The sequence below is a fragment of the Camelus dromedarius genome, chromosome 22 (genome assembly GCF_036321535.1).
Source record: "Camelus dromedarius isolate mCamDro1 chromosome 22, mCamDro1.pat, whole genome shotgun sequence".
Lineage (NCBI taxonomy): Eukaryota > Metazoa > Chordata > Mammalia > Artiodactyla > Camelidae > Camelus > Camelus dromedarius.
This window is the reverse complement of record NC_087457.1, coordinates 1,222,666-1,294,754: the sequence shown is the minus strand read 5'-3', so window position 1 is coordinate 1,294,754 and position 72,089 is coordinate 1,222,666. Positions and strand designations below refer to the sequence as shown.

Sequence of the window (72,089 nt, the reverse complement as noted above, 5' to 3'; positions counted from 1 at the left end):
TTGCTTAAGGCTCACTCCCTAGAATTCTAACTAGAGCACTCAGTTTTTCTTTTGTGAAATGGCATTCCCATTCCACTCTCTCCTTGAGTTCGATGGGAATGATTAATCTTAAGCTCCGTGAAGGACTCCTATTCTCCTAGCCACAGAATTCAGTTCTGAGATGACCACAAGACCTAATCCAGGTCATGTGACATTGAGAACACTTAGCTAAGGCAGTAAGGAAAGAAGCTTTGTCTAACTCCTTAAGAACAACAGAATATTGGACTGGTTGGAGTAGCATAGGGATTTTAGGAACTCCTATATATATTTTACTCATCAGACGAGCTGTCCTAATGGTGAAAGTGGCTCACAAAGGAGAAAAATGCCCAAAACATCACAGAATACACAGAAATAAAGCAAAATTTCTGAGGATGTGTGAATGTGGAAATTAACATTCAAAAGAATCCAGGGCTCTTTTAAACTTTTCTGCTCTGTGATCTAAACAGTTACCTTTTTATTTAAATGAGTATATATACATTTACAAATATTTCATATATTAAATATATTATGTATATATTTATATTTAACTATAAAACTCAAATTTTTCAAAGACCAAGTTCAAAATTGAGACTACCAATAAGCCTTAGAAGTAAGTGAAACAATACTGAATTCAGATTTCTAATCACTTAATAATGAAGAAATAACATTGCAGTATTATTTATTCTAAAAATTGTACATATTATAGCATACATATATTTTTATTTATTTTAAAATTTTGTTTATATATATATAAACAATCAAATATTTCAAGAAGGCAATTTTGCTGAGCGTTTAATATGTCTCAAACATTGTTCTAAATATTTTCACATATTAAATCATGTAATCTTTAAAACAACACCATGAATTAGGTTTCTTTATTATCTTGATATTATAGGAAAACACATCCAAGATATTGGGCATCAGCATCCAGGAAATTAACGTTTATTTATTATATAAATAATAGGTTGATTGTGAAAAGAGAATGTAGGAGGTAAAGTATAAAACTAGTGTATCACAGGTTAAGATTTAAGTTTTACCCAATAGGTTAGAATAGCTCTATTTTTGTTTTTCCTCTCACTATTGCAGACTTGTAGTACAAGAATTAAGTACATATTTCCCCATTCTACTTTATACATGCTTTCAATATCCCCAGTTCCCCCAACAGAGATATTCTAATGCTTTGGGCATGAATAATTGAATATATGTGTCTACACATATATGTTGAATATATATGTATGCTTTTAAGTATAATGTATTTTTCTTGCATATCTTCATTGTTTACATGCATAAATGTGATTGAGAAATGATAATACAATGACATTTTATTTTTATTATTGTTTGTGCTCAACTTCATGTTTTAAGATCCATCAAAATGCTCTGAGGGCCTCTAGTTTATACATATTTGTTTTGCTACCTATTATGGCATCGTATGTATTACACATATCCTACATTTACATTGTTATTTTTAGTAATCAGTAACAAGGATGGTTCCAATTGTTTGCTTCCACATAGAATGCTGTAATAAACATCTTGAAAATATACACTAAAGGACATATCATGTACAGAGGCCCCTCTTTCCTTTGCTTATTTGTGAGCTTTTTCCTCTTCGCATTTGGTCTCTACTGTTTTTTATTATGTTGATATAAACTTGTATAGTGTAGATGTGAAATATTTTTCAGATACTAATTTTGCCAATACTTTCATATGTCTATTATCTCAGCTTATTTTTCAGTTGTGCCTTTGATTGAACAACAATATTAAATTTGCCAATACTGAACCAGAATTTTTAATTTTTGGCCTTGTATATGTGCTTTCAAATGCTTTATTAAAATCCCTTACTGAACACAATGGTGAATATAGTTTCCTTGGTTTTATTCTATTACCTTTACAATTTTACTATTCCCATATAGTTCTTTGTGTATATTGATATGTAGAGATCCAAAGTTATAATCTTCTCCATGATTCAGTTTTTCCAATACCTTCCTTTAAACAAGCTGCACTTTGTCCAATTTTTGTGATAATTTTATCACAGAATAGATTCATTCATATGTGTTTTATTTCTATTTTAAAAATTCCCATTTTATTCCAAGAAGCTGATTTGTTTACTGTGATGTTTATACTACATTGTTTGTTTCTTTAAAATATGACATCTTCTTGGGTAGGAAAAGTCTTCCAGGTTCTTTTTTTTTTTAATGATTGAACTATTATTAAATAGATGCTCTTGTGTATGTATGCTGAGTATTTACTAAAAATAATTTGTCAGGAATTATAATTTAAACTTCACTGAAGTTATGATGGTTTGGGTAGTGATAGTGGGTGATCTGGTCTTATTGTCAATCTTAAGAAAATATGGAATGAGCAAATGCAAATTACAATATATAAAATAGATAAGCAATAAGGATTTACTGTATAACATGGGGAATTATACCTAATATCTTGTAATAACATATACTGGAATAAAATCTGCAAAAATACTGAATCACTATGCTGCATACCTGAAACTAATACCAAAAAAACCCATATAAAATTTTCTAGTATATTTAACTTTTATAGAAAGCTATATACGATTAGCTACCCTCTATTCTTAAAATAGCTACCCTCTATTCATTGCATTAATAGGATAAATAGCTACCCTCTATTCATTGCATTAATAGGATAATATTCTTTAAATACTTTTATGTATCTATTTAAATATAAACAAATATAAAGCACTTCCTGAAGTTGGTGTCCCAATAAGGTAGAATAGATTTGGACTACCCCATAGAGCCTTATTCCTACAGATAACTTTTATTATTATTTGGCATGGCAGCCCCCTGTAAACCCAAATTCAACAGCTGCTTTTTATTTGATATGAGTCAGCATGTAAAGTGGAAATATTTACCCCAGGACACATGTTAAAGACCATCAGCCATAATTGTTTAGTACCACAACTGCTTGAGCCAATAACAACACCTGGAGCAAATGGGAAGATGACCAAAAGACTTTAAAGGAAAAATTGGAAAATAGGACATCCATAGGGGGTTTTAAATAGCTCTGATATATTCCTGAGAATGTGGAAGGTCATGTATAGGGCAGTTTTTAAGCCCAGGAGGAACTAAGAAGGTCTTAATATCTCACTTCTGGCTGATATTGAAACTTCAAAGTGAGAGATGAAGCATAGTGTAAACTGAAGGAGCATTAAAGATGTGTCTAACATGCACATAAAACCCCTCAGCAATATCCAGGAGACTTATTGGAACATTGCATTTAAGTAAAATGTGTGCACTTATTAGGTGACCGCTAAGCTAATAAAAGAGGTAGTTCTGGTGACAAGTGATATTGAACACAGACTTTATAGATTTGTTCAGGAAATGTACCAAAAAAAAAAAAAGCAGTAAGAAAAAAATCTTATTTCCACAATTGCCACATTATATTACTTTAAATGTTCAGTTTTCAAAAACAAACAAACAAACAAACAAATTTATGAGACATGCAAAGAATCACGAAACTATGCTACACAATAGGGAAAAAAGAGTAAAGAAACTGTCCCTGAGAAAACTTAGATGTGGGATACACTTTACAAAGACTTTATATCAACTTCTACAAATATCTCCCAAGAATCAAATTAAATCATGTTTAATGAACTAAAGGAAAACATAAGAGTTATGCCTTGCCAAATATAAAAATGTTTCCATATACTTACAGATGACATGTGAGTGGATACAGAAATTACAAAGTATTTCACACACACTCAAACACAATTACAAGTAACAAATGAGTTTAGCAAGATTGTTGGATATCAAATCAGTATAAAATATTAGTTGTAATTCTATACAATAGCAGTGGACAAATTTCATACATTTATGATCTTGCATATAAAAGAATAAAATGTTTAAAATCTATTTATCGAAAGAACTATAAGACTTGTACACTGAAAACTGTAAAACCTCTTTTAAAGAAATTAAGATAAACTTACATAAGTGGAAAGGAATCTTGTATTCATACATTGGCAAAGAATATTTTGGGGGGATCAGTAGTTCCCAGACTGATTTAGATTCAGTGAATTCCCTATTGAAATTCTACCTAACTTTTTCACAGAAATTGATAAGCTGACTGTAAAATTTATATGGAAATTCAAGGGTCCAGGATACCACAAAAATGGAAAAGAAAAACAAAGGTAGAAGACTCACATTTCCCAATTTCAAAACTTTCTATAAATTACATTATTCAAGATGGTGTGGCACTGTCAGAAGGATAGAGATCAAGTTAACATAACCCACCTCTTGATAAACAATGTTGGAGGGATTACAATTCAAATGATATTAAAAGAAAAACATAGTTACTAACAACTTGTGAGCCATGAAAGTATAGTGCAGAATCAAATATATTGAACAAAATACAAAACACTTAAAGGAGGGTATTAATTCTGAAAATGATCTGTTCCATAATTTGGAAAATGTTTGGGAAATTGTTTTGAATTCTCAGAAGAATGTTATTGATTAAGTGACATGGGGAACAATTTGAAAAGATTTCCCTGAATTCACAGGACAAGAAAAAATATGCAAGTATCTATAGAAGCTGTAAACTGGTGATTCTAAAATGCAGATTACTGGTGATTACTGATAGAACAGAACAAAAAGGGAAGAAGTGGTAGCCAAAATTGTAGTGTGGATATGTTTTCTAGACAAATAAAAATGTTTAAAAATCATTGCATGTGTAATGAAATGCTCACTATGGTACATGTAATATAATTCTTAAGACACCTACATGTAAACACAGAGGAGAGAGGAAGGAAATTCATCCCATAAAATATATAACAGAAAAGTCAAAGATAAAGGTTAGCTTCATACTAAAAATAGCAAATAAACAAAGTCATATTCCTCACATTTTCTTTTGAAACACAAAATGATAGAAGAAAAAATGAACTCACAGCATCATCCATAGATTAATATTGAAAATAAAAGCTCATGATCAGATATTCCTTTTCAAGATAAAATCCACTTAAAGTAAACAGGACTCAAGAAGAATTTAAACCTGTTTACTTTGCCTAAAAAGAAAAAAATCTATTTTAACCAATTGATAGAAAAAGGAAAATTAATACTCTTAAATAGAAAGATTGAATAAATGTCTAACAATGAACAATGCTTAGTGATAATTCAGAGATGATATAAATAATTGTTAACTTTATTACAACTGTAATAGCAAATTATAATTAATAAGATAATATCTATAGCATATTGGACCTTTAAAACTAAAATTGATTGTGATTATTATGTATTTATTTCTTACATGGTTGTAACAAACACATACACCCCCTTTTTTTGGATATCTATTCTTCTACTTTGTGGAAATTTCTACCAAAATGTGTCATTTACCATTCACAAAATTAGGCACATTGAGGTTGTTTCAAACATGTTCTCAAATTCTCAAAAGACATATGAGTCTTTGGAATATGGACTGGTTTATTGACTCATTTCTAATGAATATAATGTGTCAGAAGTTACATTGTATAACTTCTGACTCTAAGAAAAAGGAAATGCAACTTCCTTCCACCTGAATCTCTTGTTCTGGAAATTTTGAGCTGACACATTAAAATCCTGATTACCCTAAGCTTCATACTGAGGTCAGGTTATGAGACCACATGGAGTAAGGAAGAGATGCCATAGGATTCCTGTCTATTCTGCCCCTAAGCTGTCCAACTCCCTCTAACTTCAACCTGCAGACATATGAGTGAGAGAGACTTCAGATTACTTCAGAACCCTGCCTCTGAGATGCCCTGGCAGATGTCAAGTGAAGCAGACAAGGCTTCCCCACCATTCCCTGTCTGAAGCACTGACCCACAGAACCAACAAGCAAAATGAATTTTCACAACAAAAGTTTTGATAATTTGTCAAGAAGCAGTCACTGCAAAACACAGAGTCCAACATTTCAGTTAGAATGTATCTTCCACAGATTGCAATTGGTTTAAGGATGATTATGTGGTTTAAGCTATGCAAGACAGAATTGGGATTGCTTGTTTGCCTGATTGCTTGATTAATTTGATTTATCTTGATTGATTCTTTTTTCTGGGTGGTAGAAGTAGATATATGTGGAGTTTTCAACGTGGAATTTGGAAAGGAGGATATCTCTGCATGTGAGGTCCTGAAAAATAAGTTCTTTGTTAAACTGGAACTCTGAGCAGCATTCATAATGATGAAGAGAGGGTGTCTCAGAAAGAAGTCAGAAATGAGGTGCAGAAAATGATACAGGTTGCTAGTTACATATTTGAGGACTGGAATCCATTCTTACCTGAAATGAGCTTTTTTCCCCTCGGTTGTCCTGCTCCCGATTCTCAGGAGTGTACTCTCTTTTAGTACCTTTTTACTTTACTAATAAAAACCTTGCTTATATCACACTTTCTGTCTCTCATTAATTTTTTTTTTCAGTTCACTAAGAACCATAATAATTCTTATTTCCCTTATCACAGTATCTATCCTTCTCAATGTATGGACTGATAAGTAATTTTTTATGGCTTAAACTAGTTTGAATCAATGTCACTTTAAACCAAACGGTTACTGAATAATGCAATAGTAAAACATGTTTTATTGTCCTCTTACAAATCTGATCCTCACAGATTTCTTCCAAAGAGTATTCAATTTCTATCAGTGTTGTTCCTCAGTAATTCTCCAAAGGGACATAATACCCTCTGAGAGCTACCCTACATCAAAGAAAATAAAAAAGTCAGTTTAATTTATTTGGTTATAATACATATTTGGGAACACTTTTTTCTAAGGAAGTTGCTTTTTAAAAAATTTGGATCTGTTACAATTGTGATTTATTACAAGTCAAAAAAAACCCAGGAAAATGTGAAAATTTTGAGCAATTGACAATGGATATTTGAAAATAGATAATTGAAAAGAGATATTTGACAGTATCTCATTTCCATACTCATAAAGGGAGACAAGAAGGGTTGCAGATGATCTTTCTCATCTATTGATATTATGCTGTCTATCAGATCCTAATAACACATCTGATATATATAGTTTCAGATGCATTTAAAAGCTATTTTAGGACATTCAAAAATTAATTGTTGTAAGATTATTAAAGGAATAAACTCAAAATATTTTATTCTTTAAAATATTAAAATACTGTTTGAGAATTAATATTTTAAGAGTCTAGTTATATTCTCCATTTCAAACTTGGGGATTGTAAATAAATAGAAGCAAGTATGAAACTCAGTTTTAGAAAAAAAAATATGGATAACCATACATTTTGTTCTCCTATTTTCTTTTCTTTCTTGTTTTAAACCTGAAGCTGCCAATCATGTTTTTCCATAGGACATATATTCTTCTGATTTTATTCCTTTCAAAATCTAGTTTTTCCCTTAGGGAAAAATGTTTATATTTTAAAACAGGATCTGGAATTTCTCAACAGAGTCAAGGAACCATGCTGTATGAGTCAAGGGTACAAATGGTGTCTTTTTCCCTGCACCACTCCCACCCAATTAATCTACATGAAACACTGATGCATGGCAAATTCCAGAATAAAAAAATATAGTGTCAAAAGGAATAAAGCATGACAACAAGAGTGATACAAGTTTCACTTTTCTGATTGTGTGCACATTCTCCATTTCCCCATTGTATTGTCATTAAGTTCTCACACTATGTAACAGTGCAGAATGGCCAGAAGTTGGTGAACTATCCTTTCCATCAGAAAGCATACATGCATAAACAAACAAACAAACAAGTACAATTGTAAAACACAAACCCCAAAAAATAAGGAAAGGGAAGAGGAGTAGAGGGGAGGGGAAGATCATAAGAGAGAATGCTGTCAAAAACCCATTAGCATAAATATTAAACACACAGGAAACAGAAGCAATGTAGCAGGTGTGACCCAGAAAGAGAGCAATTGACTTAAGATACAGGAGAAATTAAGCCTTGGAAGGATAACACAGAAAGAAGATTTTCCTGTCACAGATTTGACAGGATTGTTTAATACATGTTAATTTCTGTTTTATTCTTACAACTGTATCCTACACAGCAAAGAGTGAGAGACCATGGTAACCCTCCTCCTCAAAGTCAGAGAAGCATTGTGTCCTGGGAATTGTGGCTATTCTGGACTTAAATGGACAATGGTGAGAAACTAATTTGAATATTCAAATTTTAGAATTAGAGTATTCCAAAATGTGTAAACGCAAAAAGAGTATAACTGAAAGAGAGCTGCATGGCCCCAAATGATGATTTTCATAGAGTATTTTCCTTAAGCTCTGGCTCTATTACTACATGCTGCATTTGTTGCTGTGCACCGTCTCTGGGTCTTGCCCAGAGCCTGCTGAGCTAAAGAGAGATAAGCTGTCAGATGTTGAAGTAGTTGATCAAGACAAAAGGCCAGATGAATGTAACAGTAAAGCCTTCTATCACTTGTTGAGATGACACAGTTAGAGGTTAAACAGGAGAAAGTGCCAGCTCCCATGGTGGTTCACTTTCCCCCAGGATATTGCCCAAGACAATGGTCAGGTGGATCAATGAAAATATTTGTCTTACTTTCCCGGGAGCCTCCAAACCAAATGCTCCTGTCATGTTGGATCTGAGGTCTGTGGGGAGCCAAAGGGTAAGGGCTAGGATAGCACAGAGAAAAATAGTTTCAAGGGTCCCTGATAAGGTTTTCTGGGCAGAAGTGCCTGAGAGCCTCCTCTGCAGTGAGACACTGATGATGAAGCCTCCAAGAGGAGGGCCTGGGCCAGGAAATGAGGTAAGTGTAAAGACATGCATGACTAGGGGCCCTGGGTTCTGAGACTGCAATTCATTGGCTGGGCACTGAGTCTGGGTGGGCTGAGCAGCTTTCCCCTGTGAATTTCCTCAATTAAATCCTTTGCAATTGCCTATGGTTGGACTTAAATTAGACATAGGCTTTTGGCCTGGAGCCTGAAAAACTCAATTCTGTCTATGTGAATGATAGTAGTGATAGGACATTAGCCAACTAGTTTGGATGCTTTCAAAAAGAGCAGAGACCTAAGATTGATGTGCTGAAAAGATCATGTCAGGGAGGGAGTCTGTGTATAGGGGAGTGCATTGTCTAACATACCAGCCAGTGAAAGTCCCAAAGGGTCAAATATAAAAATGCCAGTGAGGAGGAAACAGCTCCCTATTGTAACTTGGCTGAATAGAATAAATATTTCTCACCACATAAGGAAGAGTTGTTAATATACAAGTGATTTGATTTAAGGAAATTAAAGCAACATAATATTTCTTAACCTGAAAGATATTCAGCAAAAATATACCCATTATACAACTATAAAAATATACCAGTGAGGATTGTATTCAGCAAAATGTTACAACCTCATGTTCACCACAAACACAGGACTTTTTTTTTAATTATTTAACAACATGCCAAGTGATAGATTTTACAAAGGGAACCTAATTTATGTTATCCCAGAAGAGACTTAATGTCTCAAGGATATGTAGGAGATATTCTGAAAAGTGTATCCCAGGTGACAAATATGTGGACCACAAGATACCAAGGATCCTGGGCAGCTGGAGGTTCTGGATGAGGCCTCCCTGGGCCAAGTCTGATGGCAGGAGATAAAATTGGAGAGGCAATAAGATATTCTTTATGATATAAAATTTAAAACTCTCAAAAAAAAAACCACTCATGACATTTTCTTTTATTGTACCATATGTCTCCCCCCTTATAAGTGTTAACCTATGATATGAAATATTTTTTAGCGATATGTACTAATGATTTCCTAGAAAGGCATTATAATATATTCAGTCTAGAAACCCATTAGAATTGCTCTTTTAAGATTTATAGTCATGACTTTTTTTGTATGATTTTTCATGATTTTAGAAATGTGTCTAAATTTTCCAAATTGTGAAAATAGCTTGATTTCCAGTTATTCTTTTCCTTCCTATTTTTCTCTGAATGTGAAGCTATCATCTGAACAATGAAGCTGTCTGATCCCTCACAGCCAAAATGAAAGAGACCCTTAGAAATGTAGTCCTTCCCTGAGAAAGCAAGAATATGCAGCTTCACTTATAAGGGAACCCAGAACATCTTAAATTTACCAACCTCACAAAGAATACAGGGATGTGATATTGGAATGAATGGCTAGAAGTAATTATAAAACTTTCATCCTTACAACCCTAACAGGTTTACACCCATTTAGAAATCTCCAGTGCATGAGGAATCAAATATGTCAATTTATGAACTTTTAATTCCTTATCATTAAGAGAATATGCTTCACGTTTCACTGTAATTTACTAAGTTCTTTCTGAAACTGCATTTCATGTTCTCCTTACAGCTATCTGTGAGATAAATTGAGCAAATGTTTTAATTCCAATTTTGTACATATGGAAATCAAAACAGAGAGAAAGGAAATAATTTTCTCCAATTTCTTGAAACCAGTCAGTGACCAAATTGGGTTTCAAATCTAAGTCTTCATTTTTCAAACACTTAATGGCCTAAATAAATAATTGGATCTGAAGTGCTGTAAAGTTAACCCAAGCAACAATAGATTTCCTCTAAGAAGCTTAATTTTCATGGGAAAATTATTGAACACATGTGGGTTGATAATATCATCCAATGTAGCTCAAAGAAGCAGAAAGGATATGTCAAAAGAAAAAAACATTTAGAGATGATAAATAATCATCATCCAAGAATACTGTAAGTATCTTCTTAGCTATATAAACAAACATAAAATTGGAGAGTTGAAATTATTTAAGAGTAGAAGTAGAATAAGAATCAGATGGCTTTTTTCAGGTCCTCAACATCAATTATATCTTTTTCTTTGTGATTAGTTAAAAGGAAACTATTTCTTCCCATTCAACTTCTGAAAGGAGAGTTAGGCAGTCTTTGCCTGTGACTCATATTAGCTGGTAAAGATGAGGTGCTCAATAAACATTTCTCAAAAAAATAGTCTTACAGAATGTTTTTAGTGCTCTTCATTTTTAAAATTCTTGTTTATTCTTGTCTCCAAAACAGATAGACAACATAAAAATAATAATAAAAAAAAGAGTCATTGTTTTGGAATATGATGTATGTTTTAGCTGTGGTGTGTGCAATTAGCAGAACAACGCTCCCCATTCTCTCTTGACTCATGAATCACAGCTGAGACCAAACGTGGCATCACCTAGTGACACACACACAATTCTTCATAAAATATAGCAATACATTTCTCACATAAATTATATTTACTGGCTATTCGTCAAGTCACAGATTCTTTCCCTTAGTTTTCACAATGATTCAGGACTTGGGACAGTTTGGTTTTGGCAGCTGTTCTCATAATTGCCTGATTGTCAGTCATTAAATTTGCCCTGTTTTTTTTAATAACTTTTGGGTTCACGCACACTTGGTGTAACAATGATTAAGCCTACACTTATTCAATTATCACTTTTTTATTGTAAAATATTTCTAAATAATTTTGAAAAGAAATTCACTTAACTCTTGCAACATCTCTTAATGAGGGAATCAGATCACCAGTATTGTTTTTTTTGTTTCATTTTTGTTTGTTTGTTTTTGTTTTGCCAATGACCAGCACCAAGAGGTTGCTGGCTTTATTTTATTTTCTTAAATTAAAGTATAATTGATTTACAATGTTGTGTTAATTTCAGCTGTACAGCATAGTGATTTAGTATATATATAAAATTTTTCAGACTCCTTCCCATTATTGGTTATTACAAGAAATTGAATATAGTTCCCTGTGCTATACCTTGTGTGTCTGTTGATCCCAGACTCCTAATTTATCCCTCCACTGCCTCTTCCCCTTTTGTAACCATAGTTTGTTTTCTATGTCTGTAAGTCTGGTTTAGTTTTGTAAATATGTCCATTTGTATCATTTTTAGATTCAGCATGTAAGTAATATGATATTTGATTTTCTCTGACTTCAGATAATATGATAATCTCTAGATCCAAAAATAATTATTAAAAACCATTCTTAGTTTCTAATCAATTCTCTCATTTGGTGGACTCTACACTTGTAGATTTTAACTTTAAACTTTTAATTCTTCCCAAGGAACCCTACAAGTTCATAGTATGTAATATTTTGTATCTTAGTTATAGTGAAATTTAGATTCATAATTTCTCTTGCTGAGATGAAGAAAAATGTTTTCGAACTATAATAAATTCACATGACCATCTCATATAAGAATATCAGTGCTTTTTCTGGTTCTTAATTCCTTGTCAATGCATAAAACTCGAGAGGAGTGCTATGAATAATATTTCCTAAGGAAACAAAAAACATTGTTTTTAAATTTTAAAACATTGAGTGAGAGAGAAAACTTCTGCCAGAAGTGAAAAGTTATGCTATGTAGATATTTTCCCATGACATATCAAAATATAGTGACTTAAAATCACATCTGTTTTTTTTTTTTGCAAGGTTTTGACTCAGTTTGGAGGTCTTGCTAATCTGAATTGAGTTGGACTGACATTGCTGAAGGTTCTTTCTCCTGTATAATAAGCTTATGAGTCAGTAATGAACTGACCAGACTTGGCTGGCTTCAGCTGTGGTGACTTAACCCTGCTTGATGGGGTCTCTTAGCTGCCAGGAAGCTAGTCTCAGCTCATTCTCAGGTTGATTGTGAGGATTCAAGAGAGAGTAGGTCATGTCATGAACAGGACAATCAAAAGTGCACTCTTCTATCTTCAATTAATTTTCAGCTTATATCACAATTGTTAACATTGCTTTGACCAGAGCTTGCAACATAGAAAAGTCCATTGTCAAAGGGAAGAGCAGAAAATTACAAAGTAAATGACAGGATTTAGAAAAGAATTAATGAGATCATGAATGAAATTAGCCTACCACAAAAGGTGATTCGCTTGTTAATAACACAGTTGAAGACCTGTCTTCTAAGACAGGGACTGATTCTCCATTAAAGGGTGAAGACAGTAATAATAATAATAATAATAATAATAATAATAATAATAATAATAATAATAATAATAATAATAATAATAATAATAATAATAATAATTAGAACAGATACAACAAAGCAGAAACAGACTCACAGATACAGAGAATGGACTGTTGGTTGTCAGGGGAGAGGGGTGTGGGGTGGGGCAAATCTATTATAGAGGATTATGGAATACAAGCTACTATGCATAAAACAAGATACAAAAAGACCTAATGGATAGCACAAGGAAAATAGTCACTATTTTATAATAGCTTTGTATGCAGTATAATCTATAAAAATATAAAATTTCCATGCTGTACACCAGAACTAATATATTGTAAGTCAAAAATACTTCAGTTTAAAATAAAAGAACTTAGTGAATGAAATGAGGGTCATTTGGCTTTTTACTATAAAATAATTACCATACAATAATTACTAGCTTCCTGATGGCATTTATAATGACTATAATTTTCAGTTAGAGGCAAACTAGGAGCCTCTAAGAAGTCAAAGAAAATACATATTTTGCATGATTGATAAGTCTTTCCTTCCAAAATACACTCATAATTCAATTTAAAAAAAAAATCTTTATTGAGAGCCTGGAAATACAATTATATTCAATTCAGAGTCCTTGCAATTGAATTGGCAATTGAAATATAAAGAAATCCATGTGCCAATAGAGCTAAATACATGAATTCTATGGAGTGCTACATAATCAAAAACTAAACTTTGCCACATATATTCTTTACTCTAAAAGTCTTTATTGAAATATATAAATGATAAGACAAGTGCATATAACTTAACTTTATAGCTTGATGAGATTTCACAAATTGAAAACACTGACATAACCAGCTCTGGGATGCTTTTGAATGTTTTCTCTGTGTTGTCTATTTCTTTCCCCTTATTATTGGCAAATACTTAGAATAGCAAGTGCGTGTATTGCAAAATGTGTGGCTCACACTAGACCAGATAGCTGACCATGTTTTTTTTTCCAGATGCATTTTTCTTGAGAGACATTAAAATGTAATATACTTGTTATCAGTACATTGCCTCTCTGCTGCAAACCACCCTTAAATGACTGCTCTGAAATAATATATTTGGAACCTGTAGATGTTTCTCCTGTGGCAGATGGCATGCTTTGTTAGTAGAGAGTACCAGAGAGACACTAGAGTAAGAAAGGGGTTTCTCTTCAAAGTCTGCTGTGTTTTCCTAGGCTGGCTCCTGCACCATGTCAACTTCCAAGCTCAGCAGAGGGCATAGCTCCTCCAGTCCCTTGACTCCAGAAGTACCTGACTTATAAGCAGCTCAGGATTGTCCTGGGGGGTAGATTTCTCCACCAACTCCACAGTGGCTTCTTAGTGGGGATTTTCCAGCAGGGTACCTCCTATTAAAAATTTCTTCCTGTACTCCCTGGGAGGCTTGTGGCCTCGGTGAACTTCTCCACTCTCTCATGAGCCATAGATATACCCACCCTCAAAAAAGAAGTCTGGGTGTTCTCCACACTTCAGGAAATGAGTCTCTCCCTGTGGTTCATGATCTCATCTCTAGGAGATCTGGTTGTTATTTTATCTGTTATTTCTAGATTTTTTATAGGACCCTTTACATTTTAGTAGATGTTTCCCTGTTATAGTTAATACTTTTAATTAAAATGTCCACATTCAAGGTACCACATGGTTCCTGCCTCTGGATTAGTGCTTGACTGATGTGCTTGCTTCCTTCAGGTCCCAGAGCTCTTCTGATTCAAGACATGATTCACAGTAGTAAAGTTGGGTGCATTTTGCATAGTATTATTTGTCAGTTTAATCTATGAAATTTAAAATATCTGTCAATGAATATTAAGCTCAACTTAGTAGAATATTAAAATCAAATTGAGATATTGGAAAAGTAATTATTGAAATTACATTGAAAGAAAGAAGCAAATGTTATTGAAAAGCAAATCAAAAGGGAGTGGGAAGGAATAAATTGGGAGTTTGAGATTTGCTGACACTACTATGTATAAGATAGATAAACAACAAGCTTATACTGTTTAGCACAGGGAACTATGTTCAATATTTTTCAGTGACCTATAATAAAAAGAATATGAAAAGGGATATATGTATGTATATGTCTGATTGAAATATTATGCTGTACACCAGAAATTAATACATTGTATACTGACTATACTTACATTAAAAAAAATCATCAGAAATGTATATTATTTGAGTACAAATCCCGAAACATATTTTGTTTTATCATTTGAATATATAATAGCATCAGAATATAATTTTAAATTGTCTTTATTCATTATTTATATATGTTCATACAGTTAATTAATTGATTCATTGATTTGTACACTATATATGACTGGGTGATCCAACTTCTAGCCAGGAAAAGCATACTTTACATGGGATAACTGACCTTGTTACCTCCCTTCTCTGATTTCTCTTAACCCCTTTAGTGGATCATTCACTCCTCTAAATTATATATCATTTTTTTTAGGCACGTTGATAACTTTATTCTGGTTCCACCTGGTCTCAAACACCTGGGAGACACCCCATTTCCTAAAGATGATCATGTACTTTCTCTGACAGAGTTTAATGCTTCTCTTCATCTTTGGCCTTTAGCATTATGAATTTATTTCTAGGTTGTTTTTTAATTCATTATTTGTTGAAAATTCTTGACCATTCATTTTGCAATTTTTTTTCCTCATTCTTTTACTTTCTTTTCCTTCTGGGACTTCAATTAAATATATTTCAGACTGATTGGCCTACATCTCTTGGATACTCTGTTCTTTTAAATTTAAATTATTAAAATTTTCCAAGAATTTCCTCTTTTGTTTTCATTTGAGTAATGTCTGTTGACTTATATTCAAGTCCACCAAGGCTTTCCTTGAATTTGTCAGGCCTACTGATGAGCCTGTCAAAGACATTCTTCATCCCCTTTGCTGGGCATGTGTTTAAATTTATTCCTAGCCTGCTCTTTGACATTTTCTTATTGTTTCCATTTCTCTGCTGAAATGACCCATCTATTCATGAATGTCTTCAAGTCTTTTCACTGGAGCGTGTGATGTATTAATCATAGTGATTTTATATCCCCTGTCTGATTTTCACTTCTATTATTTGTTTTATCTCTCAACAGTGGATTCTTTTTTCTTTCCATTTCATAGGTCTCATAAGTTTTAGTTGAAATCTACATATTCCATGTAGGGGGTCAGAAGCCTAAGTAAATAATGTTTAAGTCTGGAAATAGGCATGCCTCTTTTCCTGCTAGGCTTTCATTGAGGAGCTGAGCTGTGTTTCTGTTTTGCTGGTAGTTTCAATTACCTGCCATATGTGGCCAACCTCAGGTTCCTTCAGTGTCACCTTGTGGTTAGGGCGGGAGCTAGACTGATAGACTATCTGAGTTTTATTCTGGAATGTGCTTGGTCCACCTTCAGTTGTAGATGTTCCCTGTGACCTAGTATCTTTGTCCCTGTGTGCTCTTATCCCTCTGCTGGGGGTTGGTCTGCTGTTGCTTTTTCTTGGTCCTGGTTACTCCAGGTGGTGAGGAACAAAGAGGCTTTCCACATTTTCCTCATTTAGCATCAGTCTTAGGTATCTCACGTGTCTCTGAGTTTTTGGATCCAAGTTTCCTTGGTGATCCTGCCCTGCCCTCCATGGTAAAAAGAAATCTTTAATTTTCTGAAACTAGGAGGATGTCTGCCTGTCTCCATTAACCAAACTCTGAGTTTTCAACCGCTGAAAGTGACAGGATTTACTGCCCTTTATTTTCAGCATCTTAAGACATTATTCCACTGGGGAAAGCATCCAGGTAAGAATTGTTTTCTCCCTCAGCAGTGCCATCCCAGGACAACAGGAACACACCAACTGTGGGAGGCTTTCTCAACTCTTTCCTGCCCCCAGGCTTTTTCACAAGCAAAAAGTGAGGTCCATGGAGAAGGGGCTGCGACCATCTGTGATCCCAGGGCTCCATACTCTCCCAACTGGGAGTGCTCAGCTTTGAGCAGTTCATTAAGGAGTTAGTTGATACTTTTGTATCTGTTTGCATCGCCACCTTGTCTCCTTCTGTTACCCTAAAAGGAGGAAGGAAAATGCCCCAGTTCTTGACTTACTCAAAAGATAAGAATTCACATGGGAGATGAAAGAATTGTGCAGTGAAAGATTTTATTAGGAAAGGTGAAGTACCCCTCCAAGAACAGGTGGCAGGCTGATCCAAGTGCAGACGGCAATGGTCTTTGCTCCTTCCTCTTGTACCCTCACTTAGAGGTGGTCTTTTGATTGATTGATGGCTCTTGACCCCTGGAGTGCTCAGTCATGTTTGTCCCCTTTTGTGAATGCCCTTATCCATGATGAACACAGAAAAACCCATGGAGGGGCCAGAACCTCAATGCTAATTATATTAGAATGAGAACTGGGTCATGTCCGGTTAGATCCTTGTCACTACCATGAAGTTCCAGCCTTTTAGTTCTAACTGGTTTCTTGCTGGCACTCACATAAAAGAAGTAAAGCCCCTTTATGCTGGTGGCAGGCATGCCACCATCATACACACCATCCTCTCTCTCCTCCACCTTTCTGCCTGGTGCCCCCCTTATCTAACTACCTAACACTTCCAGTGCTCTGGGACAGGTGAGGGATTGCCAGTGTCTTGTCTGTCTGTAGGCTCATGCCAGCGTTCCTCAAATTTTACCCTGATGGTAGCCGTTCAAAGTCAGCACTCTGATGGGTTCAGCAGCAGTGTGATTTTGCAGATTTCCCAGCTTTTTCTTATGGTTTGATAAGTATGACACTCTTTCCATGTGTCTATCCTTAGATGGAACCAGGTCTCTGTAATACATGTGATTAAATCACTAATTATTCATGGTTACCAAGATTCCAGGTATTTTTGGTTATTATATTATTAATATTTCATGATGAATCCAAAATAAAGATGTGTTCTCCTTTGAAATATGCCAAAATATAGCTTAAAATCTAAATGTTTTATTTTTATTCCATTAAATTAAAAAATACAATTCCTGTCTATTTAAAGCAATAAGAAAGAGATTTGGGATTTTCTACGTATACTTAGAGGAACCTATGTACTTTGAAATATGTGACAATTTTTATTGAATTTTTTATACGTATTGCACACATGAGGGTATCTATAAGCTACATATGACTTAAAGTAAAATAATACTCTGATAACTGTAGAATTAATAATCACTTAAAAATATACGATGTCATTTGTGGATTTTTGAATGACAGCCATTCTGACTGGTGTGAGGTGATACCTCATTGTAGTTTTGATTTGCATTTCTCTGATAATTACCGATATTGAACATTTTTTCATATGCTTTTTGATCATTTGTATGTCTTCCTTGGAGAATTGCTTGTTTAGGTCTTCTGCCCATTTTTGGATTGGGTTGTTTATTTTTTTCTTATTGAGTCGTATGTGCTGCTTATATATTCTGGAGATCAAGCCTTTGTCGGTTTCACTTGCAAAAATTTTCTCCCATTCCATAGGTTTTCTTCTTGTTTATTTCTGGTTTCCTTTGCTGTGCAGAAGCTTGTAAGTTTCATTAGGTCCCATTTGTTTATTCTTGCTTTGATTTCTTCTAGGAGAAAGTTTTTAAATGTATATCAGATCAAGTTTTCCCTATGTTTTCCTCTAGGAGGTTTATTGTATCTTGTCTCATGATTAAGTCTTTAATCCATTTTGAGTTGATTTTTGTATATTGTGTAAGGGAGTGTTCTAGCTTCATTGTTTTACATGCTGCTGTCCAGTTTTCCCAACACCATTTGCTGAAGAGACTGTCTTTATTCCAATGTATATTCTTGCCTCCTTTGTCAAAGATGAGTTGACCAAAAGTTTGTGGGTTCATTTCTGGACTCTCTATTGTGTTCCATTGGTCTATATGTCTGTTTTGGTACCAATACCATGCTGTCTTGATGACTGTAGCTCTATAGTATTGTCTGAAGTCTGGGAGAGTTATTCCTCCAGCCTCTTTCTTTCTCTTCAGTAATGCTTTGGCAATTCTAGGTCTTTGATGGTTCCATATGAATTTTATGGTGATTTTTTCTAGTTCTGTGAAATATGCCCTGGGTAATTGGATAGGGATTGCATTAAATTTGTAGATTGCCTTGGGCAGTGTGACCATTTTAACAATATTGACTCTTCCAATCCAAGAGCATGGAATATCTTTCCATTTTTTAAAGTGTTCTTTAATTTCCTTCATCAATGGTTTATAGTTTTCTGTGTATAATTCTTTCACCTCCTTGGTTAGATTTATTCCCAGATATTTTATTACTCTGGGTGCTATTTTAAAGGGGATTGTTTCTTTACTTTCTTCTTCTGTTGATTTATCGTTAGTGCAAAGAAATGCAACTGATTTTTGAATGTTAATTTTGTAACCTGCTACCTTGCTGAATTCTTCAATCAGCTCTAGTAGCTTTTGTGTGGACCTTTTAGGGTTTTCTATATATAGTAACATGTCATCAGCATATAATGACACTTTTACCTCTTCTTTTCCAATTTGGATACCTTTTATTTCTTTCTCTTGCCTGACTGCTGTGGCTAGGACTTCCAGGAGTATGTTGAATAGGAGTGGTGATAGTGGACATCCTTGTCTTGTCCCAGATTTTAGTGGGAAGCTTTTGAGTTTTTCACCGTTGAGTACTAAGCTGGCTGTAGGTTTGTCATATATAGCTTTTATTATGTTGAGATACGTTCCCTCTATACCACTTTGGCGAGAGCTTTTATCATAAATGGGTGTTGAATTTTATCAAATGCTTTTTCTGCATCGATTGAGATGATCATGTGGTTTTTGTCCTTTCTCTTGTTGATGTGATGTATTACACTGATTGATTTGTGTATGTTGAACCAGCCTTGTGTCCCTGGGATGAACCCCACTTGGTCATGATGTATAATCTTTTTTATGTTTTGTTGGATTCTATTTGCTAAAATTTTGGTGAGGATTTTGGTGTCTATGTTCATCAGTGATATTGGGCTATAATTCTCTTTTTTTTGTAGTGTCTTTGCCTGGTTTTGGTATCAGGGTGATTTTGGCTTCATAGAATGAGTTTGGGAGTATTCCCTCCTTTTCAATCGTCTGGAAGAGTTTGAGAAGGACTGGTATGAGTTCTTTGTATGTTTGGTAGAATTCCCCGGTGAAGCCGTCCGGTCCTGGACTTTTATTTGTAGGGAGGTTTTTAATTGCTGTTTCTATTTCCTTTCTAGTGATCGGATTGTTCAAGTGTTCAGATTCTTCTTGATTCAGTTTTGGTGGACAGTATGTTTCCAGAAACTTGTCCATCTCCTCTAGGTTATCCAGTTTGGTTCCATATAGTTTTTCATAATATTCTCATATGATATTTTGTAATTCTATTTTGTTTGTTGTAATTTCTCCATTTTCCTTTCTTATTTTGCTAATTTGTGCTCTCTCTTTTTTCTTCTTTGTGACTTTGGCCAGAGTTTTGTCGATTTTATTTACTTTTTCAAAAAACCTGCTCTTGGTTTGGTTGATTTTTTCTATGGTCTTGTTAATCTCTATTGTATTTAATTCCTCTCTGATCTTTATTATTTCCTTCCTTCTGCTGCTTTTTGGGGCTTTTTGTCCTTCTTTTTCTATTTCATTCAGGTGGTGGGTTAAATTGTTTATTTGAGAATGTTCTTCTTTTTTGAGGAAGGCCTATATCGCTATAAACTTCCCTCTTAGCACTGCCTTCGCTGTGTCCCATAGGTTTTGAGTGTTTGTGCTTTCATTATCATTTGTCTCAAGGTATTTTTTAGTTTTAGCTTTGATTTCCTCATTGATCCATTGTTTTTTCAATAACATATTGTTTAATCTCCATGCTTTCCTTTTTTTCTCCTTTGTTTCTCTGTTGTTGATTTCCAGTTTCATGGCACTGTGGTCAGTAAAGATGCTTGAGATAATTTCTATCTTCTTAAAATTGTTGAGGTTTCTTTTGTGCCCAAGTACATGATGAATCCTGGAAAATATTCCATGTGCACTTGAAAAGAATGTATATCCTATTTTTGGGGGGTGTAATGCTCTGAAAATATCCACCAAATCTAGTTTTTCTATTGTAGTATTTAATTTCTCTGTTGACTTGTTTATTTTCTGTCTGGAAGATCTGTCTAGTGATGTTAATGCAGTGTTAAAATCTCCAACTATGATTGTATTCCCATCAATACCCCCCTTTATATCTGTTAGTAGTTCTTGTATGTACTTAGGTGCTCATATATTGGGTGCATATATATTAACGAGTGTAATATCCTCATCTTGTATCACTCCTTTAATCATTATAAAATGTCCTTCTTTATCTTTCTTTATGGCCTTTGTTTTAAAGTCTATTTTGTCTGAAATCAGTACTGCAACACCTGCTTTTTTGGCTTTTCCATTTGCATGCAATATTCTTTTCCATCCTTTCACTCTCAATGTATATGTGTCCTTCTCCCTAAAGTGGGTCTCTTGCATGCAGCATGTTGAAGGTTCTTGCTTTATTATCCAGTCTGCCACTCTGTGTCTTTTGACTGGAGCATTTAGTCCATTAACATTTACAGTAATTAATGACATATGTGTGTTTATTGCCATTTTGAACTTATCTTTGCAGTTGAATTGTTATATCCTCTTTGTTGCTTTCTTCTTCCTTTTGTTGTTTGGTAATTTTCCTTTGTATTATCATGGATTTTATTTAATTTTTGTGACTCCTTTGTAAATTTTTGGCTTGTGGTTACCCTATTTTGTAAATCTATCAACCCATTACTATAACTGTTTTTATTAAACTGATAGTAACATGATCTCAAACACATCCTACTTTTAAAAAATTTAAAAAAGAAAGAAAAATATATTCTATATTTCCCTGCCCCCCTCTCCCACTCTCAGTGATTTGTATGTCTTCTTTTATAATTTCATGTTTACTTTATTTGTAATTCATGAGTTATCACCTTTCCAGTTGTGTGTTTCTCATTTCTGTAGCATCCTGCTGCTTTTCTATTTAGAATAGCCCTTTCAATATTTCTTTTAGCATGGGTTTAGTGTTGCTAAACTCCTGCAGCTTTTTTTTTTTTTTGTCTGTGAAACTCTTTATTTCTCCTTCTATCCTCAAGGATAGCCTTGCTGGATAAAGGATCCTAGGCTACATCTTTTTTTCATTCAGGGCTTTGAATATACCTTGCCACTCCCTTCTGGCCTGTAGTGTTTGTGTAGAGAAATCAGCTGAGAGCCTTATGGGGGTTCCCTTGTAACTTACTGTTTGCTTTTCTCTTGCTGCCTTTAGAATCATTTCTTTATCCTTGACTCTGGCCATCTTGCTTATGATATGTCTTGGTGTGGGTCTATTTGGGTTCTTCCTGTTTGGGACCCTCTGAGCTTCCTATACTTGGATATCTGATTCCTTCTTTAAGTTTGGGAAGTTTTCAGTCATGATTTCTTCAAAAACCTTTTCAATCCCCTTTGATCTTTCTTCTCCTTCTGGGACCCCTACTATGCGAAGATTGGGATGCTTTATATTATCCCATAGGTCCCTTATACTATTTTCATTATTTTTTATTTGCTTCTCTTGTAGTTCTTCTGAATGGGTGCTTTCTATTGCCCTGTCTTCTAGATCACTAATTTGTTCCTCTGTATTATCTAGTCGGCTTTGCACAGCTATTAGATCATTCCTCATCTCTGTCAATGAGTTTACCCATTCTACTTGGCTCTTCTTTATAGCTTCAATTTCATTTTTGACATATTTTATATCTCTAAACACTATGTCTTATAATTCATTCAGCAATTCGATCACTCCTTTTTTGAAATCTTGATCTAGTAGGCTATCAATGTCTATTTTGTTGATCTTCCTTTCAAGGGATTTCTCTTGTTCTTTTAATTGGGAAAGGTGTTTCTGCTTCTTCGTCTTGCTCATACCTCCTTGGCACTGTTGTTTATGGGGTATCAGTTGTTTATTTTGGTCCTTAAGGATTTTATCTATCTGATGCCTATTTAGGAATAGAACTTTGGAAAAAAAAATAAGAGAGAGAAAGAAAGAATTTTAAAAGAATGGAGAAAGAGGGTTTGAAAACAGTGTATAATGAAAGAAGATTGAGTTGAAGCAGAGTATTAATCAGGTTGAGACGTCCTTTTAAAGCCTTTACAAAAAAAGGGGGGGAGATGAATAGATGTATTTGAAACCTGTGTCTAATCAATAGCAGGACATCAAAACCCAAGAAAAATAGAAAGGAATTAAGAAGTAAAGATTAAGAGAGTAATAGAAAATAGAACAGGTAAAAACAGATTTAAAAAAAAGGGGGGGGGTTGTCGGTGTTCTCCTGGATTCTGTGTGTTTTTATTTGGAATCTTTCTGTCTTGGTCCTGTTTTGTAATCTCAGCTTGCTGTTTTCAGAGGCCCTCTGTTGGCGCCCTCTTCTGTGCTGCTCCCAGCACCTGTCGGCAAGCAGATCGTGCCTCCTCCTAACACTGGGTCAGGTGCAGCTCTCTGCTTTGGGCAGGCGGGTCTCTGCCCCTCTGGATGCTGCAGTCAGATGTTGCAGACTGGCCAGGTAGGATGGCGGGTCATGCCCCCTCCCAGCACCTCGGTCAGGGGCTGTGTTCCTGCCCTAAAGGCGGGGGGGCCGCTCTCCCTCTACCTGCACCACCGGTAGTTCCGCTCTCTGTGCGGCTGCGCACTCTGCCCTGGTCGTTGCTCCGCCCTGGTCGGCGCTCCGCTGGTGGGCTCGGAGAAGACCGAGGGACTGCCCTGTCCCTGCTCCAAGGCAAAACCCAGCTCCTTGTTTGTCTTTGTGGAGCAAGTTCTCTGAGGGACCAGGATGGAAGGATCCTATCTGCCCCGGGCGGCAGGCCAGTCTCAGTCTGGCCTTTGAGGCTTCTAAGCCCTTCAGTGCGGATGCAGGTTTTGCCCCCGCCCCCGCCTGAGTGCTCAGCGCGGAGGATATGGCGGCTGTGCCTGAGCCCCACCTCTCTTCCCCCGAAAACTTTCCGCAGGTTTTCAGAGATAGGGGTGTGCACCCTTACCCTGAGAGCACATCAACCTTGCTGTTTTATGGAGGGCCCAGGTTGTTCTGCCCTGTGCACCCAAATCCACGGCGTGCAGCCCCTTGCATTCCCCCGGGGCTGCCTCCGTGCAGCCACTTCCATCCTCCGCCTGGCTTTTGCAGCCTGGCCCTGCCCACGGCTGCCGGCCCGCGTCTCAGGCTGGGTGTCTGGGGGACGCTCTGTGCCCGTTTAACTTAGTTCTGTTAATCAAGGGCTGCTCTGTACAGATCCGAGCCTCGGAGGCTCCCCCTCCATCCCGCTGGCCTCTCAGTTGGAGAGGGGAGACCCAGCAAGCGAGCGCCAGACCTCCTTTGCCGCTCCCTCCCCACGGGACACATCCCGAGCTGCTTTGCCTTTTGTTCTTTCTTTTTTCCTTTTCTCCTACCAGATTTTTGGCGTCTTTATCATTTGAAGAGGGCGATGTTCTGTCGGATTTCCACAGGTGCTCTGGTTGGCTGAGTGGGTCTGTAGATGTGGGTCTTGGTGTATATGTGGGAGAAGGTGACCTGCGAGCATCCTTCTACTCGTCCATCTTCTCCGTCTCCTAGAAATATTTTTTAATGTGAAAGAGAAACAAACATCACTTTGTTTATGCCACTGTTCTTTGCAGTCTCTGTAACTGGCAGCTAATTTTAACTAATCCAGAAACTTATCCAAAGTGATCATGTAAGGTTCAAACCCAGGCCCACCAGTCTGCAAAGTCCACACTCTTAGGCAGAAGCCTGAAGAACTCCTGCTTATAATCTGAAAAAGATTGGTGGTGGGGGAAGTGTGTGTGTTTGTGTGTGTGTGTGTGTGTGTGTGTAAAACTGCTGACAAGAATTTGACAGAAGGAAAGAAGGAAAGTTCGAATATGCTCGCAATTCTGCATACCTAAGAGACAATCAAAGGGTATATGCTACTGGACAGTAAAGAATGTAGTCTCCATCAGAGGTGGACAGAGAAAGATCTGTCACCTGCATGGATCTGGAAAGAGAAAGGAAACAGAAGCTGTGTCTCTGAAATATGCTGCTGTATTTTATTTCCCATCTATATTTTATAAATTTCCTATACGCATTTATTATTCTGTTCATAGAAAATTCTAAAAGACTCAGTCACTATTTCCACAGCCAAATTTGTCAAAGTGTAAAATTGTGTTTAGAAGTCTCATCATAAATATTAAGCATTCATTTTGTGCCCATCAGTATGCTAGATATCAAGCACAATATCAAAAAAACATCAATCTTGATTTCTGACCTCAAGCAGCTCAGAACTTAGGTGAACACATAGAAAACAACCAAGTACTACTTACATGAAGAGATGGATCAGTGCAGGTGATAATAATCAGAAAGAGACTCATGAAAGAGAAGTAAAATTTAGAAAGACCTAAATTCTATATGTTTGCCTTATCTGCCCCAAATATTGTCTTAAAATGACCAATCCACCCTCAGGGCTCAGTCAATCTCTTTCTGGTAACCTGAGAATATCCAGAAGAAAAAGACATAGAAATACTCTGTTTTCTACAGCATCCCATTGGTTTGGGGAAATATCTAGTGGTAGGCTCCTCACATTCATATGATAAAGGAGATGACTGTGAGCAGCAATGTGGCCGGTTCCTCTGCCCAATGGCACAAGCAGAGTCACAAATAACAGAAATGAAAGGATCACTACAAATTGTGTTATTGAACTGCATGACCTACATGGAACAATCAACTCACTCCTAGGTTTGGCAGGGCCTTTCTGACTTGATTCCCTGAAAAACAAAACAAAACAATAAAACCCAAACCAAACCAAAAAATAAAAAATTTAAAAAAAAATTAAAAAAAGAGAGACTCTGAGTGTCATCAGCTTTGCTCCATGTGGCTGCCTTGATAAGAGTTCAGTTTTCTCTGTGTCTTGAGAAAATTTTTATGATTAATGGAAGACAGAATATTATCCAGTATTAACAGTTATTTTCCAATTCTGTATTATAAAATTATTTCTGATAATGAAAAATTCTCTATTTCTTTAAATTATTTAAAACATTGAAAGTCTACAGTGTATAAAAGAAAGCACTGGAGTTCTGGAGATGTGAGGCAGAATACGAAGGTAAACAGGAATCGTTATTCCTTTTCTGAGAGGTATGTAATCTACAGGGGAAGCAGGCAGCACCTGAAAGGGGAGGAGAGGTTGGTGGGCCATGCAGGGTTGAAGGAGGAGCATAGGAACATGGGTCTGGGAAAGTTTGGCTATCTTTACAGTGCTCAATTGAAATACTACTTTGGAATATTTTCTCAACACCAGGGTTCTAGTTTGTTAGTCCTACTGAGACATCAGGTCAGAAGAAAAGAACAAAAGTGAGAAGGCATTCATGGCTTTGCATTCTCAGAAAGACATCCTGCTGGTTCAACTGTGTATGATTGAGCATATTGTCATTGATGAAGAATTTTTATTTATTTTTGATCAAAGACTTCACCATGTTTTCCTGAACTTTTCAATCTCCTGTTTGCAGAGTTTTAACGTGAGCTCTCCTTGGGCCTGGGAGAAATTCTGAGAATGACCCCTGAGAATGAGCTCAGTGGTGAGAAGTCCAAGGACAGGATGAGGTCGACATTGCAAGTGTTTTTGGAATAAGGTAGCTTGACTAGAAACTGTAATTGTGCAAGGCCAGCTGTGCACTTCTGTGTGAGCTGATCCCTTATCATGGTCCCAGTCTTAAATATTCACGACCAATTACTCTGTGTTCTCACCCCACTGTGCTGATTGACCCTCTGCCTTAACTATATGACATCCCTTCTTTTTATGACAAGTGTTAGGTAGGTGATCTTCCAGGCTCTTCTTCAAAGGAAAAACACGATTTCCTGCAGCAGGATGCCCGCCATCTCCAGCTAATCTGTCTTCTTGGAAGATGTCCAAATATTTCTTTGAAAGTTTCCCATGCATCCCATTTAAAGAATATGTACTGTCATCTGGGTCCCATATTGGAATCTGCCACACAGGAGCCAGCCAGTTATTGACTATTTTCTCTTTCCCATCCATAAAATGAAGACTTCTAAGAAAATATTTGCAAGTGAAGCCAGGCTGAAAGCTTAGGATTAAAGCAAAGTTGGTGCTCCTTAGCTCCTGTGAAGTGATATAAAAAACACCCTGATGAGTTCTGCTAGTGACTGAGATAGTGCTTGCTGGGATCCCTGTAAGAATTCAATCTGTTCCCTGGACCATGTTGAAATCTGGGCAAAAGTTTTCCTGATACTGTGAAAGCAGCTGGTTTCTGAGGTTCCTCATAGTCAACTTTTTCATTTCTTTGATTTGAAGTAACCCAGGTCTAATACCAGCTAGGCCTTGATTCCATTCCCCTCCCATCTTTTCTTCCTCAATGACTGTGTGTGTATGTATTTGTGCATATGTGTTTCTTGGCCTAATATTAGGCTATCTGTTAATTGTAATACACATTTAATACTGAACTTCAATTCTAACCTTAACTGATTCTCTAAGACTAGGACATAATATGTATGCACATGTATGTGTGTGTGTGTGTGTGTCTGTGTGTGTGTATGTATGTATGTATATATACACACATATATATAATTTGTTAAGAATTTTTAAGAATCAATATAAATTGTAAAAGAACAAGATTCAGAACATTTTAGAAATAGAGAAAAAGAGATATGACTCAGAAAGTGTATGAGAATTGGTATCTTGTTTTCTGCTTGTGGCTCTTCTGTCAGTGAGATCTGGGGCAAGCCACTAACAGTCTAGGCAGGAGTTTCTGTTTACTATGTGTTTAATGTAGCTATCCTGGACTATATCAGAAAAGAAGATAGGAATATTTCATGTTCCATATATCTCAGACTTCGTTTCATTTTACCACTCATTTATCATCCAACAAATATTTATTCTATGCCTACTGTGTGCAAAACACTGGACTGGTTTCTGAGGATACATTGGTCCATTTGATGGATGTGGCCTTTGCCCTCCCGGGTTCCAGAAGTTTCCAAGCATTCCTCCAGGGACCGTTAGGCTGGACATGATAAATCAGTGAGGACTAACTAACCAAACCCCAGTGTGTCCCCACACCACAGTTCTCTTTGGCTTTGTCTCCTGAATCCTATGTATCCAAATGCAGGCACACCTTCCAATTATCCACTTATTCTACTAATTTATCTCTGCTAACTTCTTTATCTCCAATTCAGTCTCTCCACCAAATTGTTTTTGGAGGATATAAAAACAAATAAACATGTGCCCTCAAGAAAATTAGAGTTTAAAAAAAAATAGAGTTAAATATGTAGCTGGATATATGAGCAAATTCAGGGCTGAGTAAAATCTCCTAGTACAGGATATTGACATGGTTCAGAGCCTATGACTCAAATATGCTTTATAATAGCTGAATGTAACCAGGTCACCTTATGAAAAAGAGCAATATGATAATAAATCAGGCGTCCTTTATCTCATTACAAAATTGAAGGGCAAAAGTATTTGGGTCTTACATTGGTATATGAAAGAGTGGGATAAAGTGGAGAGGACTTCCCAGATTTCTCACAGAAATTGAGACCTAAAGGGCAAATTAAATAAAAAAGAAAACAACAACTTAAAGCTTAAGGGAGCCTGTTGTTTTTGTGAGCAGAATAGTTTTGGTGTCTGGTAAAGGCCTCTGTGTAACTGGGGGAGTTAAAGACAGATTGATTACAAGTAAAAATGAGGGGGGGGAAGCATACTAAAAGATGAAACAAATATGTAAGTGGGTGTAAATTTTATAATTTTACCTTCATATTTGAGTGAACTTAATTATCAAATAAAATGCCTGGATTTGCTTAATTTACTTAACCAATTCAATAATCAGATATAAAATTTTGTTCTTCAGGGTCCTCAAGGACACACACACACACAAATGATGTATGCATTCTGACAAAACATAATCATAATGCAAATAATTTCTATTTATAAACTATTTTATATTTCATGCATATCACTCAAACAGTTTATTACTGTCATTTCAAAATAACATGCTCTCTCCTCTGTAGTTGGCACACCTGAGAGTGACAGCATCTCTTAGCAGTCCCCAGTCTTGCTGAGTCATTCTGTTCATCCTCCTGTAGCTCAGGCATCATTCAGAGGCCCAACAGGTTGAGAATTGACAAGTGCTTAACTATGGATCCCTAACTTACTCTGGAGGAATGCTGTAAGACTGTGAACCTCAGGAGAGTAAAGGTCACATCCATCACATAAACTAGCACATCCCCAGAATTCAGTGCATTGTTGTGCATATGGCAGGCACCCAATAAATATTTGTTAGATAATAAATGAATGGGTGAAATGAAGTCTGAGGCTTCTGAAATGCACATCTTCTCTATCTTGTATAGTGCAGGGTCCTCTCAAGATTTAATCCCTAGCTCTGTCTACATTAACATGTTCTTATTTGATTGAAGAATCAACACACTTAAAGACTGGGATTTGGAAGTGAGAAGGAGTACATGGAAGTGATTCAGGAAAACAAGGAAATGAGACACAAGTGGCAACATTTGTCAAAGTAAGATAAAAAAATACTTATTACAAGATTACTTATTATATTTCTCATGTCTGTGCATGTCTTCATCTTCACCTTCTGGTAACATATACATCCACATTGAATTGAGCCATTTTCCCCAAATCGAGGATCTTGTGACTTTGAAGTACCATAATATCTTGAGATTTCTTTGATAATTTTTGACCAATGGGTTCTAGAGATGCTGGAAACCCTGACAGTATAAAATAACAAGACAGTGTAAAAACATGAGTCAGAAATTCATGACTGCCTTTAGACATAGCTACTTAAATATAGCATGGTGACTAAAAGTATGGATTCTGGAGCAAGACTACTTAGATTCAAATCCTGACTTTGCCCTTGTGAGCTGTTTGATTTTTGTTGTTAATTAATTTCTCTGTGCCTTAGTTTTGTATTTCAAAAATGAGTTGTGGTGAGGATTAAATAAACAATACTGGTAGAGCAGTTCTAGGCGTATAGGAAGTGCCATATTAATCTTAGTTTTTGTCGTGATCGTGGGTAAGTCACTTATCCACTCTGGGTTTAGTTTCCAGGTATAAAATGAGAGATTTTGACTAGATTTTCTCTAAGGCCCTCCTGAACCTACTGTTTTCAAATGCTTAGAGTCCATGTGCTTTTCTACATATATGTATGTAGTTTGTGATAGGAAAGTGCATGATTAGTTAGTAAATGCTTTCCTTGATTGATGGAAGGAGATGTTATTAGGGGATTGAGACAGTCTTCTTCACTAGGCCGAATTCCTTGAGGGTAAGAGTGTATCTTTTCCTTCTCAGGATCCCAAGGCCTAATGTGGTGCCTGGGGACAGTGGGTGCTCTGTAAACTGTTAATGGATATGGAATAAATGCCTATGTCTTGTGTACCCAGATATATGGGAAAGGGAAAGGGTCCTTCCTAAGCCTTATCTCAATTAAAGCTACTTACACCGAATATTCAAAAAACATTAGTGCTCTCTACTGGAGACATTCCTAGTACAGGAATTCAAGTTTGAGTTTTTGATGGCAAATTCTGATTTGAGTTCATAAGTCCTGGATTTGAGAAGTAGGGTATAGCAGATACACATAGTTTAGTGTGTTGCAAGCACAGATTTGGTGTTATGGCACTGAGGATGGCATGATCAGCATTAAAATGCCAAGTCTCATTTCTTTGCCATGTATTTATGCGTTTTTTTCCAGAGCAGCTTTATCTATAGATTTGTACACATGTTGCGTTTGCTTTGATTCATTTTAAGTAAAAAAAAAAAAAAAAAGAGAGAGAGACATAGCATTAATTAAAAAAGTAATGTTAAGAAAATGAAAAGACAACCCACAAAATGGTAGAAAATATTCACAAATAATATATCTGATAAGGGACTTGTATCCAGAGTTCATAAAAACAAAACTAAGCAAAACAATAGGATTTACATTTCTCATTTAAGTTATTATTTTCTCTACATCTCAATTCTTTTTTTGGCATTAATGTTTTCTTTTTCATTAATTGAATATTTTCTAATATTACTTTTTAACTTCTTTAATGATTTTCTTGCTATATATTTTTAGTTATTTACTTAGTGATTGCTTTAGGCCTTACCATATATGTCTTATCAAAAACAGTTTCACAATTACACCAGCAATTTCAGAGAATGTAGAAACAGCATTCCCATATAGCTCTACTCTCTTTTGTTTCTTACTGTGGTATTCTTGTCATAGGTATTATCTCTATGCATGTTATAAGCCCGACAGTACATCATTATAATTATTATTCCTTTATGTAATTTTATGTCTTTTAAAGAAGCTGAGAGGAGAAAAGAGAGCAAGTTTATACGTATAACTTTTTTCTTTTTTTTAATTGAGTTATAGTCAGTTTACAATGTTGTGTCAGTTTCCAGTGTAGAACACAATTTTTATGTTATATGTATAATTTTTCTCATATTAGCCTTCTTTCCATTTCAGGTTCTATGCATTTGTTCCTTTGGATTCAAGTGAAACATCTGGAGTCAATTCTTAACCCAATGTTGGTTTGTTGTCACCAACCTCTTTGCCCTGCTATTGGTAAATATATTACATTTCTGTATGTTATATGCCCACAAATACAATTAAATGTATACTGCTTTATGATTTTTAAACAAGATAAGAAAGGATAATAGGCAATTATACTCCTTTATAATTGCATAATTACCTTTATCAGTGTTCTTTGTTTTGTGTGTGTGTGTATTCAAATTACTGTCTTGGGTCACTTGCTTTAAGCCTGAAGAACTAACTTTAGTATGTCTTGTAAGGTAGGTCTACTGGCAGCAGACTCTTTCAGATTTTGTTTTCCAAATATCTTTTTATTTCATCTTCATTTTTAAATGATAATTTTGCTGGATATATGATTCTTGATTAAGAGTTTTTAAAATTTGAGGGCTGAAAATAGGTTATCCTATTGCCTTCAGCCTTCTATTTTTTCTGATGATAAGTCAACTGTTAATGTTATAGGAGTTTCCTTAAGCAAGGAGTCATTTTCCTCTTGCTGCCTTCAAGATTTTCTTTGGCATGTTTACTATGTGTCTATTCATGGGTCTTTTTGATTTTATCCTACTTGCAGTTTGTTGAAATTCCTGGATATGCAGATTTAAATTTTTTAGGAAATGGGAAGTTTTTAGCCACTAATTTTTCAAATATTTTTCTGCTCCTTTCCTTCTCTGTTCTTCTGGTGCTGCCTTTACATGTCTGTTGGTATACATTAGTGTCCCACAATTCTCTGAAGCTTTGCTCATTTTTTCTTCATTCATTTTTCACTCTGTTCTTGGATTGCATAATTTCTATTGATCTATTCTTAAGTACTTTTACTTTCTGCCCGTTTAAGTATATTATTGATTCCATCTAGTGAATTTTTAAATTCCAGTTATTGCTCTTTTCAGCTCCAAAATTTCCATTTGGTTTTTTAAATAATTTCTGTCTCTTTATTAATGTTCTCTATGTGATGTGACACTGTCATCATGCTTTAATTCTAAAATCATGGTTTTCTTTGTTTCTTTGAACATATTTATAATGGCTTCTTTTCTCACATCAGGTCTCTCCTGCAGGTGGCTTTATTGACTGCTGTTCTTCTGGTATCTAGGCCATAATTTCCTGCTTATTTTGCATGTCTCATATTTTTTGGAAAATGAACATTTTAGATATTGCAGCAACTTTGGGTACTGGCTTCATCTCTCCCCTCTTTCAGTGCTTGTCATTGTTGTTAGCTTGTTTACTTGTTTAAAGACTAACTGGATTATTTTAGTGATGTACATTCCCTTCTCTTCCTCCTCTATCCCATAAACAGACACAGGGTAAAGCCTCTGATGTTTTTCCTCGGGGATTCATCCTTGGACATGCCCAGCAACTCTGGGATAACAAGGTTTTAGCAGGACTTTGGTGGTGTTAGTCTAGTTACCTGACCACACTAACCTATGAAATTCCACTAACTGCTGGTTAAAAGCTCTATTGTTCATAACAATGCCCTGGAGAATAAACTATTTACACCCTAATCCAGTCAAATTCAGGCTGCTATGAAGGGACAGTTCCTGATGGTCAATGTTTGAAATTAATTCAGACTCTAGTTTTTACAGCTGGCTTCTTATTTTTCTCCAGCAACAAGTTGGCTTATCATTTAGCCTGTATCTTCAATGAATTTATCAGTCTCCTCCCCATTGCCTCTTACCAACACTTCTACTGCTTTTGAAAGCAACCTTAGATTTGAACTTCATATGCTGTTGCAAATAATGTTGGCTCCTTTGGGGAGATAATTTGAGCTCTCTGTTCTATGGTCTGCCTTTCCTCCCAGGGAAAATCTCTGAGCCACAACTCTGGTGCTGGAGTAAGGAACAATAGGTCAATTCTAAGTGACAGCCCAGTTTGAAGAAGTAAGTGCTCAGTGGATATATGGGCAAGAGCCCCAGGTGTCCTTGGCTTGTCTCCATCGGCCCAATCCCCTGTCCTACGAGCTGAGTCAATAGCAATTGGGACCTCAATGTCCTACCATGCCCAAGGTAGAACCTTTGTCTCATGAGAAGAAATGTGGTGGAAGAATGGGGCCCCCACCTGTTGGCTGCAGTAGTACAGAACTTTGCCTCAGCAACAAGTATCTAGGGGCAGTATGAGAAATGCTAATGTCATGTCCTGCCCAGAAAGACAACCCTCCAACCAGGACCTGGGGGGAGTCAAAAACTTGTGTTCTTGGTTGTACAAGTCTGGGTGGAGTTCCCAGCTCAATGAGTGGAGAGGGGAAAAGTACGGATTTTCAAATACTAAAGACTCATCATTTTATGGAGCTTTAGTAAATATTCTTGAGTAAATGTGTCCTCATTTGCTGTATATATGTAGTGGCATTTCCATTTGTGTATGCTCATAAGGCCAACTATTTTTAAATGTGTTTTAAAAATAATTTCCATCAGTTTTTTGAGGAGTGATTCTGAGTTGCACACCATCGTGCCAGAAGTGGAGCCAGGAAGGGGAAACTGATACAGTATAGATTAGCATTCTCTTCAACTGAGGGCTTGCTGTATCTTTGGTTGCTAGTGGAAGGCCTAAGATATATTTGTAGTATTAAAAAAAAATTAAAAAAATAATTTTCTAATGTTAGTATGTTAGAAGCAAAGCATAAGATGGCAATTCCTGTAGATGATTTGTTGCTTGAATCCTCTGAGAAGAAATCTTTAGAGAAGTGGAGACATAGGAGGATGCAAGTTCCCAGGCATTTCTCAAGGGAGATCATGTGAGCCTTTCTAGCAGCCAGCACTCAAAGCATCTTGGGATGGATACTCTGCTGTAAAGAGACTAAGAGAGTTCAATATCAGCTATCAAAATCAACCTCATAAAAATAATCATAGTAAAGAGTATGTAGAGTAAAGTAATTCAGTGTAGAGTTTACTAACAGCTGCTCCAAGAACCCAAATCAACCACATAAACAAAATTGTAGCAACAGTAATAAAAACAATATAACAGCCACTCTTATTGGAAACTTTCTACCTTTAAGGAAGTACACTTACTATCTCTAATCCTCATGATCACACAGTAAATTAGATATTATTCCTACATTTATGCAAGTGAGGAGATTAGACTTAACATCTTCCAGGTCACTTAACTTGGTTCTAGAGCTTAGACTCAGATGCAAGCTCTCTGATTCCAAGGCCTGTCCTCTGTCCATTACTTACACAAAACTGTCCAAAAAGGGGTGAAGAAATGAGAAAAGAAAGAAAAACAAAGGGTAAAAACAGATAAGAGAATAAAATGGTAAGGAAAAATATATAAAAGTATAGTCATGCATGGGAGTGCCAGGGCAGGATCAACAGGTTCCCCTGTAGCTCTCATTAGCACAAATACCCTCCAATTTGTTCTAAGCCTTCTGAGGTGAGCTTCATCAAGGCTCAACAATGCTGAACCCACAAATCCTTTCAATGTAGCCCTATCTCTACCTTGGGTTTTTGCTGAGTAGGCTGAGGAAAAACTCCCTTAAACTTTCCAGAAGCCCAATTGTTTGAAAGCATCTATGATACATACTGTATCTCCTCAGAGAGTCTTTTTCTGATTATGTCATACTCCAAGGATGCAACCATAATGATTCTGAGGTTTAAGCAAAAGACTCTTCAGTCACGTCCTTCGTTTCATATTTGACCCCTTCATCTTTTTTCTTTTGTTTTCTGGCAACACCCTGGATTTGTTCTTTGCTTGGAAACCATTTATGAAATTAATTTTAGGATCATTTCCCTTCCTGGGAACTGCTGCTTTGTGTCTTCCTATTCCCCTTCCCAAAATTGAGTTTATGATCTCCATAAGATTATATATCATGACAAAAGTATCTTATAAGTCTCCTTCAACTTTCACTGCATTTTGCAAATTTTGATGAGTTGTATTTTTATTTTTATTTCATTGAATACATTTTAAAATCCCTCTTGAGACTTATTTGACCTATGTATAATGTAGAAGTGTGTTGTTTACTATCCAGGTATTTTAGGACTTTCCAGCTATCTTTCCATTGTTGATTTCTAGTTTAATTTCACTCTAGTCTGAGACATACATTATAACATTTCTGTTCCTTTCAATTTTTAAGGTGTGTTTAATGATACATAATGAGGTCTATCTTGGTGAATGTTTCATGTTAGCTTGAGGAAAATATGTATTCTGATGTTTTTGGTATTCTATAAATGTTGATTATATCCTGTAGATTCCAAATAGAAAAATCAATCAATATAATATACCACATTAAAAGAGCAAAGAAAAAAATGGTCATCCAATTGATTCACAAAAATCCTTTGATCAAATTTAATAATTTTTCTGTTAAAAAAATACTCAAAAAGTAGGAATAGAAGAAAACTTCCTCAACATGATAAAAACCATGCATGAAAAATCCACAGCTACATCCTACTCAATGATGAAAGACTGAAATCTTCTCCCCTAAGATAACAAAAAAGACAGTAATGCCCACTTTTCCCTCCTCTATTTAACATAGAATTAGAGGTACTAGCCAGTGTAGTAAAACAAGGGAAAGAAATAAAGAGATTTAAAATTGGAAATGAAGAAATAAATTCTCTCTTAACACACGACATGATATTAAATATAGAAATATCAAAGATTTCACCAAAAAAATAGAAAAAATAAACGAATTCAGCAAATTTGGAGGATACAAAATCAACAATTAAAAATCAGTTGCATTTCTATACACTAACATGACAATTCAAAAAATTAAGACAGCAATCCCATTTAAAATATTATCAAAGTGATTAATTAAAAATAAATTTAGCCTAGAAGAAGAAAGATTTGCATACTGAAAACATTGCCAAAATACATTAAATAAGACTTAAAGAAATAGACATCCATGTTCATAGGTGGGAAGTTTTAATATTGTTAAGCTGTCAGTACTACTCAACAGATTCTACAGATCTCATGCAATTCTTATCAACATTCCAATATTTTTCCAGAAAATAAAAAGTTCTAAAATTCATAGGGAATTTCAAGAGATCCCAAATAAACAAATAAAAAATCTTGAAACAGAAGAACAAAGTGGGAGATATCATACTTCCTGATTTCAAAACTTAGTACAAACTATTGTAATCCAAATAGACATATAGACGAATACAGTAAATAAATCTTCTCATATGTGGTCAAATGATTTGGTAAAGGTGTCAAGACCATTCAGTGGGAAAAGCACAATATTTTCAACAAGTGATACTGAAGAAATTCGATATTCACATGCAAAAGAATGAAGTTATACCCTTACCTTCCTCCGTATTCAAAAATTTACTCAAAATAGAACAAAGATCTAAATGTAAAAGCTAAACAAAATCTCTTAGAAGAAAACGTAGGGGAAACTCTTCATTCTATTGGGTTTGGCAATGATTTCTTGGATATACACCAAAGTTGTGTGTAGACAACAAATTAAAAAATAGATAAATTGGTTTTTACAAAAATTTAAAATTTTGTGCATATCAAAGGACAATATCAAAAGAATAAAGGGTAACTCACAGCATGGGAGAAAATGTTAACAAATCATACATTTGATAAGAAATTAATATTCAGAATATATAAAGAACACTTTAACTCAGCAACAACAAAAACAAAAACAAAGAGCTCATTTCAAAAATAGTCAAGGACTTGAATACACCTTCCCCAAATAACAGAGATAAATGGCCAATAAGTACCTGAAAAGGTGCTCATCATCATTATTCATTAAGGAAATGAGATAAATTTCACACACATTGATATGTTTGCCATTTCTTTAGAAACAGAAAACAAATTTTGGTGAGGATGTAGAGAAATTGAGAATCCTGTACATCATTGGTAGGAACAAATTGAACAGCTAATGTAGAAAACAGTATAACTATTCCTCAGAAAATTAAACATAAAATTACCATTTGATTCAACAGTTCAACTTCTAGTTATATATCTCAAAATAACTGAAAGTAAGAACTCAAATATATAGTTGTACACCAATGTTTATAATTGCATTATTCAAAACAATACAAAAAAATGGAAACAATCTAGTTATCCACTAACATATGAATGGGTAAATAAATTGTAGTGTATTTGCTGGTCAGAATGGCTGTCATCAAAAGAACACAAGCAACAAATATTGGCAATGATGTGGATAAAAGAAACCCTTGGTGAGCTCTTGTTAGGAAAGTAAATTCATGCAGCCACTGTGGAAAATAGTATGGAGATTTCTCCAAAAATCTCAAAATATAATTACTATATGACCCAGAAATTCCACCCTTGGGTATATAAATCCAAAACCAAAACCAAAACCAAAAACACTAATTTGAAAAGATACATGCATGTCAATGTTCATAGCATCATTATCTACAATTGCCAAGGTATGGAAGCAACCTAAGTGTCCATGAACAGATGAATGGATAAAGAAGATATGATATACACACACACAGAGATAGATATAGATAGATATAGTATGTATAGATATTTATTGTATACTACACACACACACACACACACACACACACACACACACACACACACACACACACAATGGAATACTACTCAGCCATAAAAAATGAAATTTTGCCATTAACAGCAACATGGATGGACTTGGATGGCATTGTGCTAAGTGAAATAAGTCAGACAGAGAAAGACAAATACTATATGATATCACTTATATGTAGAATGTATAAAATACAACAAACTATTGAATATAACAAAAACAACAATAAAAAAAGAAGCAGGCTCACAGATATAGAGAACAAACCAGTGGTTACCAGTGGGAAGTGGGGTGGGCAATAAAGGTGTGGAGGAGTGGGATGAGTGGGAGTAACACACTATTGAGTATAAGACAAGCTACAAAGATGTACTGCACAACACAGGGAACATAGCCAGTATTTTGTAATAACTGCAAATTAAGTGGAAATGTAAAAGTTCTATAATAATTAAAAATTAAAAAAATAAAATAGAGTGTAGTACATTCTTACCATGGAATGTTATTCAGCCTTAAAAAGAAGGATATTCTAACACATGTTACAGTCTAAATAAACCTGAGGACATTATGCTAACTGAAATAAGACAGTCACAAAAAGAAAAATACTATATGATGTCATTTTTATGAGGTATCCAGGGTAGTTAAATTCATAGAAACAGAAAGTTTACTCACACTTACCAGGATCTTGGGGAGAGGGAAATGAAGACTTGTTTATTAGATACAGAGTTTCAGCTGAGCATGATGCAAAGGGTTGGAGGTAGATAGCGATGATGACTGTAACATCTATGTGAATGTACTTAATTCCACTATATTGTACACTTTAAATAGTTAAAATAGTAAATACTTGTGCATATTTCATCAAAATAAAATAATTAAGTACTTTAAGTGGGAGGGAAATAGAACTTGATTGTCTGCATTTTCTATATTAGTGGACAGTCAGCAGGGGCAGAGAGAGATTGGGGCCTTAGACTAAATATATCAGGGGAGGAATTCATTACTCATGTTTTATCAGGGACCGTTTCCTGGTCTAAGAGTGGGCACCATATTCAATGCAGCCTGGGACCACTGTCCACAAAACAGTGGTCAGGGAATAAGATCACATTATCTGAAGTAAAAGGAATTCCATCCAAATAACACTGTTGAGTGGCACAACCACACTTCCATGGAAAAAGAGACACAAGGAAGAATATTCCAGAGTTGTCATATCAGTCCTATTACAGTCATAGAAACAGAATCCACTTTAGTTTGTTTAAACATAATACATTTGTACAGGTGATAAAGGAATAGAGATCAAAAAACACAAAATTCTTCACCAAAGCCTTTACTTTTTTGCCTATATGTAATGAGAGGGATATTTATTACCCTTTGAAATAATAAACAAATGTCACACTTATTCATACATCCAACCATTAATCTATTTATTCATTGTTTCAATCACCATGCACTCTAGGTTTTACCTTACTTTAAAGTTACCATATTTGGTCCTTAGGGCTCTATAATACACAATTATATCTCCAGGCAAGATGCACTAGGTTGAAACCAAACTTAAAAAATGACTATTTGGTTGCTACTTTGATTGTTGATCACTACACATAAAATAATTATATATATACACACACATACACATACATACACATATCTATATACACACACACACATCTATACACACACACACACACACATATATATATACATGTATATAATTACAATATTTATTTCTGCCTAAATAACATTATGTAAGGCCCATACACAGTGTAAGCTGCATGAAGACAAGATCTTTACATTTCTCTCTTTACATAATCCAGAACAACGGCAGGGAGGACATAAGAATTTAACAATGTAAATAATTAGAACCAAGCATTCCTTAATGAGGATAAGAATAGATGTGTGAATAAATTGTTATCTACTTTTTAAAGCCTTTTTATTTTTCTAAGTGACCATAGTCAGTTTTATTATTTTTTATTGAAAGAAAATAGAAACAGTATTTCAAAGAGATATCTGCACTCATGTTTATTGCAGCATTAACTACAGTAGCCAAGAAATGAAAGCAACCTAAATGCCCAACAGATGAAAGGATACAAAAGATGTGGCACATATACATATACACAAGGGAATATTATTCAGTCACAAGGAAGGAGGATATCCTGCCATTTGCAGCATCAATGGACCTTGAGCACATTATACTTAGTGAGATAGGTCAGAGAAAGACAAGTACAGTGTGATATCACTTACATGTTGAATCTAAAAAAGGCAAGGCTTCTCTTTGCTCTTCAATGCAGGGTGTGTCTAGTCCAAGGGATTAGAACATCTGCTTAAGTCAAGCTATCAGTGGGAACAGATATACAGATATTTCTGTAGAATCGTTTACTTTTGCATTAAACCCCATGATACATTGTTCACATATTCATTACTATATGGTTTCTTCTTTAAAAGGCAAAGCCATTCATTCTTCCTTCTGAACACTTGAAGCCACAGCTAGATGGAGTCATTTAAAGTCTCCAGTGGAGATGAGTTAACATCTTTGCAGAGATACAGAGACTGTGGTGCATAAGGTCACAGAGGGGGGGACTGTACCAAAAGTGTTTCTTCTGCTCCTCTGGCCCTTAAGTCAACTTAGAGACATTAATCTAATATCTAAAATCCAAACAATCTATTATCTCAGAGGTTTGGAGTGATCATGGAATTCTGGCAATTGAAAACAATCACACATGTGTCAGCTTTTTGTTTTTACAGAAGTTTCTTACTAAGTACCCTCTGTGCCTAAACATACACTATGAAGATGTACAGAAACAAATATATATAATGATGTCTGTCTTCCAATGAACTTTACTTTTATTTGAAAACAAATACTAGACCAAGTTAGTTGCACTTGGGCCAAGAGTGTGTTTATACCATGTACTCTAACAGGGAGACTGTGATGTCTTTTCAGGATATGAGCATCACTCCTAGCTTGGATCCTGATTCTGAGAGTCCTTGAAGTGTTTGGGCATTCTCATTTCCCAGCATATGGATCCAAGTACATTTCCAGAGGTCCCCTATGAGAGGCACTGTGAAAATCATTATCATTTATCCTCATCCCAGAGTTGCAAGGTCCTCTCTCTTGGGATCCTGCCCTCCCCTCCAGGTGATACTTCCATCATCTGAAATTGGTTTAGACCAAGGCTAGGGATTATAACCTTTTATCAATGTTACCTCTCAGCTTCCTATAAATATCCTTGATTCTAATTGTTTCCTCCCCATTCTTTTTTTCTCTACAGACACCTTGTTCTATTTGCCATCTTCAGAATTTTCTCTGGTCAGGTCTGCTAGCTGCCACTCCAACCAAATTATAGACTGAATGTTTGAATGTGTTCTCCAAAATCCATTTGAGGAAACTCCAACTACCAATGTCCCAATGTGCTTGGAAATGGGGTTTGGGAGGGATTAGATAATGAGTGTGGGGCCTTCATGAATCTAATTAGTGCCTGTATAACAAAAAATCATGAGATTCCCTCTCTCTCTCTCTCTCCCTCCCTCTCTCTCTGTCTCTCTCTCTTCAACATGCTAGGACACAGTAAGAACCTTGTCATCTGTAAAGCTGTAAGAGGACCCTTACCAAGAAAATAACAATGCTGGCACAGTTCTTTTGGAATTTCAGCCTCCAGAACTGGGAGAAATAAATGTTTGTTTTGTAAGCCACACAGTCTATGGTAATTTGTTATAGCAGCCTGAGCTAAGACAAACCACGATGCTCATTACTCTCATTGTATGTACTTGAATTCTGATGTTTAAATGCCAACACCTGGCCTCTGTGTGTCTGGGTTTTTCATTCCACATTACTATCAAGGCATCCATTTCTGCAGTGGTAGATCACAACTTCTGTACTTGCCTACAGAAGAGATGCCACTACTGAACTTAAGGATGATGGGAATTCCTCTCACCAGTGAATATTCTTAATGTTTAATAATTTGTTTCTAAACACTGTAAAAGTGTTATTGAAACCTATGAAAAAAGGTTACTCTTGCTGAGATTTCAAGGGGGTAACAGGAAATTTCATACCTTATTTTTGAAGCAAATATAAGGGATTAAAAACCAAGGCCAAAGCAAAAACAAGATTAGGATGCAAACGTTATTTTCTAGTATTCTGATCTTAGTCTTAGACCCCTTATTGAGCAGGCTAATGTCATTTCTAGAAACAATGAGCAATTCCATTTATTCACATTCCATTTACTATTTTAATTATTAGTATTATACTTTGTTTTCTTTGTTATTCGAGAAATGATAACACAAGTTATCTTTGCAAATTTGAAAATATAGAGTATATAATGAAAAGCATGTGTCCTTTCCATCCCTGATGCCAAGCTGTCCTCTTCAGGAAGAACCAATGATACCAATTTCTAATGAATCTTCCGGAAATGTGCTATATATACATGTGTATGAGTGCCCATAATAATTGCATTTTTTTTATGGTGAACACATTATACAAACTGTTTTGTGCCTCATTTTTTCACTCTGCAATCTATCTTCCAGATTGTTCTATATTTATACAAATAGAGCTCCACTATCTATTTACTAGCAATCTAGTATTCTAGTATGTGTGCATGCAAAATATATATTACCAAATTACTTAAATGAGCATTAAGTGGTTTCCAATCTTTTGCCATTAGAAGTGAAGCCTCAGTGAAACTCTTGTATGTATGTACATACACATATATATGATTTTGCACACATATATATTTCCTAAAAGTGAACACACTAAATCAAAGTGTCCATGCATTTATTCTATCTAATGTGGGCCAGGCATCAATATCCTCTAGAAATCACTTTTTATACTTAAAGCATTGCTGAATGAAAGTGAAAAGCATGCACATCAGAAATAGGCCAGAGAATATACATGTATAATATATTATATATCTAATTTCTTTACAAGGAAAGCTACATCTTTTTAAATAGTGAGCCCAATACTTTCATAACATTACAAAGAATGTTAGCTGGGGCAGGCAATAATGAAGTGATTATTTTGCCAAGGTTGACCAAGGCTTGTGCAAGCAAGGAAAGATCATCATTTTTAGTGTCAACAATTCTCTTTCTCAAATGATTTATCTCTGTTTTCTACTTCTCACATTTCTTTCTAAATCCTTCAGTACACAGATCTTCTTGGACCTAAAAAAAAAAGTGAGGAAGGAAGTAAAACTTTTTAAATCCCCCATTTTTTCAAGGATTACATTTTGTCAAACTTTAAAACTTTGTCAGACTATCTTTGTTTTATTCCTAAAATTGTTCTCTCTTAATCATGAAAGGAGACTCTTGTAACAAGGAATATTTCCTGGTTTGGACCTAAATATTAAGAGAAAGTGTAGTTTACAGCCTTAATAATATTCATATACCTTAGGGTTTTGCCAGGAGGCTAAGCCTGGCATGAGGACAAATGTAATATTTTCCAGTCAAAAAATGCAAATGAGATGTAGCCTTGGTCTGACTGCACTAATTCTCAGTCCCACTCAGGATGGTACTGTCACCCATATTATAGAAATCTGTTATAAACACATGGTCCACAAATTATAGAAATCTCTTATAAATCATGTTCAGATGAACAATGAGAGAAATCCCTCCAAGCCACATGATAGCTTGGGGATCTATACAAACCTGGAGGCAATGCAGCAAGTGTAAAAGCTGCCACTTCCCTGTATTTTTAATTTTGGACATTTCTGGTAGTTTTATATCAGCAGAGACCTACCTCAGGGCCTTGGGCTGAGCAGGGCTCCTGGTAAAATGTAGTGATCTTGGTAAACCATACTATTTGTTGTTCATATTAAACACACATAGTTGGAATATCTGTTCAATCAAGCCCTGTGAGATCATTTTAAATTTCTCTAAGTGGCAATTCAACCCTATTTATATTCTCTGAGGGCTTGGAGTAGGGGGGGCATACTCATCGTGAACACTCCAAAGTCTACTTACAGAGCCGAATTTAAAGGTTTTGGAAGGATTCAAAGGCTTCAGGGTTTTAATAAATCACAAGCAGTAGATGCACTTCTGATCTCTGCATGATCTTGCTGTAACCTTCACCCATCCCTTCCTGAGGTACCAGGGCAAAGCTATCAAGCTCTACTACTGCCACAGCCTGATTCACCTTCAGCTGATGCTCCAATATCTTGTTTGGCTCTCTCAGCAGGTTTTCTCTTTCCCCCACCAGCTTCTCCATCATATGGACTATGTGTTTCTGGAGACTTCTCTTCTGAGCCTCCACCTGCTGCTGCTGCTCCTGCAGTTTCTGTTTCAGCAGCTACTGTTCCTTATCAGATCTCTCATTCCTGGTCCACTCCTCTGCCCCAGGGAGGCATTAGAGAGGGAAAAAATAGGCAACGATTGACCTCCACCCTCTTGAGCTCAGAGGCCAAACCAAATTGAAGAGAGGGGTAGGAAATCTCCGAAGTCTTCCCCACAACCCCGTGTCCATACCATCAAGACCACACTTCAGAATGTGAGAGAAAAGGCTCTGTCTGTCTGGCATCCAATCACAGTTCCCTTTGCTGTTTCCAGACACAGCGGGGTTGTTCCACAGAAAGGAAGGAAGCTCCTGTATTGGGAAGGTTTTGCTCTCACACCTGTCAGAGGGCACTGCAAGAACCTACCCATCCCACTGTGAGACCAGCCCTACCCTGTACCTGCTATGGGCTTCTCCCCATCAGTGAGGGCTTTATCTGCCTGCAGGATTTCTCTATTGCCACCTGGGACTGCAGAAATCTCTGGAGGAACTCATTTCCCTGAGGAACCAAGGAGGAGCACAGAAATTAGATTTCGAATAAGTAAATTAGTGCTGCAAAGACAACTAATTCCATGTAACTTTTGCTTCATGTTTAAAGTTCCATAGTGGTTCCTTACAGTGAGTCCAAGCTCCTTAGACTGACCTGTCTCCCTCCAGTCACTTGCCCAGTGCTAATTCCTTCTCCCCACTCTAGATTCCAGCCAGTCAGAACCATGTTCAGTTCTACAAATCCAAATCTCTGGTGCTTGTACATATCTGTTTTCCCAGTGTGAAACAGTGCCTCTAAATTGTGCTGCTGTTCTCCTCTGCCACTAGCTGGTTATAACTTTAGACAACTTATTTTAACCTGCCTATGCTTCTCAGTTCAGTTCTTTAAAATGTTGATAATGTAGATGCTTCTTAATGTTATTTGAAAGATTAAACTAAAGAGTCTAGGGAAAGAGTTTAACATTTTGGCTATAGGAAACAACTGTTCAATATATATTAGTTGCATTAGTATTGTTTTTTAATTATGATGATGATGATGATGATGATGATGATGATGATGATGATGATTTTTGTTTCTAACACCTAAGTAGCTCTTTCCTGAGTGTTATAACTTGTCTATGTAGTTGACTTCCTGTCTCAATTGTGATCATCCTTGTGTACAAAGACTGACTTGTAAATTGTCAGTGCTCAACACGTCAAATATGTTGTTGAGTAAAAAAAAAAATGAATAATTTCTGTTCTGTCTCTGGATTTAAGAAATCTGTACACATGGTTGGGAGTTGACATTTGTACTCTCTTCAGGAATAAATAGCATGCAGTGAACCTTAAGAGCCAAAGCTGTTTGAATGGCCCCATACTCTCTCTTTATGCATGCATGGAGCTGTTCTCTCAGATTTTCAGTATAGCCCTTTGACTATTCTGTAGGTTCCCCATGTTTCCCTTATTCCTCACCTTCACTCCTTTCATGGGCACTTGGTGATATTCCTTTTCAATAATTTCCTTTGCTTTCCTGTAGAGTTCATGACCTCCAGGAACAGAGAAAGTTCCTGCTGGGATACTTTTTATTAGTGTCTTTGAAAGCTGATCAAGTTTAGTCTGGCAATATTTGATTGATGTCTCTTCATTCTGCATCAAGAAATCATCTTTCTTATTCTTTATGATTTCCTAGAGGGAAGAAAGATAGAGGGCTGTCACCAGAAGCAAGGAACAGAGGAAGTAAATTTCCAAAGGATCTGGTAGAGGAATTGGTCTAACTGTGTTCCTCATGAGAAAAGTATTCTGTTGGAGGACATGTAATAAAACAGCAGTCACAAGATTTGATTTATTCACAGCTCTGAAAACTCTGGAAGACCATGGGGAAGTTCCCTAACCTCCTTTGGGTATTTCATCTGAGCTGTTGGAGTTGCATTACCTAATCTCTCTGGTTCCTTGAAGCTGCCACATTCAGTGATTCTGTCTGTATTCAATGATAGATACAACAAGGAGCAACCTAAGCTGAAAGTGGCCTGAGATGTAGATCTGAAAAGAGAAATTTTGGTTCCCAGCCATAGGAGTGTGTTCACAGAAAAAGAAGCCAGCTAAAGAATGTCTTGGGTGTTCTGGACAGGCTTGGAATCCACAGAAGTATTTATTTCAAGAGGATATCTATACTGATTTTTCATTGAAGGTCAAAGGGAGTTCCAGATAAACTGCCTGAGTTCTGGCAGTCAAAAAAGAAGGAAATGTAGTCCTTTGAATCTCTGTCCCTCATGAGAACATGGACTACTTTATCCTTGAGTGAGAGATGAGCCGTGGGACCGGTAACAACACTTCTAGGCTTCATTCTTCAAGGGTAGGCGACAAAAGGTAAATACTAAGACAGATTATGAGAAGGTTACACTGGAACTCCTGCTTGTCTTCCTTGAAGGAGTGCTCCATGAAGACTGCAGGGGCTTCCCTCTCACAGGCAGCGTGTGCCTCCAGCAGCTCCTGCAGCATGTCTGTGGGGAAGCTCACTCGCTGGGCTATCTGCTCGCTGTAGTGGTTGTCTGCCTTCTGAATGGCAGCTGAGTTCTCCAGCTGGGCCAGAGTTGTCACTGCGTTCTCCAAGCGAGGTACTGCTCCGCTATTGTTAGTATCCACATAGGTCACAACCAGAGTCCTCAGCCCTGAAGAAGCCAGGAAATTTAGGGGCTAAATATCAAGTTATCAGTCAATGGCTCGAGGATTCTGAGACTATGCTTCTAGGGTCATATACACATGCACACACACAAACACACACACGCACCCCTAACTCCCACTACTATTATCACCTTCATTTTCCTACTGACTCTTCATTTTTATGGTTTTCCAGGCCACAGGACTAAAAAAGTTAATATCTACTTCTATCTAACATACTAGGGGCTACCTGGAAAATACAGTTTCTCATTTTAAAAATTGAAACAATATAGATTACATAGATAGACAGATGAGGCAAAGTGTACCATGTTTAATTTATTCCTAATTCTGAGGCTTTGAATGGATTTTCAGTGATTTATGGGCTAATATTTATTTTTGGACCACTCTAAATTCTCAAAATATCTTTTGAATTCTCCTTGTGAAGAACACTTATTGTATAGGACTTCCTTTGAAAACATGCAGTATTCTGTTTTTACACCAAAAGAGTGATTATATTCTAAGTGGAGAATGTTTTCAGATAAGTGGGAGCCACCGATATCATTGACAAAAATTGCAATTTGGGGAAGGAATTTGTAAATCCCCCAAAGTGAGATAATTATAAAGTATACAGATTTATTCATGGAGTATAAATGTCTGTAAAATCAGAATTCTTTATAGAATCAAACAAAAATACTAGAAATCACATTATATAAAATATTCAACATATACCAGTCCCCATGGAAATGGGAAAAAGAGACTCACCTTTCCCAGTGACCATGATTCCTTCTGTGAGGGTCTTGGTCCTTGCATCAATGAAGGTGTAAGAACAGAAATTTTTTGTTTGCTCCTGGAATTTAGGATCCAGTTGGTCTTCAGATACCCTCCCAATATTGGCTAGAATTTTTTTTTCCTATGTTGGCCAGTCAAAGACAAAACACTTCCATCTTGGAAATAAATGCCTGATGCAGTCTCTGGGTAGATTGGATGTTTGGGCTTTGGGATTCTTCCCTGAGGGACAGAAAAACAGGGATTAGAGTGTGTAGAGTCTTGAGGTGAGGGGATTACAGGTGTTCATGGCAGGGATTTGTGTGTCTTTGCCATTTCTACACATAGAACTCTTTTAACATAGACATTCAATACTTCTTTGCACATCAGACTTATACCAATGATATAACTGCAGAGAAATTTAGGGAGACATCTGATCCAGTAAAGGAAACCTATGGCTGGTCTCTCCAGACATGCACATAGTAGAGTGGTTGTCTATGATGTGTTTGCTTAACTAGCAGCTAAAAGGATGAAAGGTCACATGAAACTTTCTGCTCAACTCAACCTCATGTAGGAATTGAGCTGTGGAACCAAAAAGGAGAGCTACAAACAAGGGATCATGGACAGTAATTGGAATATTAGGAATGACGTCCTCATTATTTAAGAAAAACTGTTTTGATGCTAAAAATAATTGATGCAGTTTTATCTATTTTTTAGTAAAACCTCTGAAGTATAAATGTACCTGAAATGTAATTTTAAGGTATCACCAATAATGTATAAACTCTTTGAGGTAAATGATTATATCTGGTCCTCTCCTGCCAGCCAATTTCTTAATAGCTGTTTTGAGAAATCATAAATAGAAACGTGAAAAGAAGAATGAATAAATTGGGATAGATATTTCTCTCAAGGTTTCAATAGACACACATCCTTGGAAATGTAACCCATGAAAATAATTTATTACCTTGTAATTAATTCATGGGTAAACATGTGGGAATTAGGAGAAAGCTATGATGTGGAAAGTAAAATGAATGTTCTAATAATTGTCAGTATTATTGAAAAGGCATAGATTGTAAAGACAGTCACTTCTTCAGGTTTATTTAGAACATACAATCATTTTGTAGATGATATAATTATACAGGATTAGAAAGTTTTATATCCCTCTTTGATAAGAATAATATGTGAAATCTACATTTTGTTCTTTAGATAAGCTTTTCACTGCAGTTTCATGTCTAACAATTAGCTGATTAGTTGTTTTCTTCAACAGAGACAAATTGAAGGAATAGGAAACACAGCATCCAGTCTTTAGAATGTTTCAGCACCCATTTAAATCTGGATGCTAAATTTAAAGATGTATAAAAAACAAATTGGTTTTGAGTAATTTCACTTTACTTTTCTTGAGTAAACTTCAACTGTAGCCCCTTGATCTTTGCAACCCACTTTCCAGCCACCATTTCCACAGACTTTGATTTAGTCTCAAATACAAATGCAATCACAGAGATGAGGGATATTGTTTAGTAGATCCCACACTCTATTGGACCGTACACTGCCCAGGCCATTCTCTGATACCTGGAATCAGCTTCAGGGCATTCTCCAAGTACTCATCTTCTGTGATAGGCTGACCACATAACTGCAGCTCCAGGGTGAAATCCCATACAGTCCAGATAAATTCTGGAAAGATATTCACAAATTCTGTGGAATCTTCTACTCTATCAGGTGTTTGAGAGGACTTTGCCCTGATGTTTTGCAAGCTCTGTCACATAACTAAGATTTGGTTAGGGAAAAGAAACTCACTACCAACAATTCCCGCATTTCTCTAGTATAAAAATATTATAAACACACTCTTTTGCCATGGGTCCCCTCTGCTCCACCCAAGAAAACTAAATGACAGGAAAGGAGAGACTTACTCTATCCTCATCCAATGAATTCAGTGAAACATGGTGGTTCAGGAACTGGAAGGATACTGCAGATGCTCCAGGGCCTGGTGGTTGATGGTGCTCATGCTGTTCTAGACAAAGCTACTGCAGAGAACCACGGCCAGGGCAAAGATCCATGAATCCTTCTTAGACTCATCCTAGAAAGCACATTAGAACAAGAGAGTTAGAAGTTTACCCCTACATTAGAAATTCATCTGTACATTTCTTCAATCATGGTTTCATTTATTATTTCAGCTAACATACTCACCATGCAAAGAAATTGAAGACAGATGTAAATGCAGATATCAACTTTGACAATTACAGAGACATTTCTTGTGTTTGCAAATTTTTCATATATAAAAGGATTCTAATGTTCACAGTACTTTCTTTTTCCTCAATTGGATAAAGTAAAATAACATATACAGAAAAACTAATACAGTACCTGTTGTGTAATTAGGAATTCAGTGATGAGTGTGGGCACTTATTCATTCTGCATATATTTATTAATCAGAGTCCATATAAAATACACCATAGTTGGCATAACTGGGTATTTAAATTATATCCAATCAATAAATAATTGCAGGAAGCTACTAAATATCCCCCACTGTTCTTAGATTTTAAAAAAGCAATGCTAAAAATGAAAATTATTTATTTCAACATGACTATTTCAAAGCAGTGGACAAACATCCATAACAGTATTGCAACAAAGATAGAAGTATCTGTAAAAGGCTTACTCTCAGTAATGTATATAAGCAGTGAAACCTATAGCTATAACACTAAACTAAAATTTAGAAGTCTATCAAGGAAGAACAGAGCTATGAAATTTGGAGAAAGAATTTATAATCTGAAAGCTTCCTCAAAATCTTGAGCTGAATATTAAAGAACTGGTAAATGTGGAACTGAAGAAATGAAGGTGATCCCATAGACAGGAAAACCCAGAGAAACAAAATTAGAGATGGGAAAAGACAGGGGTCTTGTAGTTAGAGTCATTTGAGGGCAGAGGGCAAGTGGAGAAGATAAGGTGTGCTTTCATGCAGCCTAATCAAGGGCCTTAAAGCCCAGGCTAACTTGTATAAATCATAGCATTTTCTAAATAATGGCATAAACTGGAATTTTTTTTTTATTATAAATGGCATGTAAAGTTGCTCCCAGTGCAAATGCAAAAACTGTGGTTTATGTTGAGAAGATTCTAAATGGGAGTTTGGGGGGATAAGTGTCTATTCATTACATTCTTTCCCCAAAACCCACTTTTTAAAAATAATCAATTAGGATAAGAAGCAGTAGCAGTTATGACAAACAATAATTTCAACAAGAAGATTATATCATTATTTGATATATGGCTTTAAAAATAAGCACAAACATTCTAACTCCCATTGAGGAAAAAAAAGAGAGCTATAAAAATGTAGGTATAATTTCCAAATAAATCTCAAAAGGGGGAAAGGAGGGATAGTTCATTTCACCCATTAGCAGAAAGCTAAAACACCAAAAATCCATTTTAAAATGTTTCTTGTAGGACAAAAACTTACTTTTATAGAACTTGCACATTCAGAGGTGTCTCACAGATTTCCAGGACACTCTGTGAGTAGTTGATGAACTACATCATGGAAAATGTAAACCCGTCCCTTAAATCCAACCCTCAAATACATTCTTCACCTTGTAGCTAAGAAGGTGAATCAGAAATTTTTCCTCATTCACAGATTGATACTTCTCCTGTTTCTTAGTTATGCTTAACTGTAAGCTCTCAAAACCAGTCAGGTGCTGCCTGGATTGCCTTTCAAAACTGAAGGACTTATTCCCCCAGCTGTTGGGAGTGCTGGTGGAAGACAGTCTTCAGGTGTCAGCCCCCTTAATTAGAAAGGCTTCTGGAGCAGCTCTTCAAAAATGTATCAGCACCCCTGTCCCAAACTCAGGATAACTCAAAAAAGCCATTCCAGCAATGGAGCTCACATGAAATTCCCAGAAATTGGGGATGCAATGCAATGTAATTTCTACTTCCATCCAGCCTGCTTCTTTCCCAATTACATGGTACTAAATCTGACTGCAGATAATGTGGTCTTATCAATTGAACTAAAGACTCTTTTAGGGCAGGACCTTTACTTTGGTCACTGATATCTACAATTCTAAATCCAAAGGCCTGTAACTCAGCTGTTCAATAATGACTTACTAAATGTAATCAAGTCATCCACACAGTGCCAAGAAATAAAAGAATTTATCTAAGACACCATGATATCTTACCTAGAAGTGAGATTCAAACAAATCATAGTTTGCCTTATTTACTATAATTGATTTCTAGATTTTACAGATTAAAGCAGTAAAATTTCTAGGACCATGGAGAGATAAGGGGAAAATCCAGAAATAAAGTATTTAACTGTGAATTTCTGCTTTACCATTCACTTATCCCCCAGGCACTAAGTGTCCAGAAGGACCACAAGAGTACGATTTGGCTTGCGTGGGTGAGGCACACACCACATCCAGATGCCCTTGGTTTCAGATTGCACTGTAGAGCCTAGAGGAAAGCCTGTGAGGAGAGGGGAGAAAGCAGCATTCAGTTAGAGCAGATAATCTAAACAACCAAAGGGCTACAGAGTCAGATCTATTGGAATGTCAGTATCCCAGCATACGAGTTGGCGCTTTCTCCATTTCCTCAAGAATGTCCTACTTTGTGTGTCATCTGTTTCAAGGAGGAAGGAATATAAATTGTGATAAAGATAACAAGCAAGGGCTCAACATAGAGGCAAAGGGGAATCCATGAATCAGACAAAATGGAAGTCACTGATAACCATAAAAAGAGTATCTTGAAAGAATGGTGAGGTTCAAAGCCAGAGAGAAATGGACTGAAGACAGAAATGGGAAGAGAAAAAGGTGGAAAAAAATCAAGATTATATTTTTTGTCAGAGAAATTTTTCAAAAGTGAGGAGAGGTGTTAGCCACAGTAGTATATGACATACAGGAAATATTTTTAAAATTATAGACATTTGAACACATTTATATGTAGATGAGAATTGTCCATAAAAACGAAAAATGTGTTTCAAGAGCGAGTAGACACAATTGCAAGAGTCCAGTGCTTAAGCATGTAAAATAAGGTAGGATTGTGAGAATTGGTAGGAGAAATTTTGCTTTACAGGAATAAAACATACAATATGATAATGAATTACAGTAAGACAGTGGTTTAGCAGTGAGAAATAGGAGTGGAAAGTTGATTTCTTAAGAGAAGTTTGGTTGTCCCTACACATGATAAGGACAAAAATTAAGAAGCTGAGGTATTAGCTAGAATGAAGCAATTAGTCCTTGACCCAGTACAACACTCACCATGATTCTGACCTGCAAGATGGCTCATCAAGTAGGATTTGCCTGTATGATATGGTCCTACGATGGCCACCACCAGCACTGGCAAAGAAATCTCACCAAGAATCTGCAGAGATTTTTGGTTCACTGACAGCACCTTGACACTTCCCAGCAGACAAATGGGGTCCATCATTTTGGGTCTGGATGCCATGGCAACCTGCCAACCTAGAAGAGCTTCTTAGTGGAAATCAGATTATAAAGTCATTCTCTAACTCAGACTTATACAAAGCATCTATCAACTAAGGATAAGGTAAGTAAGAGTTCTGTGCTTTCCATTAGACAAAATGTAACCTAGAATTAGCATACTGTAGAGGTTTTCCCCCATCATTCCCTCAAGTCTCTCATGGTATTGGTAGTGAAATAATATAATATCACTCTCCAAACTGTTATTTCAAAATAATAATATAATTAAAGTTATTGTTATGATGCACTGAAGGCCTACAATATACCAAGCCCTTTGATAATAACTTACATATCCAGCTAAACTGATATTCACAAGAGACTGAAAGTTAGAAATTAATATAACTACTTTGGAAATGAGGTAAGTGGTTCTCACAAAGGCTGAGTGAATGTCATTGAGAAAGGATTGAAAATCTACATACTTGAGCAAAATGACAGACTAGCAAACTCTAAGCTCTTGTTTCCCAATGGAGATATAAACAACAACCAAAATACTAGCTAGAATAACCTTACAGTAGTTCCATAAAACAGTCAAAGGTCCAAAGCAACCAACCAAATACCAAATCAAGAAACAGCCTCATTCAAAATGGTAGGAAATTCTGTGGTTTTTCTGTTGCCCTCGGTCCCCATTGTGGTAAGGTCTTTAAGGAAGTGGCAAATCATTTCCCAATTCCCTCCCCTGATTCAGAGAGAGGGAATTTTATAATGTTCTAATCTGTCAGGGCTGCCTCTTCAGGTCTCTGTTTCACCTCACATGAAACTCAGGGAAGGGTGGCAGAAGGGTAGGTGGTGGTAAAACTTGGATATCAGGTGGAAAGAAGCAGCAGGTATTTCTCAAGGAAAAATGTGGAGAGACAGCTCCACAGATGCCTAGAGCAATAGGTTACCAGTGAATATATAAAATAGACTATCTAAGACATCAGTTGAGTTTCCAATTCCCTTTTTCAAAATAAACAGAGCAGAGCAGACTGCATTTACAATGTTCTGACATCTCATGGGCTGCCTGAATGACTGTTATCTTTTCCCTTATTTGGATCTTAGGCAGGGAGAAGCAGTGGGCATTGCTTGGGAAAGCTGCAGGGAGAATGACCTGCAGACACCTATGACAAGATATTATGGGTGTGTGATATTGAGATGTATAATAACAAATACAAATTTGATCATTGTCCTTATTCCTGGTATATAGCTCTTAAAACCCTATGTGATGAGAGAGATGAAATTATTTTTCTTGAAACTTTTGGTCTTTTGTCCTCAATTCCTAAAATAGCTCCAGACTGATAAAGATGAAAGGAGAGTCTTTTGTTATTTATAACAAGAACCTTTCAACAACAACTGAGTTTATGTTAATGAGGTGATTTTTTAAAGCCCCTAGATCACTACAATGGAGTTGTTTGCTAGAGGAATCAATGTTATTAGAAAGTTGCAACATTTAGCCTGATGCTCCAACCACTGGGGAGCAGAGAAGAGTTGAAAGTTGAGTTAATCACCAATGACCAATAGTTTACTCAACCATATCTACCTAAGAAGTCCTCCATTAAAAAAATAAATAAAACCTAACTGAAATGGTTCAGAGAGTTTCTGGCTTGATGAATATGTGGATGTTGTTAGAAGGTGGCACATCCAAATGGGTCATGGAAGCTCCACATGCTTTTCTTGATATTTTTCCCTTTGCATCTCCTATTTTGCTGTTTATAGGCTGTATCCTTTTTTAAAATAAACCAGTAATCTAGTAAGCAAATTATCCTTCCTGAGTTCTTAAGCCATCCTAGCAAATCATTGAACCTGGGGAAGAGATGGGAAACCCCAATGTACAGCCAGTTAGTCAGAAGCACAGGTGACAACCTGGATTTGTAATTGCATCTGAACTGAGGAGAAGTCTTGTGGGACTGAGCCCTTAATCTGTAGGGTATAAAGTAACTCTTGGAAGTTAGTGTCAGAATTGCTTATTGTGAAAAAATGCTCACGTATGTGGTGACCAGAAATAAGTATAGAGAATAGAAAGTTGAGAAGAGAAACTGAATTTTTCTTTTTCTTTTCAGGGTGGAGACACACAATAGACAATCAAAAGTTCAAAGGAGACATCCTTTGGGAAATTAATATACTTAAAAGGAGCACATATATGGAAAAACTGAAAAAGCAAAACACAGGCCCAGGGAAGATGCATGCTCAAAAAAGCCTAAAAAGACTTTACAACTTCTCTTAAGCTTAATCCCAAGTTTCAAAATCAAGAGCCAGCTTAGGAAAAGACTCCCTTGTCAAAAGGCAGTATGCAAAGAATGGGAAAGGTGACTGCTTTCATAAATGCTCAATTTTCAGGGGGTGGGAGGGTAATAACTCAGTAGTAGAGCATGTATTTAACATGTCCAAGATCCTGGGTTAAATACTGAGTACCTTCATTTAAAATAAATAAATAGATAAATAAATATCCAATTTTTCAACACAACAACAAAAATCACAAGGCATACAAAATAAATGAAAATATGGTCCTTCCAAAGGAAGAATATAAAGTGGTAAAAAAAAAAAAAACCCTGAGGAAACATGTGCATTAGATGTTTTAGGCAAAGACTTTAAAATAACTTTTTAAAAATATGCTTAAAAAGCTAAAGGAAAACTCAGAAAAATAACTAAAGAAAATCAGAAAAACAATATATGAACAAAATTAGAAAATGAACAAGGAGATAAAAATAATTAAAAAAGGAACCAAACTGAAATTCTGAGGCTGGAAAATACAATGAATGAATTTACACATTTTCTACAGGGAATTAGACTTGGTGGTAAAGCTCAGGGGAAGAGCATTTGAATACATATAAAGGGGATTAGACTTGCACAGGCAAAAAGACTCAGCAAACTTGAAGACAGGACATTTGAAATTATCAAGTCTCAGTAGCAGAAGGAAGAAATAATTTTTTTAAAGTGAATACTGCCTAACAAACTTATGGAATACTGTCACATAGACAGGTATATACATTATGAAAGTCCCTAAAGCAGAAGGGAGAGGCAGGGCAGAGAGATTATTTGAGGAAATAATGGCTAAAAAATTCCCAATGCAATGAAATATATAAATCTACAAATGCAAGATATTCAACAAACTCCAGTAGGATAAATAATCAGAGACCAATGCTGAGGCATATTATAATCAAACTGTCAAAAGACAAAGAGAGAATCTTGAAAGCGACAAAAAGCAGTAACTCATCACATCCAATAAGATTGTCAGTCAATTTATCAACAAAATATTTGTAGGCCAGAAGGCAGTGGAATGATATGTTTAAATTGCTAAAAACTGAGTGATGGGGTAGGGGGGAACCTACCAATGAAGAATACTGTTTCCAGAGGAGGGGTGTCAAGATGAGGGATAATAACTTCTCACAGAAAAGTGACTGAAAACTGGCAGAACTCCTATACAAACAAGATTTCAAGAGATATTTCCACATAATTAGGGAAGAGTAAAAACTTCATGTTGGGACCTGTGCACCTAGGGAAGGACTAAGAGGAAAAGGAAGACTGTGCAAATAAACCCTAACCCTGAGGAGTGAGTAGGTCAAGCCACAGACTTGGCATCCCAGTCCTGGGGTCCTGCACAGAGGAGACAAATCCCCTTGGCTACTTGGAGAAAGACTGAAACAGATAGAAAGGCTGGAGAAGCCTAGACTAGAAGGAGTGAATGGGTGCTGGTTTGCCACCAGACAGGTTGGAGACAGGTCAGCCTGAGCAACTACCACCTTACTGTACATCCCAGGAAGATTTTCTATTCAAATAACAACAAAAAGAGTACTGTTGTGGTTATATCTATATGAGATAAAAAAGTTATTTCAAGCACTGTTAAAAGAGACAAAGAAGGATATTATGTTAAAAGAGTCAAGTTTATCTAGAAGATAAACAATTCTAAATATGTATACCTGAACCTCAGAGTTCCCAAATATGTGAAATAAACATTGACAATATTGAGCAACAGATCACTTAACAATAATACAATAGTTTAATACCTTACTTGCAATAATAGGTAGGAAAAACAGAGTACTTGAATAACACTATAAATTAATTGAACCTAACAGACATATACAGAACACTCTCATCCAACAACAAGAGAAAACACGTTTTCCCAGATGGGCATGGAATATTTCCAAGGATAGACCATATTGTAGGCCACAAAACAAGTCAACAAATTTTAAAAGGTTAAACTCATACAAAGTATCTTTTCTGAACCCAATGAAATGAAACTGGAAATTAATAGATGGAATAAAACTGCAAAGTCTACAAATATGTGAAAACTAAACAAAATACAATTAAGAATAAAAATAAACTACCTGAACATAATGAAGTCTATGTATGGAAAAACGCACAGGTAACATCATCCTCATAGGTAAACTACTGAAGACTTTTCCCACCCTCCTGCCTCCCCTTTTTGAGAAGGAGACTGCACACTTTAGGTCAATGTTCCCACACACTTGCTCCTTCTCCCGCTTGCCACTCTTCTTCTGTTTCAGGAGGATGTCCTGAATCTTGAGAGATTTAGGCCAAGGTACTTAGCTGAGAAGGGTCAGGATTTTTGCAACTTAATCCCATAAATGAAAATAAGAATGAAAATGCAAATATTGTTTTATATTATATTGAGAGACATATACATATATTTAGAGAGAGGAAGCAAATCTAGGAAAATGCCACCAGTGGGTAAATCTAGGTGAAAAGGATATGAGATTCCCTTGTAATTGTTTTCCAAGGCAAATTTGATTTTAAAAATTAAGTATTAAAAACAATTGTACCATGGTTCTTCTGGCATATTTCTGATTGGCATTATATTAAAATTTCCCTATAATATCTATGCATATTTCATAATCAGACTATATAAACATGATATTATATTAAAATGTCTCAACTATTCAGTTCCATATTTATAGGTCAAGTATTCAAGATGCCTCAAATACTATCAAAAATATTTTTAAAAAATACCAGTTTATCAGTTACTACTTGTGTGGCCTTAAACAAGAAGCCTCACCTAGCTAAACCTAAGTTTTTAAGAATAATTATAGGGGTAATATGAAATAAATGGTAAGTCCAGTCTGGAGGATGTTTTGATAATAAAATCAGATAAGTAAAAGCTTATATATGAGCATAGAATGCAGCACAAAAAGGGATTTCAGTGCATGCTTACTGAATTAGATGGAGATTTATCCACAATAATTGCACTAAACAAATTGGGTTACATATTTGAACACAATCTGCAAACTTCAGGTTAGTAAGAAACAAGGTCTATAATTTTTTTTTTTTCAGAGCAAAGCAGCAAGAAAATTCAAACACTGCTCCTGTACCATCTCCTTTTGTCTGATTCTTCATTGTGGGAGAAAAGAATACAAAGGTAAAACAGGATCCTCTAACAGCTACATTATAATGACCAGAGTTGTCCAGTCCCCCTCTTTAAATGGAAAACTTAAAGGAAGCTGCAGGAAAATGTGAGAGAAACAACTTTATAAAAACCAGGTCTGCGGAATAGAATAGAAAGCCCAGAAATGATCCCACAGGTTTTTGGTCAACTAATCTTCAACAAAGGAGGCAAGAATATACAATGGAATAAAGATAGTCTATTCAGCAAATGATTTTGGGAAAACTGGACAGCAGCATGTAAATCAATGAAGCTAGAACATTCCCTTACACCATACACAAAAATAAACCCAAAATGGATCAAATGTTTAAACATAACACAAGATACAATAAACCTCCTAGAAGAAAACATAGGTAAAACATTATCTGACATACAGCTCAAAAATGTTCTCCTAGGGCAGTCTAAACAAGCAGTATAAATAAAAGCAAGAATAAACAAATGGGGCCTAACTAAGCTTACAAGCTTCTGCTCAGCAAAGGAAACCATAAGTAAAACAAAACAAAAATATAAGGAATGGGAAAAAATTTTTGCAAATGATGAAACCAACAAAGGCTTGATCTCCAGAATATATAAGTAGATCATACTACATAATAAGAAAAAACCAACAGCCCAATTCAAAAATGGGCAGAAGATCTAAACAAGCAATTCTCCAAGGAAGACATACAAATGATCAATAGGAACAAGAAAAAATGCTCAAGATCACTAATTATCAGAGAAATGCAAATCAAAACTAAAATGAGGTTCCACCTCACAACAGCCAGAATGGCAATCATTCAAATGTCCACAAATGACAAATGCTGGAGAGGCTGTGGAGAAAAGGGAACCCTCTTACACTGCTGGTGGGAATGCAGTTTGGTGCAGCCACTGTGGAAAACAGTATGGAGATTCTTCAAAAGACTAGGAATAGACATAATATATGACCCAGTGATCCCACTCCTGGGCATATATCAAGAAGGAACTCTACTTCAAAAAGACACCTGCACCCCAATATTCATAGCAGCACTATTTACAATAGCCAAGAGATGTCAACAGCCTAAATGTCCATCAACAGATGACTTGATGAAGAAGAAGTGTTATATTTGTACAATGGAATACTATTCAGCCATAAAAACTGACAACATAACGCCATTTGCAGCAATATGGATGCTCCTGGAGAATGTCATTCTAAGTGAAGTAAGCCAGAAAGAGAAAGAAAAATACCATATGAGATATCTCATATGTGGAATCTCAAAAAATTTTAAAATGAATATAAATACAAAACAGAAACTGACTCATAGACATAGAATACAAACTTGTGGTTGCCAAGAGGGCAGGGCGGGGGGAGGGACAGACTGGGAGTTCAAAACTTGTAGATACTGACTGGCATAAGCAGAATAGATAAACAAGATTATACTGTATAGCACAGGGAAATATATACAAGATCTTGTGGTACCTCACAGCGAAATGTGTGACAATGAATATATGTATGTTCATGTATAACTGAAAAATTGTGCTTTACAGTGGAATTTGACACAGCATTGTAAAATGACTATAACTCAATAAAAAATGTTTTAAAGAAACAGACCTGTGATTTCTTAGCTGCGAATAAGCCACATAATTTTTAACATCAAATTAATAAACTGCAGCTATTCAATCCTGTTCCAGGTTGGTTTTCAAAATGTGATCTACAGAAAAAAAATCACCCAGAGGGATTGTTAAACCTAGGTTGTGTATGTATAAAACATGCTACAAATGATTCCAATGTTCTTATGAAAAACAAACCCACAAATGTGGGGGCGGGGGTTGGGGGACAGGGGAAGAGATAGAATAAGAGGGAGGAAGAGGGAGCCAGAGAGACAGAAAGAGAAAGATAGTTTTGATGTGATCGTAATGTTTAACTAATAAAGGTTAGGGGTGAGGGGACTAAATTTATCTCTACATAGAGATTTACAGAGCTCTCACTGTGAGCTTTCTTAAATTGACTAATAGAAACATTAAAAAGAAACAATTTCTATAGATGACAGTTCCCTATAACCTCCTTGCCAGGGACGGTCTTATTCTCTGAATTCTAACGCCAGCCCACAGAGCTTGACAGAGGAAGACAGGCAGGCCCCCAGGAGGACTCTCTCAAGGAGAAGAACATCGAGGGGGACACAGTGTGTCTGGCTGTCACTTTGCAGCTGCTACTGGTCCATACAGAGAAGCTGAGCTTCCTTTGAACTAAAGCCAGCCACAGACCCCTGCATGCCAGACAGCAGGCCACTTGCCCTTCCTCAGGTGTCACTTTGAATCTGAAATCAATCTTGCTAACTACTACATACAGAATAGATAAGCAACAAAGTCCTATTGAACTATATTCAGCATCTTGTAATAACCTATAATGAGAAAGAATATATATATATATCAATCACTGTGTTGTACACAAGAAACTAACACAGCATTGTAAATCGACTCTATTTCAATAAAAACAGAAAAGACATCAATTTTGCACTGCATGTAAAAGACAAGGACATACCTGCTCCACACACTGGGGATAAAAGAACGGTTCTCAGTGCCTCTCACACCTTGCTCACTAGCTCCTCCTACCAGTCTGACTCTCCTTCATGAAAGCTAAAAAAGAACGAGGAAGTTCATCTTTTCTTGGTCCATCTAGTATGATGGTAATAAAACTGAAGCTGAAAGCAAAAGTAATTCATGTTTTTTTTCAGTTAGCAGAGTCATGCTAGATCCAATGATTACATTTCGAATATGGGTGTGTAGTTCATGGTGAGAGGAGATTAGAAAACGCTATTTAATAGTCACATCTTAACACATGCCACCGCTTTCTGTGGGCTGCCCTGCACTGGAAGGCCTTCATAGCCCCCCTTCTTGATACATCTCTCCCCCCGTGTAAAGTTGCCAAAGGCGGCTTAAGTTTCCTTAGCAAACAAGAAAAATAGAAAATCCATGGCACAAATGTAAGCAAGGCTGTATAAAACAAGTATATTTCAAGCATTTTCCTCTTGGTGGGGATTCATGGGTATTTTTGTTAGTAAAGGGATTTTAACATTTTACATCTGTTCCTTAATATATATGTTTAGTTAAATGAAAAACTTTTATCATAATTAGAAAATAAAGATTAAAGATGGAAATGAACAACCCTTCATTGTATTATCTGGAGATGCTCACTATTGGCATTTTGCTCAGCATGCCTGTACTTCCCTAACACATGGACCCTCTCCTAACATAGATACCCTCTTTCCACAGGAATTTAGCCAATTGGACCAGTTCCAAAGGGATGTATTTGGTCAGATAAGAAAGTGACTGGGGGCACACATTTGTGAGAAAGAAAATGGAGCAGCGTATAAGGGAAAGATGAGAAGTGCAGCAGGGAGATGTCCAAGGAAGCCAGACTGTAAGGGTATAAGGAGTACTTCTCCTTCCTCCTCTTCTCCACCTTTCTCAGCATTCTCCGTGTCTATGGTCACTTCTTCATAAAAGGCCAGATAGTAAATATTTTAGGCTTTTTGAGATATAGGGTCTCTGTCACAACTATTCAGTGAAAGCATCCATGCAATAGGTAAACAAATGGGCATAACTATGTTCCAGTAAGACATTGTTTACAAAGGTGGACAATGGGAAGTCATCCTGGTTTAAGTAAATGTGGTGCTACGATATACCAGGGGTTATCATCAGCTCATATATGTATCATTGTCTTACAAGCCAAGTAAAATGGTCCAAGTCCAGAATCTCAGGCTGAGTGTCTGCTTCTAGTGCCATTTGGGTTAAACAGTGTCTAACTATCCTCATTGTATTGGAGCAGAGATGCAGAAAAGGAATCTGTGTACTGTCCATGTGTCTATGCATCATCCACATGGGTTCCTGCCTGGTCCCCAAGCCATGCATCCACACATCTATGCCAGTAACTGTCTCACTCCCAACAACATAGCACTGCCAGTAACTCCTAGATCAGCCAAAGAGAAACAAAACATGATGGAATACACTCAGTGGTAGTGAGGAAGAGGCTGGTTTGGTGTGTGACATCTGCCTAGGTCTGCAGGCCTCTGTGAGTGTGGGAGGAAGCCTGACATCTGGATAAGTGTCAAGGTGACTGTAAACTCAATTTTGGAATGGGGACTAGGAAGACGCCAAGCAGCTATCTGGGTATTTTTCAAATACATTTGAGTTGGTAAAATATCCACTCTGTTTTCAATTAGTCTTTTCCACATGTGGTAGTTGCTTTTAGGGTCCCTACATTTCCAAAAATCCACAGAAGGGAAAAAGAAGCCTAAAGCTGAGTGATTATAGAGAGTTTAAGGCTAGAGTGGGAAGGGGAAATTCTGATAAGGGTGGATTGAGGGTTGAAGTATATAGTTATGGGAACATTTAAATAGACCTCAGGATAGAGTTCTATTAGATTTGAAGGGGAACATGTTAGCATCTCCAGTCTTGGAATAGACAGTATCCTTTCCATTTGGCTTTTAAACAACCAGAATGAAAGTGTTGCATGGGATACAAGTAGGAACCAGGAGTACCTTATCTAATAATTCTTGAACTATTATCACCCATCAAGTTTCTCTTGTGTTATATTATATTGGGGGATCTTGGGGGGGGTGGGCATGGACAGAACTAATTCTACTTACCATAGCATTCTATTATGGGGTTCTCCACCTCATACATGCCCAATTTCAGTTAAATTCCTTGTCTAGAAAGAAGAGAACTCCTGTCCACTAATTGACTTAAGTCCACAGTAAGATTGGTACTAGGTTGAAGAGGACAGAGAAGCTTAAGGAAGTCAGGTAAAGCCATTAGAGGTAACAAAAGTGAAAGAAATGAATAGGAGACCTGTGAAAGGAGTCCTGCAGTATCACAATGAAGTATAATACCCCAATCCATGAAGTTATTGGAGTAGTTGGTCTAAGAAGAAAATTGGGCTGACACAGAAGGGATCTTATAGATATACTGAGGGGCTGGGAGGCAAACTATGAGGGAAATTATCAAAACCCACCACTGGCAGTTTGGTGACTTTGAAGAAGGTGCCAGAAAAGGAAGCAGTGTTAAAAGTGAAATATGTCACTCCAGAATTAAAGAGAAATTTGGTAGGGTGCCCTTCAACTCACAAGGGTAACCTCACCCTGTGAATTTAGTGGGAACTGTGGTCAAAGAATGCTTGCTTCCTCAGAGCTAAGTTAGTATTCCTCCTGTGTGTTTTGGGGGCTTTTCTTTCTATTTGGAGTCTAGACAGTCCAAAATCCAGTGAAATTTTCTTTGTAATGCCAGCAAATATTCTATTCAATGGAAGCCCATATTTTGGGGTCCTGTCTTTGTTCAGATTTTTGCAATTGTTTTAATTGTAAAGCCATGTGAATTGATAGTGAATTTTCTATTTTTTAGAAACGTTACCCTCACAATGCTGAGCTGATGTCTGAAATTCAGGCATCTCAGCATTTTAACAGTAGACTTTTTTTCTGTCATAAAGCTCAAGTCTTATATCATTCAGAAAGCTGCGGCTAGAGCAAAGGCTACTTTTGTAATTCAGTTCAAGCCTTGACTGCTCTTTCCAAATAGTTTCTAATTGCTGGTGTTAATTTGCCACATTTCATCCTTCAGTTGTTTACAATTTTGAACACAGGACCAAACGATTTTAACAAGATAAAACTTGGAATGGCTTCTAACCCTTTTTCTCTAACTCTTACTTTCTGACTGAACTCAGCAGTAATTTGAGACCCCTCCAGGTCTTCCAAGATAGCGGTCCATTTAGCTTTCTGAAACCAAAGAAAAGTATCACCACAAATAAGTTTATAAGTTGATATAAGTTTGGGGAATCTCAGAGAGTAAGCAGCCAAGGCTTCTTGACTTTTTGCAGTTTCCTTCTTTCCTTTTGGGACTTGGGGAAATCACTCGCCATGCAATTTAATTGAAGACAAAGGTTTAAATGCTACTTTCTCAGTTTGTTTACGGTTGGGAGTAGGTGGCATGAGTGGTTTGAGCATTGTCTCCAGAAGGTGGAGATCCAACAGATTTATTCTCCACAGTAAGCTGAAAAGCAGGAGATCATTTTGAGTGGGGAACTAAAAGAGAGGGTGAAGAGGGAAGAATGGAGGCCCTGGAGGATAGGACATATGGGATTGTGTTTGAGCAAGCAAACTCCTCTGCTGCTCTCTTGTGGATATCTGTGGCTGAGCAGCCAATCATCAGGCTCCCACTAACGAGCAACTGGTAGGTTGCTTTCCTCCTTGGCAGTAACCAGGATGCTGAATCAGTCATAGCCACACTTTTAAAAGATTAACCAGGGAGGCCGAGGGTGGGAAGGGATAGACTGGGATTTCAAAATTGTACAATAGATAAACAAGATTATACTGTATAGCACAGGGTAATATACACAAAATGTTATGGTAGCTCACAGAGAAAAAAATGTGACAATGAGTGTGTGTATGTCCATGTATGAATGAAAAATTGTGCTGAACACTGGAATTTGACACAACATTGTAAAATGATTATAAATCAATAAAAAGTGTTAAAAAATTAATTAATTGCTTTGTTTGTTTGTTTAGGCTCAGCTAGTCTTCTGTTGTTTGTAGCTTATGAGAAGTTTCCCCTATTTTCTGTCCTAGTCCCAAGGTTTAGAGTCAAGGAAGAAAGCAAAGCATTTCACAAATGTATGAAGCTGTTGCCTGCAAAGAGCTCCTGGATTGTGACTAGGTGGGATCAGAATGGTCCTTCTCAAGTGTCCAGATTGAACTTCATTCAGGGTGCCAGGGAGTTACTGAGCTATTTCTGCTGTTTTTTTTTCCCTCCAGGAGGGTGCTAAGCATTTAAAATATCTATATCTATATCTATGTCTATATCTATATCTATATCTATATAAAAGTCACATGTTCATTTGTACTTTGTGAAAAACAAATAGTGAGAGAAAGAGAAAGGTCTCCTGTGATGTCAACACAGTGACAAGCTGTTGGTGGTTTGCATTGTATCATCCTGTGTGTACATGTATCTTTGAAGAGTTGTATCCTATTAGAGAAGATGTTCTAGACCCCTCTTCTCACACAGCACCATAATTGCAAACATGTTCCTCAGCCATACTCATCTTTTTCACCTGTGTAGCCGTCCTCATGCTCACATCAGTGCCTTTACACTCTGCTATCACTTGTGAGGATGGGAAGATTTAAGAAGTGTCCCCCGTGGCAGCTCCTTGTTGTCACTCAAGCCTCAGCTCCAATACTGCCACCCCAATGTAACCTTCCCTCTCCCTCAATCTAGGGAAAATCCTCTGTCATTTATTTCCTTCATACCATGCACCAGTCCTATCGGTAATGAATTTGTTCATTTATTTGTTGGGTTGTTTTTGGCTCTCCCCTGAGAGCAGAAGCCTTCTCCTCAGGGCTTAGGGTAGTATTGATGCCAAGAACTTGCCTGGGTGGTAACTGTTCACTGATTGGCTGAATTCATTCTGTGGCTGGACCATCTGTACTAAATGTGTTTAAGTGATTTATTTTTGCAGTGTATTTAGATTGTACCCTGAGTTGTAATATTTTTAACAGCATTGCAAGAATGCCTTTCTACACTTGGACAGTTCTTTTCTCTCTCCAAACATTAAATTGATACATTTTAAACATACAGAAAAGTGGAAAAGATAGTGCAATGAACACCCATATACCTTCCATTAAGATTTAAAATTTGTTAATATTTTGTCACGTTTACTTTCTCTCTCTACATACTTTTTTCGATGAACCATTTAAAACTTGTTTCATGACAATTCACAATACCCCTAAGTATTTCAGCATGCATCTCCCAAGATTAAGTATCTTTTCCTAAATAAACATTTGTTATTAGTGTAACTGGGAAAGAATGGTAATTTATAATTCTCTAATATAACCTGATAGCCAATATTTGAATTTCCCCAATTGAGTCTAACATACCTTTTTAGGTGTATCATTTATTTATATCTTTGAATCAGGGTCAAACCAAGTATCATGTCCTATATTTATTTGTTATATCTGTTTATATAAACCTAGAAGTATCATTTTGTGTTTTTAATGTGTTATTCATATTAAAAACAGCATTGAATTTTAAAAGAAACTAGTTTTCATATAGAATATCCCACCTGTTTATTTTCTCATGGTGTCTTTTATATTGCTTTTCTTTCCCTATGTTTCCTATTACTGAAGTTATATCTGGATACCGGCTTAGGTTATGTGAATATAATCACTTATAGTCATGAGTCTTTTGGATATTAAAATTATCCCAAACTTGCCCATGATATGTCCATTTGGCATATTTGATATGACCTATTTGATATGACCTCACTAATCTTTGAGTGTACTTTTGTTTTCTGGCACCAAACTATATAATAGCCACATGTTGTGTTTTTCCCCTACACCTGCAATCAATCTCTGATTTCTCTAAGGAACATTGTTTGCTACATTTTTTTAAGTGAACAAAAATTTGAAAACAAAAATCTGGGTGTTGCATTTATTCATTATTTCTGCAGTACTGTTGCTTCAAAAACATTTTAGTGGGCCAAACTGCTATATATATATATTATATATATTTATATATATATAATATGTATACACATACACACACACTTTTTAATTTAATTTTTATTAAAGTTTAGTCAGTTTACAATGTTGCATCCATTTCTGATACACAGAATAATGTTTCAGTCATAAACACATACATATATTCATTTTCATCTTTTTCTTTATATGTTACTACAAGATACTGAATATAGTTTCCTGTGTTATACAGTATAAACTTGTTTATCTATTTTATATATCTTAACAAGTTTTTAAGTGTGTAGTGCAGTATTGATAACTGTACGCATAGTACCATACTGCAGCTCTCTGGAACATACACATCTTGTGCAACTGACAACCTAATGAGCAACCAATCTCCCTTTCATCCTCTTCATAGCTCCTGGCAACCAGCATTTTATTCACTACATCTATGACTTTGACAATATTTAGGCACCTCATGTAAGTAGAATCATGCAGTATTTGTCCTCTGTGACCAACTTAATTCGCTTATATAACGTGTTCCGCTTTCATTCATGTTGTGTTAAATGGTGGGAATTCCATACCTTTTTAAAGCCGAGTAATACTCCATTGTAAGATTAGACCACATTTTCTTAATCTGCTCATTTGTTGCTGGACATTAACTGTTTATAGCTTTGTCTATCTTATAGTTCTTTGTTCCTCTTTTCCTTTCTTGCTGTCTTCCTTTGTGTTTTGTTGATTTTTGTTACTTTTTGATTGTTTTCTCTTTTTCTTCTCTCTTCTCTGTTGGTATTTTCATGTCATGTGGTTACCATGAGGCTTGCATAAAATAGCTTAGAGTTATGTCTCTTTTTAAACTGACAATAACTTGTCTTCAATCACATACAAATACTCTACTCTTTACTTCTCCAACTTTATGTTTGTTGTCACATTTTACATATTTTTATGTTGTGCATCCATTCATAACTTTTTATACTTATGTTTATTTTTAACACTTTTGTCTTTTAACTCTTATACCAAAATAAGCTGTGATTTACACACTACTATCACAGTGTACAATATTCCATATTTGTTTATATATTTATATTTATCAGTGAGTTTTATACTTTGGTATACTTTCCTATTGCTATTTAGTGTCTTTTCTTTTCAACTTGAATAACTCCCTTTAATATTTCTTGGTGATGAACTCCTTCAGCTTTTGTTTGTCTGAGAATGTCTTTATCTCTCCTTCACTTTTGAATACCAATTTTGTGGGATATAGTAGTCTTATTTTACAGTTTTTCTTCTATCAGCATTTTGAGTATATCATTCTACTCCTTTCTAGCCTATAAGATTTATGCTGAGAAATTCTCTCATTTCTGGGCTCACTATCCTGTTCCATTGGTCCATATGTCTGTTTTTGTACCAATACAATGCTGTCTTGATGACTGTAGCTCTGTAGTATTGTCTGAAGTCTGGGAGAGTTATTTCTCCAGCCTCTTTCTTTCTCTTCAGTAATGCTTTGGTAATTCTAGGTCTTTGATGGTTCCATATAATTTTATAATGATTTGTTCTAGTTCTCTGAAATATGTCCTGGGTAATTTGATAGGGATTGCATGAAATCTGTACACTGCCTTGGGTAGTGTGACCATTTTAACAATATTGATTCTTCCAATCCAAGAACATGGGATATCTTTCCATTTTTTAAAGTCTTCTTTAATTTCCTTCAGCAGTGATTTATAGTTTTCTGTATAATTCTTTCACCTCCTTGGTTAGATTTATTGCTAGGTATTTTATTATTTTGGGTGCTATTTTAAAGGGGATTGTTTTTTACTTTCTTTTTCTGTTGATTCATCATTAGTGTAAAGGAATGCAACTGATTTTTGAACATTAACCTTGTGACCTGCTAACTTGCTGAATTCTTTAAACAGATCTAGTAGTTTTTGTGTGGACCTTTTAGGGTCTTCTATATATAGTAACATGTCGTTGGCATATAGTGACACTTTTACCTCTTCTCTTCCAATTTGGATCCCTTTTCTCTCTCTTGCTTGATTGCTGTGTCTAGGACTTCCAAGACGATGTTGAATATGAGTGGTGATATTGGGCATCCTTTTATTCTCCCAGATTTTAGTGGGAAGCTGCTGAGTTTTTCACCATTGAGTACTATGCTGGCTGTAGGTTTGTCATATATAGCTTTTATTATGTTGAGATATGTTCCATCTATATCCACTTTGGTAAGAATTTTTATCACAAATGGGTGTTGAATTTTATCAAATGCTTTTTCCACATCTATTGAGATGAGCATGTGGTTTTTGTCCTTTCTCTTGTTGATGTGATGTATTACATTGATTGATTTGCATATGTTGAACCATCCTTGTGTCCCTGTGATGAACGCCACTTGGTCATGATGTATAATCTTTTTTATGTGTTGTTGGATTCTATTTGCTAATATTTTGGTGAGGACTTTGGCATGTATGTTCATCAGTGATACTGGCATATAATTTTCTTTTTTGGTAGTGTCTTTGCCTGGTTTGGTATCAGGATGATGGTGGCTTCATAGAATGAGTTTGGGAGTATTCCCTCCTGTTCAGTCTTCTGGAAGAGTTTGAGGATGACTGGTATGAGTGAACCCACAAACTTTTGGTCAACTCATCTTCAACAAAGGAGGCAAGAGTATACAATGGAATAAAGACAGTCTCTTCAGCAAATGGTATGGAGGAAACTGGACAGAACATGTAAAGCAATGAAACTAGAACACTCCCTTACACCATACACAAAAATAAACTCAAAATGGATCAAAGACTTAAACATAAGACAAGATACAATAAACCTCCTGGAAGAAAATATAGGCAAAATATTATCTGACATACATCTGAAGAATGTTCTCCTAGAATAGTCTACTCAAGCAATAGAAGTAAAAGCAAGAATAAATAAATGGGACCTAATGAAACTTACAAGCTTCTGCACAGCAAAGGAAACCATAAGTAAAACAAAAAGACAACCTATGGAATGGGAGAAAATGTTTGTAAATGAAACTGACAAAGGCTTGATCTCCAGAATATATAAGCAGCTCATATGACTTAATAAAAGAAAAAACCCAATCCAAAAATGGGCAGAAGAGCTAAACAACAATTCTCCAAGGAAGACATACAAATGATCAATAGGCAGATGAAAAAATGCTCAATATCACTAATTATCAGAGAAATGCAAATCAAAACTACAATGAGATTTCACCTCACATCAGTCAGAATGGCCATAACTTAAAAATCCACCAATGACAAGTGCTGGAGAGGCTGTCGAGAAAAGGGAACCCTCCTTCACTGCTGGTGGGAATGCAGTTTGGTGCAGCCACTGTGGAAAACAGTATGGAGATTTCTCAAAAGACTAGGAACAGACTTAATATATGACCCAGTAACCCCACTCCTGGGCATATATAGAGAAGGAGCCCTACTTCAGGATGACACCTTCACCCCAATGTTCATAGCAGCACTATTTACAATAGCCAAGACATGGAAACAGCCTAAATGTCCATCAACAGATGACTGGATAAAGAAGAAGTGGTATAGTTATACAATGGAATACTATTCAGCCATAAAAACCAACAACATAATGCCATTTGCAGCAACATGGATGTTCCTGGAGAATGTCATTCTAAGTGAAGTAAGCTAGAAAGAGAAAGAAAAATACCATATGAGTTCGCTCATATGTGGAATCTAAAATTAAAAACAAAACAAAAAAAAGCATAAATACAAAACAGAAATAGACTTATAGACATAGAATACAAGCTTGTGGTTGCCAAGGGGGTTGAGGGTGGGAAGGGATAGACTGGGATTTCAAAATTGTAGAACTGATAAACAAGATTATACCTTATAGCATGGAGAAAGAAATACAAGGTCTTATGGTAGCTCACAGAAAAATATATGTGACAATGAATTTATATATGTTCATGTATAACTGAAAAATTATGCTCTACACTAGAATTTGACACAACATTCTAAAGTGATTATAAATTAATAAAAACGTTAAAAAAAGGAAATTCTCTCATAGTTATGGGTTCTCTTGTATGTGACAAGTTATTTTTTTAATGAATCTTTGTAAAGTCTGTCTTCATCTTTGATTTGACAATTGCTTATAATGTGTCTCAGTGTCGAGTTTAAAACCATTCCCTTTGGATTTTTCTGTATGAATATGGATATTTATTTCCCTCCATAAATTTGGGAAGATTTCAACCATTATTTCTTTCTAATAAACTTTCTGTCCCTTCTCTCTCTCTCCTCCTCCCCTCATACTGTTCTAGTATTTCCTTCCTTCTACTCACTTTGGGCTTTCTTTGTTTATTTGTTTCTTTGCTTTAGTTTGTTTTGGTGTAAGGTTAGATTGTTTATTTGCTTTCTTGTTTCCCAAGATAGGCCTTTATAACTATACATTTTTGTCTTAGAATGATTTTTGCTGTGTCCTACAGATTTTGGAATGCTCTATTTCTATTTTAATTTGTTTCAAGGTATTTTTTAATTTCCTCTTTGATTTCTTTGTTGACTCATTTACTTTTTTAGAACCTTGATCTTTAGCCTCCATGTGTTTGTGGCTTTTTTTTTTTCCAGTTTTCTTATTATAATTGATTTCTAATTTTATACCATTTTGGTCAGAAAAGATGCTTAATATAATTTCACTCTTCTTAAATTTATTGAGTTTTCTTTTGTGGCCTCACATGTGATCTATCTTGTATAATGCTTTATGTGCATTTGAAAGGAATATGTATCTGCTGCTTCTGGGTGGAATGTTCTGTGTTTATCTATTATGTTCATCTGGTCTAAAGTACTGTTTAAGGTCATTGTTTCCTTTCTGCTTTTCTGTGATATAGCCATTGATGTAAGTGAGGTGTTAAAGTCCTCAAATATTATTGTATTTTTGTCATTACTATTATTATCTTACTGTCTCCCTTTGTGTCTGTTAATATTTGCTTTGTGTATTTCGGTACTCCTATGTTGGATGCATAGATATTTACAAGTCTTGTGTACTCTTTTAAAAAATATTTTATTTATTATTGTATGATTTAATTATTTAATCTTGGGGGCAACGTAATTGGGTTTGTCTATTTTTAGAGGAGCTACTGGGGATTGAACCCAGGACCTCATGCATGCTAAGCAAGAACTCTACCACTTGAACTATACCTTTCCCCCATACAATTGTTATATCCTCTTGTTAAATTGATCCATTTATCATTATGTAATGCTCTTCTTTGTCTCTTTTTACAGTCTTTGTTTTAAATCTATTTTGTCTGATGTAAGTATTTCTACCCCACCTTTCTTTTTGTCTCCCTTTGCATAGGATATATTTTGCCATTCCTTCACTTTCAGTTAGTGTGTATCTTGATCCAAAGTGAGTCTTTTGTAGGCAACATATACATCGATCTTGTTTTTCATATGTTCAGTC

At 36.0% G+C, this 72,089-nt stretch overlaps 2 long non-coding RNA genes across 4 annotated transcripts; one reads left to right on the top strand and one right to left on the bottom strand.

Annotated features, from left to right (window-relative positions):
* The first annotated feature begins 26,322 nt into the window (after positions 1 to 26,322).
* Positions 26,323 to 45,719, top strand: LOC135318868 (uncharacterized). Of its 3 annotated transcripts, none has more exons than XR_010377260.1 (4): positions 26,323 to 26,440; positions 29,232 to 29,332; positions 31,277 to 31,375; positions 45,674 to 45,719. It is a non-coding gene; the product is annotated as an uncharacterized LOC135318868 (long non-coding RNA). The 3 variants fall into 3 exon arrangements; XR_010377259.1 differs by lacking the exon at positions 45,674 to 45,719 and adding an exon at positions 41,317 to 41,442; XR_010377258.1 differs by lacking the exon at positions 45,674 to 45,719 and adding an exon at positions 41,027 to 41,442.
* LOC135318869 (uncharacterized) lies at positions 43,620 to 46,323 on the bottom strand. The gene is made up of 5 exons (XR_010377261.1): positions 45,917 to 46,323; positions 45,457 to 45,669; positions 44,417 to 44,515; positions 44,211 to 44,328; positions 43,620 to 44,075 (listed from the first exon to the last, which is right to left on the bottom strand). It is a non-coding gene; the product is annotated as an uncharacterized LOC135318869 (long non-coding RNA).
* Positions 46,324 to 72,089: the final 25,766 nt, after the last annotated feature.